The sequence below is a fragment of the Triticum aestivum genome, chromosome 4A (genome assembly GCF_018294505.1).
Source record: "Triticum aestivum cultivar Chinese Spring chromosome 4A, IWGSC CS RefSeq v2.1, whole genome shotgun sequence".
NCBI lineage: Eukaryota > Viridiplantae > Streptophyta > Magnoliopsida > Poales > Poaceae > Triticum > Triticum aestivum.
In genome coordinates, this window is record NC_057803.1 from 404,537,123 (window position 1) to 404,599,971 (window position 62,849).

The 62,849-nt window shown below is 48.0% G+C and overlaps 2 protein-coding genes and 1 long non-coding RNA gene across 9 annotated transcripts; 1 reads left to right on the plus strand and 2 right to left on the minus strand.

Annotated features, from left to right (window-relative positions):
- Positions 1-21,473: 21,473 nt before the first annotated feature.
- LOC123086174 (uncharacterized) lies at positions 21,474-38,106 on the minus strand. 3 transcript variants are annotated; one of them, XM_044507895.1, is made up of 9 exons: positions 37,969-38,106; positions 36,456-36,531; positions 36,272-36,335; positions 35,387-36,179; positions 29,879-29,936; positions 29,688-29,806; positions 28,277-28,367; positions 23,080-23,127; positions 21,474-21,877 (listed from the first exon to the last, which is right to left on the minus strand). In XM_044507895.1, the coding sequence occupies exons 3-9, from the start codon at positions 36,333-36,335 to the stop codon at positions 21,836-21,838; spliced, it is 1,215 nt and encodes a 404-aa protein (XP_044363830.1). In that variant the 5' UTR covers positions 36,456-36,531; positions 37,969-38,106; the 3' UTR covers positions 21,474-21,835. The 3 variants fall into 3 exon arrangements, with proteins under 3 accessions (XP_044363830.1, XP_044363829.1, XP_044363831.1); XM_044507894.1 differs by having other exon boundaries at positions 35,369-36,179; XM_044507896.1 differs by having other exon boundaries at positions 35,369-35,999; positions 37,969-38,091.
- LOC123086175 (uncharacterized) lies at positions 28,632-50,153 on the plus strand. Of its 3 annotated transcripts, XR_006440609.1 has the most exons (7): positions 28,632-28,961; positions 31,029-31,211; positions 35,841-36,073; positions 36,186-36,468; positions 40,087-40,820; positions 47,998-48,100; positions 49,929-50,153. It is a non-coding gene; the product is annotated as an uncharacterized lncRNA (long non-coding RNA). The 3 variants fall into 3 exon arrangements; XR_006440610.1 differs by lacking the exon at positions 36,186-36,468 and having other exon boundaries at positions 28,641-28,961; XR_006440611.1 differs by lacking the exons at positions 35,841-36,073; positions 36,186-36,468 and having other exon boundaries at positions 28,646-28,961.
- On the minus strand, positions 40,402-50,643 carry LOC123086173 (uncharacterized). 3 transcript variants are annotated; one of them, XM_044507893.1, is made up of 12 exons: positions 50,309-50,643; positions 49,907-50,006; positions 49,745-49,831; positions 49,546-49,674; positions 49,364-49,459; positions 49,186-49,263; positions 48,779-49,087; positions 47,674-47,757; positions 47,086-47,571; positions 46,411-47,007; positions 45,412-46,341; positions 40,402-45,325 (listed from the first exon to the last, which is right to left on the minus strand). In XM_044507893.1, the coding sequence occupies exons 2-12, from the start codon at positions 49,998-50,000 to the stop codon at positions 41,976-41,978; spliced, it is 6,240 nt and encodes a 2,079-aa protein (XP_044363828.1). In that variant the 5' UTR covers positions 50,001-50,006; positions 50,309-50,643; the 3' UTR covers positions 40,402-41,975. The 3 variants fall into 3 exon arrangements, with proteins under 3 accessions (XP_044363828.1, XP_044363827.1, XP_044363826.1); XM_044507892.1 differs by having other exon boundaries at positions 46,411-46,503; positions 46,579-47,571; XM_044507891.1 differs by having other exon boundaries at positions 46,411-47,571.
- Positions 50,644-62,849: the final 12,206 nt, after the last annotated feature.

Below are 62,849 nucleotides of genomic sequence, written 5' to 3' on the forward strand. Positions count from 1 at the left end.
GTCCCTCTTTGGGGAGCCCTGCCCCTCCTTATATATGTTAAAGGGGCGGGTTACATGACTAGTCCTAGTAGGATTAGGATTACTCTATTACAAGTGGAGTCCTAGTCTTACTTCCTTTTGTAGGAGAATATTCCTTATGCTTTCCCCTTAAGCCGGCCCACCATAAACGTGAGCCGGCCTTCTGGGCCTTGGGCCTTATCGTCCGTCTGACCTGCCCGCCGGGTTACCAATGAGTCGCCAAGATCGGGCGGGTCACTCTTGAGTCGTCAAGCTCCGGGCGGGTCACAAGTGAATCGCCACACTCTAGCCGGGTCATACATCCGGCGGGTTACACCGCGGGGTATATCCCCGACAAGATACGTGCGACTCCTATCGAGATTTGTCGGCACATCGAGCGGCTTTGCTGGTCTTGTTTTACCATTATCAAAATGTCTTGTAACCAGGATTCCGAGACTGATCGGGTCTTCCCGGGAGAAGGAATATCCTTCGTTGACCATGAGAGCTTGTGATGGGATAAGATGGGACACCCCTGCAGGGTATAAACTTTTGAGAGCCGTGCTCGCGGTTATGCGGCAGATGGGAATTTGTTACTATCCGGTTGTAGAGAACTTGACACTTAACTTAATTAAAATGAATCAACCATGTGTGTAGCCGTGATGGTCTCTTTTCGGCAGAGTCCGGGAAGAGAACACGGTCTCGTGTTATGCTTGAACGTAAGTAGCTTCAGGATCACTTCTTGATCACTTATAGCTTCTCGGCCGTGCGTTGCTTATCTTCTCGCTCTTATTTGCGTATGTTAGCCACCACATATGCTTAGTGCTTGTTGCAGCTCCACCTCACTACCCTTTCCTACCCTTAAGCTTAAATAGTCTTGATCTCGCGGGTGTGAGATTGCTGAGTCCTCGTGACTCACGGATACTTCCAAACAGATACAGGTGCCGATGATGCCAGTGCAGGGGACGCTACCGAACTCAAGTGGGAGTTCGACGAGGATTCAGGCCATTACTATGTTTCTTTTCCGGATGATCAGTGGTGGAGCCCAGTTGGGACGATCGGGGATGTAGCATTTGGGGTTGTCTTCCTTTATTTTGGTTCTGTAGTCGGACCTTTGATTGTACCTTGGATGATGTATGAATTATTTATGTATTGTGTGAAGTGGCGATTGTAAGCCAATTCTTTATCCCTTTCTTATTCAGTACATGGGATGTGTGAAGATTACCCCTCTTGCGACAAGCCTACCATGCGGCTATGCCTCTAAGTCGTGCCCCGACACGTGGGAGATATAACCACATTGTGGGTGTTACATGACGGAGGTGGTGAAACTATTCCGCAAGGGTTTGCCAAGCACAACGGTTTTAGGATGGGAGATGAACTAGAGGGAGAGGGGCGCCGGCACACGGCTTGGTGAATAGTGGTGTCCCCCAAGGGCTAGCCCTACTCCTCTATTTATATGTTGAGCCCTAGGGACATTTCTTGGAGAAAGAGCCTCCTCAAAGTCAGTTTGGAACGCAAGGAAGAGTCCTTCTCGGTTTCCAGTACCAGATGCCACGGTCCTCGGCGTCTGGCACAGGGCCAGGCGCCATGGTCCCTCGCGCCTGGTCCCTGACCTCCGCAAAACTTCCTTTTGCACTAACCTAAAGGACGTGGGCCTTACCCCTTGGCCCAACCATATCGTCCTATATATCAATCTTTACCTCTGGACCATTTCGGAGCTCCTCGTCATGTCCATGATCTCATCCGGGACTCCGAACAACATTCGGCCACCAACATACATAACTCATATAATACTATATCGTCAACGAACCTTAAGTGTGTGGACCCTACGGGTTCGAGAATAATGTACACATGACCGAGACGCCTCTCTGGTTAATAACCAATAGCGGGACCTGGATGCCCATATTGGTTCCTATATATTCTACGAAGATGTTTATCGGTCAAACCTTTATGACAACATACGTAGTTCCCTTTGTCCGTCAGTATGTTACTTGCCCGAGATTCAATCATCGGTATCTCCATACCTAGTTCAATCTTGTTACCGGCAAGTCTCTTTACTCGTTCCATAATACATCATCTCGTAACCAACTGCTTAGTCACTTTGTTTGCAAGCTTCTTGTGATGTTGTATTACCGAGAGGGCCCAGAGATAGCTCTCCATCATACGGAGTGACAAATCCTAATCTCGATTCACGCCAACTCAAAATACACCTTCGGAGATACCTGTAGAGCATCTTTATGATCACCCAGTTATGTTGTGACGTTTGATAGCACACAAGGTATTCCTCCGGTATCCGGGAGTTGCATGATCTCATGGTCGAAAGAATATGTATTTGACATTTAAGAAAGTAGTAGCAATAAACTGAATGATCATATGCTAAGCTAACGGAGTCCATCACATCATTCTCCTAATGACGTGATCTCATTATCAAATGACAACTCATGTCTATGGTTAGGAAACCTTAACCATCTTTGATCAACGAGCTTGTCTAGTAGAGGCTCACTAGGGACACGGTATTTGTCTATGTATCGACACATGTATTTAAGTTTCCGGTTAATACAATTCTAGCATGAATAATAAACCTTTATCATGATTAAGGAACTATAATAATAACCACTTTATTATTGCCTCTAGGGCATATTTCCAACATGTCTATATCAACATTGTCTAATTTTTGCACCGGGGTGCAGTGGATCATTGTATTTCACATGTAGTTCGGCATAGAAGGCTTCTAATAGAGTAATAGTTCAACTACCTTTTTGGTTGCATTTGTTTTTTGCGCCAACGGTCAAACAATTAGATGTTCTTTGTCAAAGTCAAATAATAGTGAAACGATTACCAATGCCTGCCGAATCATTCAACCAGCTCCGCCTTAATTTCTTGGCTTTTGGTTCTTATACTAATGACATGGCGATGAATAGTTATTTCCATATGGTTTGGCTAAAAAGGTTCTAATGTTTTGTAAGTTAAGCGAGTTATATGCCAGATGCAACAGATAAGTTACGCAAGGTATGTGACAAAACTTTTATATGATATCATCTTTTCTCCACCACGCACCACAGGCCCTTTGTGGATCATTCATAAAACGTGTTGTTCATGAGTTGCTTTGCTTCTTGGCTGCGATCGTTCTTTGCGCCAAGGGCACATGTGTCATCTAGTTTCTAGGTGTAAAATGGCATATGTAATCATGTGAAGCATACCAACAGCCTCCACATTATCATAGTTGCGGCTGTTCAGGTTTGTGTATCGCTCTTGATCTCGCATGAACATTGAGACATGTGTTATAGCGCGCGTTGTGTGCAATAGGCCTCCTCAGTAAAGCTACAATAAGGAGCTTGGGAACTGGCGATGGCTGAGGCAACCACACTGAGGCCCTCGGGCGACCGCGGTGGTGACGCCGCTGCCGCTCCCGCCGGCGCCTAACTCCCAACCATCGCCCCCCTCCTCCTCCACAGTCTCCGCCGTCCCCCTCGCTTCTCCTCGGGCTCGCTCGCCCGGGAGGCCCACGGTGGGCAGATGTGGCGGCTAAGGAGGACAGCGCCAATGCGGCAGTAGCTGCTGCTGGGATGTTTCGCTCGGCCCGGTGCTTCGGCGACCACCTCGCAGAGGCCGTCGCCGGCACTCTTCCCGGTGTCCCTAGGTCGTCCTCCCCGTCCCCCTTCCCCTCCCGCTTCCTTTACAGAGAGTGACGCACGCCCCTGCTGCACCACCTTCCCCATCGCGTTATGGCATCAGCCGCGGGGCTGGCCGCCGAGGCCGTGGGGCCCGGGCTTCGTCTTGGGGGTTGGCCGGGAGAGCAGACTTGGGGCTGGCCGCGGTCTCATGACGGCGGGACTCATCGGCGCGGCTGGGTCCGCCATGGGCTTTGCTCCCCTCACTGTCCAATCCGTCCCTTGGCTCCCTAGGGGCACCCAAGTTCTGGGCTTTCCGCCCTTCTTCGGCCTCGCCGGCGGCGGCGGCGGCGCTGCAGTTCCCCGCTCCCGGTGCGGATGGGGAAACCCTTCCCTCCCTCCTCGGACCCCCGAGTGATGGGCTGGGTCGACACAGGCCTTCTGGGCCACATGCGCCAGGGGGTACTTCCTCTCTCCCTCAGGCCCATTCCGTTGGGCCGACCTGCTATGGGCCTTGGGGCCCGCTCCCCTCTTCTGGCCCAGCCGGGACGCCCTCTCTAGGGTTCTCCTAGGCGTGTTCGATCCCCAGTGCCTCATCGTCCTCTGCTCCCCACCCGCCCCACGCGTTGTCTCCTTCCCTCATCCCCCTCCCGCCGTCCTTGCCTCCCTCATCTCCCGGCATGTCCTCTTCGATGACCCGCGATGCCGGAGACGGGGGGTTGCGCCCCAAGCTACGTGCGGTGGGTCGGGAGGCTCCTCCCCTGCAGGAGTCGTGGCGCCCCTCGTCGGACGGCTCGAGGTGGGAGGCGGAGCTCCACGAGACCATGCTCCGTGGCAAGGAACCGGCCGCGGCGGAGGCCTCTGACTGGCGCTCTGTGTGCACCCGTGACCGCTACCCTGAGGCGTGGCATGGTCGCGGCCGGGACCGGGACCTCCTCTCCCCTCCCCGTCGCTCCTCGTCTCCCCCCCCCCCGTTCCGGGTGCTCAGAGGCTTCCCCCCCGGCGCTATGACCCACCATGGCGCCAAGCGCAGTTACCCCCTATCGTACCCAACAACAACAACCGCAATGGCCGGCGGCGCTTTGCCAAGAAGAAGAAGAAGTGGGGTGCTCATCCACAGATGGGTGGCCTAGCTTCCTCGGTCACCAACCCGACAGTTGCTCTGCCACGATGGTGGCCTCCTGCTTCAACTGTGGGTTGGCCGGGCACTGACAGGTGGATTGCACTCAGCCCCAGGCCTTCTTCCTCTACAAGAAGACAGATCAGCCCGCGGCGCTTTGCCCCGACCATCAGCCCGTTGGTGCGCTTGGTCTGTTCGGCTACGCGTTGGATGACCTGGGTTTCTTCCAGATGGACCTCCCCGAGGCTCGGGCCACCTCTCCCATGACCGCTCTCATCTCGGTCTTGGATGGAAAGACGGTGTCCCCTTCCATCATCTCTGAGGAGCTTTGCCACCTATTCAACCCGGACTGGGATTGGGAGGTGGCTCCGATCTCGGACCGGGAGTTTACCGTGGTGTTCCCGACTCGGTCAGTCTCTGCTATGGCACCCACAGCGTCAGGCTGACCCTGGCCCTCAGTCAGCTCTCTGTTCACACCTCGATTCCCTCGGTTGACCCCCTCGCGGTGGCCACCCTCTCCATGGCATGGGTGCAGATTCATAGGCTTCCTCCCAATGCCAAGGATGAGAGCGTCATCCGTGGCAGGCGTCGTCTGCTTGGCAAGTTTGTTGCTCTTGATGGTCCCTTCCTGGTCAAGGGCCCGGCCGTGCGGGTGCAAATCAAGTCTCTAGGCCGCTCCAAGCTCAAGACGACGATTCGTATGTTCTTCAACGATGTCGGCTACAATCTCCGCATCTCGGTTGAGGGTGGGCCTCCCACTGATCCCCTCAGCCCGGAGGATGGGGGTGGTGCCGACCCTAAGCTCCCCCCCCCCCCCGTCAGGGTGGAAGCGCTGCTCCCCATGTCAACCCCAGTCGCTCCCGCAGTTGCTCTCCCTGCTCTAAGGCCTCTGATGACGACTCTACGGACCCTGGTGATGCTCCTCCTCCGGCCGGTTCCTCCCGCCCCTCGTCTGCCCTCCTCTCGGGGCTCGGATCCCATGAGGCCAGCGCCGGGGAGGAGTCTGAGGATGTCTAGGCCATCGCGGACATGCTGGATGAGGTCGCTACCCTCCCTCCCGGCGTTACCCTGCCTCCTTGAAGGAAATATGCCCTAGAGGCAATAATAAAGTTATTATTTATTTCCTTATATCATGATAAATGTTTATTATTCATGCTAGAATTGTATTAACCGGAAACATAATACATGTGTGAATACATAGACAAACAGAGTGTCACTAGTATGCCTCTACTTGACTAGCTCATTGATCAAAGATGGTTATGTTTCCTAACCATAGACATGAGTTGTCATTTGATTAACGGGATCGCATCATTAGGAGAATGATGTGATTGACTTGACCCATTCCGTTAGCATAGCACTTGATCATTAGGAGAATGATGTGATTGATTTGATTTGGGTATTTTTCGGAGTACAGGAGAGTTACGGGAATACGTATTGGGCCTTATTGGGCCATACGAGAAAGAAGGAAAAGGGCCTCAAGGGTGGCCGCACCCCTCCCCTTGGTCTGGTCCGAATTGGACTAGGGAAGGGGGCGCCCCCTTCCTTCCTTCTCCTTTTCCCTTCCTCTTTTCCTATTCCATATGGGAGGTGGAATCCTACTAGGACTAGGGAGTCCTAGTAGGACTCCACACTTGGTGCGCCCCCTCCTAGGGCCGGCCTCCTCCTCCCTTGCTCCTTTATATACGGGTGCAGGGGGCACCCCAAAGACACAACAATTGATCATTGATCTCTTAGCCCTGTGCGGTGCCCCCTTCCACCATAATCCTCGATAATATTGTAGCGGTGCTTAGGCGAAGCTCTCCGATGGTAGAACATCAAGATCGTCACCACGCCGTCGTACTGGTGGAACTCTTCCCCGACATTCTGCTGGATCGGAGGCCGGGGATCGTCATCGAGCTGAACGTGTGCTAGAACTCGGAGGTGCCGTAGTTTCGGTGCTTGATCGGTCGGGCCGTGAAGACGTACGACTACACCAACCGCGTTGTGCTAATGCTTCCGCTTTCGGTCTACGAGGGTATGTAGACAACACTCTCCTCTCTCGTTGCTATGCATCACCATGATCTTGCATGTGCGTAGGAAATTTTTTAATCACTACGTTCCCCAACACTCCTCCCTTCCTTCGTGCTCTGCTGTCGTCTTCTGACAAGGAAGGAAGTTGGGACAGCCAGGTGAGCCTGGACGTGCGCCACCCATCCTCCCCGTGGCTCATGTCTCCAGTGCACGTGCTGGAGGGCTCTTCTGCACCAGCTCCCGCAGATCTCGGGCCTGCGGATGCTTCCTCGCCTGCCTCCTCGCGGCCGCCCAAGTCCAGGAGCCACCCCCGCTCTGCTTCCACGCCGGTCTCGTCAGCCCGGAAGAGTGCTCGGCTTGGGGCGACCCCCGCTGGAGGGGGCCTCGCCGAACACGGTGGAGAAGGCGTCGCGCCGTGCCGCCATCCGTAACCTCGACACAGGTCCGTCCACCACCCAAGCTCCATCTCTTAACTCTGATGACATCTACGATGACTCATTCTCTGCATTAGTTGGTGTTCTGCTTGGCCACCTGGCCAAGGTTGCTTGCAATTTGGCTATAGTTTTCCGTGGCAAGAAGGGTCCAATTTTAGAGCAGCTTGCGTCCCTCCAGGCCAAGGAGGTTATGGAGGGCCACCTCGCGGCCACCCGTGCACACAAGGCGGCAGTAGCCGCAGAGGTCCCACCTCCTACTCCCCGCCCGGTAGGAGGCCGGGGCCTCTTTGAGACCGACCTCGATGAGATCCATGGTCGGACGTGGTCCCACACTGCTCAGTTGCGTCGGGCACTTAGTGCTTCCACTACCATAGGGTCCAGGGAGGACCCGTTGGGCGAATAATCATGCGCGCCTTTTTCTGGAACCTACAGGGCTTTGGCCACGATGGTTGCCGCAGGTAACTCATTGAGTATATGCATGATGAGTATGTAGATGTGGCAGTGATTCAGGAAACGATGTGCACCGAGTTCTCCTTAGTAGAGCTCGAACATCTTAGTAGACACATGTTTGCTTGGCACTGGCTGCCATCTAGTGGAGTGGCGGGTCACTCCGGTGGCATCCTTCTAGGTGTGAAGGACACCACCTTTGAAGTTGGATCCATGGATCGAGGATCTCACTTCATCAGTATGGAAGTCTGGGAGCGCAATATGAACTTCAAATGGAAGGCCATCGTGGTCTACGGTCTGGCTGACCATAGTCGCTTGGCCTCTTTCTTGGCTAAGCTCCACTCCAAGATCGCGTCTGCTACCCTTCCGGTGGTGGTGGGAGGGGACTTCAACCTCCTCCACTCCGCTGCAGAGAAGAGTAACTCTCGGGTTGATCTTGCAGAGATCCAGCGGTTTAACGACTGGGTTGCAGACTTAGGCCTTCGGGAGCTTGATAGGGTCGGGGCTAGATTTACCTGGACTAATAGATAGGTTGCCCTCGACCCTTAGTGTTCTTGACCGGGTATTCATTACTCCTGACTGGGAACTTCGGTTCCCCTAGGCCTCTCTTCAGGCGATTACGCGCATCGGTTCCAACCATGTGCCTCTCCTCTTATCCTCCAGGGATGAGAGACCTCACCCTCCTCCTCGCTTCCGGTTCGAGGCTTTCTGGCTCCGATAGCCAGGCTTCATTGCGGCCGTCCAGGCGCATTGGATCTTGGCACAGAATGAGCCTCATAGGAAGATTTCTATCCTGGATGAGTGGCACCACCTGTCTAAACGCTCCAGGCAATTCATGAAGGGTTGGGGCACCAACGTAGGGAGGGACCTTCGGGTCCAGAAGGCGTCCCTTCTTGCGGAGATTCACCCCCTTGACCTTCGTGTGGACACCTCGGGCATCTCTGCTGAAGAATGGGCTCATAGATACAACCTCAAAGATTCTCTTATGGACATCTACTCTAAAGAAGAGGAGTATTGGCGCCAGCGGGATTCTATGAACTGGGTGTTGTTTGCCGATGCCAACACTACCTACTTCCAGGCCATTGCTAATGGTCGTCATAGACGCTGCTCCATTCCCCTTTTGTGGGAAGGGGGACAGCTATTTCAGGACCCACCAGCAATCCGGTCCCATATTGCTCTACACACCCCATCCCTCGAGCTTGATTCCCTGACCTGGCGCCTTGAGCCCAATGGCAGGTTCTCCACAAGGTCCTTGTACCAAGCTATTGTGCCCACTCCTGGGCCTATTGAGCTTTTGGTGATATGGGAGATCAAGCTCCCCATGAAAATCATTCCTTTGGCAATGGTTTCGCGGGCGTCTACCTTCGGGCACGGACGTGCGTAAGCGTAATGGCCCCAGGGACGGCCTCTGCCCCATTTGCATTGCATTGGAAGACTCCAACCACATTTTCTTTCGATGCCCAGCGGCTCGGTTCCTTTGGAGCTGCTTCTGGGAGGTTGTTGGTGGTGTTTGGTGCCATGACAACCTTCCGAGTATGTTTGGGGAGATCCTTAGGCTCCCCACCCCTAGACGTGCCCCCATTTGGGTGGCTATGGGTACCCTCGCATAGACCCTTTGGTGCATCCGCAATAAATTAGTCATCGAACGCATGACCCTTTGCCGTGTGACCGACGCAATCTACAAAATATGTGGCTTCTTACAGCTATGGAGGCCGCTTAGCAAGTGGCGTGATCGCGACATCATCGACACCATCATCTCGGGTTTTCGCTCTTCTGCTTCGGCGTTAGCACCATCACCACCGTCACCCCCTCCCGAGCCGGATTAGCTCCTGTTTTCTCTTATGTTTGGGGCTTGTTTTGCTTCCCCCAGCGATTATTTGAGACTTACTTGTACTTGAACCTGTCTTGACTTGTTGTTGGATGCTTGGTGGTGTTGATTTATAATATAAAGCAGAGGAAACCCTTTTTCGTAATAGGCCTCCTAATAGACATATAAGCCTCCTAGTAGACATAAGTGCTTGAATGGTGACTCCTACTGTGTTCGCACACGAACACGTCATCGTGTACCCTCAACGCCGGGGGTGATGCACCGCAACTCACGTCGAAGCTGACTCGTCCAAAAGCGCGGTACGCAAGCAATCCGGCGGGCGCTTTTGAGCACCTGAAACCCCACGTGTCCGGGAGGGACCCCGACTGGACGCGCGGCGACTATGGGCTGCCCTAGATTGGTTCACCCGCCCCTAGACCCTCGAGGATCGCTGCCCTTCAACACAAAGAACGAACGAAGAACGAGAGAGAAATAACAAAGGAGGGATGTAAAACTAGGGTAAAAAATAGATGTGTTTTGCGATTGTGTGTTGTTGTTCAATCGGCCGTCACCTCTCATCTATATAAGAGGTGGATGGACTTCCTGTACAAGAAACGGACTTGCCTTGTCGTCCAAATCATCAAAATCTAGCTAAATTCGGACTTTTCATGACTTCCGGCCCGGATGTCCGGCTCTAGGCCCGGATGATCCGGCCTAGCCCAGTTTTTTTACAACAGCTTACTATTTTGGCTCTAAAATCCACATATGACCTCGGATTTGGACGTTTTATATATCAAAATCAACCGTCTAGACGAGACGCACAACTTTCCTGTTAAACACTTTTAGATCTGAGGCCATATTGAGGGTGCTTCGGGCCGTTTTCTAAAGTCTGCAGCAGAAAAACTTTTCCGGACGTCCGGACGATTGCTCGGATTGTCCGGCCTTTACCCGGATCATCCGGGACTTGACTCAGGTCATCCGGCTTCAACTTTTAGCTTCTGTTGTTTTGGTCAATTTTTCGCCCCCCGGCCGGATGATCTGGACCCCGGTCCGGATGATCCGGCCATACAGTGCTGCAGCACACAGTTTTGACTGTAACTTTTGCATACGACCTCGGATTAAGATGATCTTTATATCAAAATCGTTCGTTTCAACGAGACAAAGAACTTTCATGAAGAAATTTTTTCCATCCGAGGCCGTCTTAATAAGGTTCACACCATTTTCTAATCTGATGTCAACACGGGTAACTCCGAAATTGCCATATCTTTTGCACTTGAACTCTGTTTTGGTCCATCTTCCTGATTATTTTGATCATCTTGAAGAGGGCCATCAATTGGTGACATGAACTCATAATTTTAACCTCATCTCATTATAGCCTCAAGTCACTCTTTGTGATCATGCCCTTTTTGAGCGTCAACACATGCCCCCCTATTTTTCGGCAAAGCTAGTGTGCCGAAAAATATCTTGCAACACGTTGGTCTAAGGACGATGTCAATACTCCATCGGTCATTTATATGCGCTTAGGGCGATAATTTCTATATCGGCCATGTTTATGCTTAGGGCGATAGTTCTATATCGGCCATTGATTTTAACTTCTTGTTTACATCATACCTTGTAACCGATTACCACCAATCGTGTTTAAAGAGATGGGAATGAACCCGTTCCTCGTAGCACTAAGGAAATCAAACTCCGAGAGGTCACACCCTGTTAAGTAAGTAACATCGGGATGATTCCAATTCACCGATGCATCGGCCAAAGCAACACAAGCCGAATTATGTGCGTGAATGACTTCTACCTCATCATCGACCCATTTTATAAAAAATTGATGCATGTTAGATGGCACACATTGGTTAGCATGAACCCAATTATGGCCTAATATAACATTACAGTTACCTTGCACCTTGGTGATGAAGAATGTGGTGGCCAAAGTTTTGCTTCCCACTGTGAGTTTCATGCACATCACACCTTTGGCATGTGTCTTTTCTTTACCCTCAAACCCATTAAGTACCATATTGGTCTTCATCAATGCATCATCATCTAACCCCAACTTCTTGAAGACTGAGTAGGGCATAAGATTTACCACATCACCACCATCAACAAGCATCCTAGCAACTGGCGATCCGTTAATATGGCCTTTGAGGTACAATGGCTTCAAGTGTTTCACCGGTTCTTTTGGCTTCTCGAAGATAGCGTTATTAGGACCAAAGTCCAGTTGGGCTACCTCCCCTTCTTCACCTATAGCACGAAAATCGGCAGGTAAGTAATACACCATATTAATATCCATACCTTTCTGAATCGGCGTAGATTCGTAATCCACCATCTCATCTTCATCTCCCAATGTGTATATTGGGCTTAAAATCTCCTCAATTAAAGGGGATGTTTCAGGTGGTGTGGACGATGTAATAGGGGTTGCATCATCCTCTTTTGGTGGTGAATGTGTTATTGTAGCTAATGTAGAAGCATCTATGTTTTTTTGTTTAGGCCTCCACACTTGTTTTGTGAGTGCCATGGGCCGAATTTCACTTAACAATTCGTCCATTTGCCTCTCCTCTTTGTGCTCTACCTTCTCGTGGTTCCTCATGCGTTGTAATCTCCTTTTCATGGTCTTGGTTAAATCGGGAGGACACCACTTAGGTTGAGTATGTTTTGGGATCCCTTGGTTTGGCCTTGCTTGTGCTCGCCTCATGATCACTAACCATGGAACCCTGCTGAACAATAACAATATCACCATTAGAAGTAGTTAGATTACCAACAACCAGCTTTCGATCTCCTTTTGCTTGTCGCATTCTGAAATTTCCGCATTAGATGACTTAACACGCTACACTTTTTTATTGGCCTTACTTGAAGAAATTTTTGTTGGCCGATTAGCACCATAGCTCGAATGGCCTTGTGTGGGATAATAAAGCCTCTCACAAGCAGGCCTTCTAGGTGCTGCCCACCCCATATGGAAAGCATAAGGAGCCATTGGGGGCTGCCCCCATCCTCCACTGAAGCCTCTCATGTAATATGGTGCATAGGAGGGTTGTGACATCCATGGTGTCGGTGCCCATGACCCATATGGCCTTGCATATCGTCAAAACTCTTGCTCCGAAGGCAATCTTGAATGCTTTGAATGTGATGGCTGATTAGATCTAGAACCGGCCGCTTGACTTGCATATTTGGATAGCAACATATCAAAAGTTGGCCTGATTCTCTTGCCCTTAGCTTTGCTCTTTTCCCACTTGCCAACTTCTGAATTCTTGGGCTTGATAAATTTAACATGAGTATCTTCTTGTACTTGTGGTTGCCCCTCGAGTCAAGGATTTTTTATGGTGATCTTCAATACTTCTTTGCCATCGGGTTGCTTATCAAGCACAACCTCTCGTCCCAAGACTTTGTCGCCCTCCTTGCCTTTCCTGGGTTCACCAATAACAACATTATCTTTATTAGCAGATTCAGCTATGCTAGGTCGAATCAACATTTTCTTTCCCTCCAAGTTCATTGTGTTTATCGGGAAGGGCTGTTTATCAACTTGCATCTCAGCAAAATTCAATCGTCTGTCATTAATGGCTGATTGTATCTATCGTCGGAAAACATTGCAATTGTTAGTAGCATGAGAAAATGAATTATGGTACTTGCAATAAGCACGCCATTTCAGCTCCTCAAACGGCGGTATGGTGTGTGATATTCTAATCATCTTATCTTGCAAGAGAGCATCAAATATTTTATCACACTTTGATATATCAAAAGTAAACCTCATCTCCTCATCACGGTTCTTGCGAATCGGCTTAAGAGCATTGCACATATAGGGTTTGGCCTTTGAGGACCAAACAAATTCAGTACTATAGACATCAACCACATCGTCCGAATTATCATCATTGTGTTCAACCATATGCATTCTAAGACAATCGGTTGTAGACCTATGGACCTCTTTACTTCGACTCTCTTGGGCCATAGATTTTTGTAAGACTTGATTAATGCTCAAAAACTCATAACTTTCTAGCCTCTCTTTAATGTGAGTTTTCAAACCATTAAGAACAAGATCTGCCAAGTCTCTCTCGGTTATCACTAAGCTATAACATCGGTTTTTTATATCTCTAAATCTTTTAACATAATCGGTGACCGATTTATCATGTTTTTGCCTAACCGATGTAAGATGTGACAACTTTAGCTCATTATCGCCACTATAAAAGTGATCATGAAACTTTTGCTCTAATTGCGACCATAAGAGAATTGAGCCATGTGGTAAAGTAGCAAACCATGAAAATGCGATACCAGTTAAAGATAATGGAAATAAACGCACTTTCAATTCTTCTATGGAACCTGCTTCACCCAACTGTGCTATGCCCCCAAGTTGTTTTCGTACCCTCTCCACTAAATTTGACAAAATCAAGAACCTTATAACCTTGAGGGTACAAAACTGCATCAAAGTGTTCAGGATAAGGCTTTTGGTACACATGACTCTTTACTTTCGGCTCGTTTCCGAAAGTTTCTAGAAACATCTTATGCAAATCCTCCCTTAATTTAGCTAAAATTGGATCCGGGGTAGATGAAGATGTCTGTGGAAATGACATAGGAGCAACCTGAGTACTAGCTAGGGGTGCAACTTGTGGGATGGGCGCCGAACCATAATTCGGCGGAAGACCAAACATGCTTGCGCCTATGGGTGGTGTGACAAAGTGATTCGGGGTTGACGCCGAATTGGGCACACTCATAATAGGACTAGGATATGCAGGTGCAGCCACAAGCTGGTTGGTTTGACTAGGGTAAAAATTCAATGGCATGCTATATTGTTGTTGTATAGGAGGTGCCGATGAAATAGGTAAAATTGGACTAGGGTTTTCAGATACACCAACAGTACCACTAGATGATGGAGGCATATTTTTCTAAGCATTAGCACTAGCCACAAAAGAATTGCATGCCATCACATTACCCTTACTAACAAGACTTTCAATCACAGCCACTTGCTCTGGAGAAAAAACTTTACTCACAGTGATTACATCTTTTTCGTCGGTGAGGGGAGGAAAATTGGCGTTTCCAACCGAAGTGATGTTGCCTTGACGGTCCTTCTTGAAACTTGAAAGAAACGCTTCCAAATCCTCCTCCTCACGCTTCTTCTTGAGCGCCTCAAAAGCCTCTTCATGCTGCTTCTTGCACGCTTCGTAGGCTTGGCGATGTTCATCCGATAGTTCATCAAGACCGGGTTTAATGATGTTATCGGCATCAACTTCTGAGGGATTGGAGAGATTAGACATGGTTGATAATGATTCTTGATCTTTCGTCCCCAGCGGAGTCGCCAAAAAGTGTGTTCGCACACGAACACGTCACGGTGTACCCTCAACGCCGATGGTGATGCACCATAACTCACATCGAAGGAGACCCGTCCGGAAGCGCGGTACGCAAGCAATCTGGCGGGTGCTTTTGAGCACCCGAAACCCCACGCGCCCGGGAGGGATCCCGTCTGGACGTGCGGCAGCTATGGGCTGCCCTAGGTCGGTTCGCCCGCCCCTAGAGCCTCGAGGATCGCTGCGCTTCAACACGAAGAACGAACGAAGAACGAGAGAGAAATAACAAAGGAGGGATGTAAAACTAGGGTAAAAAGTAGATGTGTTTTGTGATTGTGTGTTGTTGTTCAATCGGCCGTCATCTCTCGTTTATATAAGAGGCGGATGGACTTCTCATACAATAAAAGGACTTGCCTTGTCGTACAAATCATCAAAATCTAGCCAAATTCGGACTTTTCACGACTTCCGGCCCGGATGTCCGGCTCTAGGCCCGGATGATCCGGCCTAGCCCAGTTTTTTGACAGCAGCTTACTGTTTTGGCTCTAGAATCCACATACGACCTCGGATTTGGATGTTTTTATATTAAAATCAACCGTCTCAACGAGACGCGCAATTTTCATGTTGAACACTTTTCGATCTGAGGCCATCTTGAGGGTGTTTTGTGCCGTTTTTTAAAGTCTGCAGCAGAAAAACTTGTTCGGGCGTCCGGACGATTGCCCCGATTGTCCGGCCTTTACCCGGATCATCCGGGACTTGACCCAGATCATCCGGCTTCAATTTTTAGCTTATGTTGTTTGGGTCAATTTTTCGCCCCCCGGACGGATGATCTGGACCCCGGTCCGGATGATCCGGCCATATAGTGCTGCAGCACACAGTTTTGACTGTAACTTTTGCATACGACCTCGGATTAAGACGATCTTTATATCAAAATCGTCCATTTCAATGAGACGAAGAACTTTCATGAAGAAATTTTCTCCATCTAAGGCTGTCTTAAGAAGGTTCCATACCATTTTCTAATCTGATATCAACACGGGTAACTCCGAAATTGTCATATTTTTTGCACTTGAACTCCGTTTTGGTCCATCTTTCTATTTATTTCGATCATTTTGAAGAGGGCCATCAATTGGTGACATGAACTCATAATTTTAACCTCATCTTATAGCCTCAAGTCATTCTTTGCGATCATGCTCTTTTCGAGCGTCAACATAGTGCTACCTCTTGAAAGGTGTGTACCAAAGGGTCAAACAAATCTCATTGTTATATTCACGTGGCAAAGTGGTGGCTCCCAAATACTAGAAGGAAACGACCCAAAGGAGACATCACCATGACGACAACAAGTGGAGACAGCTCGCAGGGGCTTGTAGCTAATTTCGCACGCGGTTATTACAGCAATCAAAATGATACAAGGGTTTTATTAAATCGCCCTATGGCATGGCATGGCCTAGTTCAAGTTTAAATGCAGGCAATCAAACAACCTCTAAAAAATCGAAAGATGTATCTTGCTGGATATGTTCAACCTCGTGAGGAAAACAAAAGATGCATCTTGATGGATTAGTTTAACCTCACGAACCTTATCATGCAAGCAACCTAACACACCACAAGCTTGTGCTGCCGATAGTAATAATCAACAAAATGAAACTTGAAAACGATAATTCTGGAATGTTGAATATATGTGTTGCATGTATATGTGTATATTCTGGCTCACCTATTAATTGTGTATAGTTGAGCTTAAGGTCCACTTGTACTTTTTATATACGCACACATGCACCTGATCAATACATTGAGTATTGCATTGCCAAACCTTCTCCTACATGGTATCATCTCCAAAGGTCCTGACCTAGGGCAAGTCGTCGTCGCCGCCGCGCCCTCTCGCGCGCCGCAGCTGCCGCTCCCCACCGCCGCCGTACCCCGCCGCCGACGTGTCCTCCTCCGACGCCGCCACCGCCCCGTGCCACTGCCGCTTCCGCTCCTCCCCACTGCGTCGACCTACAGTCGTCGTCGCCGCGCGCCTTCCTTGTCGCGCCGCTGCTGCCCCATCGCGCCTCCACCTTTCCCCGCCGCCGCTGCCGCCCTCCCAACCGCAGCCGCCGCGCCCCGCCGCCGCTGCCCACCTTCCTCTCTCTCCCTCCAACCCTATCCCTAGCCGCTCCCCTAACACTAGCCGCGCCATGGACTCACCGGGTTCTTCCACCACCCGTTCGTCGAACCCCTTCGTTAGCCCCGAGCCCTCCGCCACCGCCATCTGCGACCTCAACATCGAGGCCCGGGTCCCCATCCGCCTCGACAGCTCTAGCACCTCGTACTACGCGTAGAAGACCTACTTCAACCTTGTCTTTCGTGAGTACTATCTCACCGAGCACATCGATGGCTCCGTGGACGGCAACTACATGAAGGGCGATCTGGAGTGGTCCGTCATTGAGGCCACACTCATCCGATGGTTTTATCGAACCGTCTTGAATGACATCTTCCACATGGTTTTCGCCGAGGACGACAACGCTTGCGTTGTGTGGACCAAGATCAACGCGCTATTCACCGACAACAAACTTCAGTGCCTTCTTTTCTTGCAGGAGTAGTTCTTCGGCCGTCACCGGGACAACTCCACAATCGATAAGTACTGCATGCGACTCAAGATGCTCGCCGATGAACTTCGCGGCATCAGTGCCAAAGTCTCCGACGACCTCATGCTGAGCACCCTCACCGTCGGCCTCAACGAGGATTTGGACAACGCGGCTTCTAACCTCACTTTGCTGCCGCAACCCACCTTTCAGCATGTTGCTGCATACCTCAAGCTCGAGGAGCGCCGGATGACGAAGATGAAGCAGCGGGTCCAGCACACCACCCTTGCCGTCGGCACCACCCATGGTGGCCCCGCTCCACCGGTTGTGCCGACCCAGCCGCGCCCTCCTGCGCCAGCCGGGTATTACCCGCTGCCACCCGCGCCCCCCGCGCCTCCCAGTAGCCGCAAGGTGGAGGGGGCGGCGCAACCGCCGGGGCAGCGGGGGTCGCCGCCAGTAGCAGCAGCAGCTGGCCCAGGGCGCAGGGGGCGCCCCGCTACTAGCAGCCCCATCCGCCATGGGCAGCCGGGCAGAACCGTGGACGGACGTCGTGCATGCCTATCATATATGCCCCTCCCACGGGCTCCTACGCCAGGTCTTCTCGGTCCTCGCGTCGCTGCCTCTAGGTGGTTCTAGTCCGCCTGCCCTGACGCCGCCCTACGGGGGTCTCCTGCCGCCGTCGGTCCCTGTGCCATGGGATCCCGCCCTGTACTCTACGCCATCACCGAGTAACTATGGCGATGGAGGCGAATGGTACATGGACTCAGGTGCTACTGTGCACATGACAGCTCGTCCCGGTAACCTAACCTCCTCCACTCCCGTTCATACACCCACTCGTCGTTGGCAATGACTCTTCTTTACCTATCACTCATATCGATAGTACTAGTTTTCCCTCCACTTCCACACCCATCACTATGTCTAATGTTCTTGTTTCGCCTGAATTAGTCACAAACTTAATTTCCGTTCGTCGTCTTACTCGTGAGAACCCATTTACTGTTGAATTTGACGGTGTTGGTTTTTCTGTGAAGGACGCCCGTACCCGGATGGTGTTTCACTGATGTGATAGCCCCGAACAGCTCTATCCCATGCATGTCGGCGCCTCCACCTCCACAACTGTCGCCCTCGCCGCCTGCATCGACCTTTGGCATGCTCGCTTGGGCCACCCCAACCCCACTGTTTTGCGTCAAATTCTTAGGAGTTTTTCTTTCTCATGTAATAAGCTCGACGAACATACTTGTGAGGCATGTCGTTTAGGCAAGCACGTTCATCTTCCCTTTAGTGCGTCTACAACTGTTTCCACTTTTCCATTTCAATTACTTCATAGTGATGTTTGGACGTCTCCCGTTGCAAGTAACACGGGCTACCTATACTATTTGGTGATTTTAGATGATTATGCTCATTATGTGTGGACTTTTCCTCTTCGTCGCAAATCAGATGCCTTAGCCACACTCACATCCTTTTATTCTTAATGTCACCACATAGTTCGGCCGCCCCATACTTGCACTCCAAACCGACAACGGAAAAGAGTTTGATAACGTTGCTCTCCGCACCCTTCTCGGCTCTCATGGCACCATCTTTCGTTTAACTTGCCCATACACCTCACAACAGAACGTCCGCGCCGAGCACATTCATCGCACTCTTAATGACTGCGTTCACATGTTACTCTTTCACTCTAACGTGCCTGCCGGATTTTGGCCTGATTCACTTGGCATTGCTACCCTTCTAGTTAACATCCGTCCGTGTCGTCCTCAGTGGAAGTACGCCCCTCACCACCTTCTCTTCGGTGCATCGCATTCATAAGGTCTTTGCATCTTTGAGTGTCTTTGCTATCCTAGCACCGGGTCCACCACTCCAGACAAACTCGCACCACGATCACTCACATGCGTCTTTCATGGCTATCCCTCTAACACCAAAGGTTACCGGTGCTATGATCCTATCACTCACCGCATGTACACCTCAAGGCACGTGTATTTTGTCGAGACGGTGTTCCCTTTTTTTAGGTCTCCCCGGCGTCGGCTCCCTCGGCGTCGACCCCCGCGCCCCTTGCTTGGCATGACACGCGGCCACAACCTCAGGCGGTCCCACCAGCCAGGCACCTTCTGCCGCCGCCTGGGTTCCTGACTCCCTCCCCCGAGGTCGAGTCGAACCGGGCCCTTGGGTCCCCGACTCCCTCCTACGAGGTTGCATCGGCCACCCACCCCGGGGCCGCGGCGGGCACCCCGCCCCCCACCCCGGTCAGCGCCGCCTCTCCAGTGACAGGCTCGATATCCTCCTCGCCCATCGCCCCTCCCGCTGTTGCTGGTCCGGCCGCTGCTGCCAACTCAGCCGCCGCCGCTGGTCCGGCTCTCGGCGTGACAACCGCGCTCGGGTTGGTGTGAATCGACCGAGCACGTGCTACTCTTCCAACAAGTATGTGTGCGCTGCCTTGACATCGACGCCGTCACCCATCCCCCCCCCCCCCTCTTGCGCTGCTCTTCGGGATCCCCACTGGCTCGCGGCGATGCAGGAGGAGTTCGACGCTTTGCAACGCAACCGCACGCGGCATCTTGTTTCGCAACCCCCTCATGCCAATGTCATCACTGCCAAGTAGGTGTTCCGCTACAAGACCCGCCCGGATGGTTCTCTTGAGCGCTATAAGGCTCGGTGGGTGGTGCATGCGTGGCTTTTAGCAATGTGCGGGTGTGGACTTCACCAACACCTTCGCTCCGGTTGTGAAACCGGGCACGATCCACACCGTGCTTCAGTTGGCGGTCTCGCGAGTTGGATGTCTCCAACGCCTTATTACATGGTCATCTTGCCGAGCAGGTGTTCTGTGAGCAGTCCACTGGCTTCGTCGATGCCGAGCATCCGAACTTTGTGTGCTTGCTCTCCCGTTCTCTTTACGGGCTAAAGCAAGCGCCACGGGCTTGGTACCAGTGTATCGCCGCCTTCCTGTAGTCTCTGAGCTTTGGGTCCACTCGCTCTGATGCCTCACTCTTCATGTATCATCAGGACGCTGACACTGCATATCTGCTGCTCTATGTCGACGACATCATCCTCACGACGTCCGCCCCTGAGCTCCTTCAGCGGCTCACGGCTCGTCTTCGTGATGAGTTCACCCTCAAGGACTTGGGGCCTCTGCACTACTTCCTCGGCATCGAGGTGGTCCGTCGGGCTGACGGCTTCTTCCTGCATAAATAGAAGTACGCCCACGAGCTTCTGGAGCGCGCCGGTATGCTTAACTGCAAGCTGACACCTACTCATGTCGACACAAAGGCAAAGGTTTCTGCCCTGGAGGGGTCTCCCGCGTCCGATGCAGCGTTTTATCGCTACATTGTTGGTGCCTTACAATACCTGATGCTGACCCGCCCGGACCTGCAATACGATGTTCAGCAGGTGTGCCTCCACATGCACTCCCCGCGTGACTCCCATTGGACCTTGGTGAAGCATATTCTTTGTTGCATACGTGGCACTGTCCTTGGGTCTCACCCTGACGGCCTCCGCCTCCACCGACCTCATCGTCTACTCGGACGCCGACTGGGCATGCTGCCCCAACACCCGGCGCTCTACGTCCGATTATTGCGTCTACCTTGAGCCCTCATTGATCTCTTGGTCATCGAAGCGACAGCCCACGATCTCCCGCTCCAGCACTGAGGCAAAGTATCAGGCCGTCACTAATGCCGTGGCGGAATGCTCTTGGATTCATCAGTTGCTCCATGAGTTGCTTTGTGATAATCACAAGGCCACACTTGTCTACTGTGACAACATCAGCACGGTCTACCTCTCCGCTAACCAGGTGCACCATCGTCGTATGAAGCATATTGAGCTCGATATTCACTTCATTCATGAGCATGTTGCACTTGGCCGTGTTCGGGTTCTGCACGTTCTAACGATGCAACAGTTTGCTAACGTGATGGCTAAGGGATTGCCTACTCCCGTCTTCAAGGAGTTTTGCTTCAGTCTCTGTGTTTCCGGCGACGCTTCGACCGCACGGGAGGTATATCCTAGCCCACCTCCCTATCACCCGATCAATACATCGAGTATTGCATTGCCAAACCGTTCTCCTACATGGAACACTTCCAGAATATCAGTATATGCATCTAATGCAGAAACAGCTAGAAAATGTCAACTCTGATGTATGATCATTTCATTTGTACAAAATGTTGACTGCCGATGCAGAATGTTAGTTCTTTGGGGCACGGTCGAACTCAATATCTACAGATTCTGCAAACACATACTGACAGGCATTACAAAATGGAATCCAACTTGGTCCCCTCTTAAGATACAAACATCAAATAAATTTGTAGAATGACAATCATAGCTAGCTGATTTGGTTCCCTCGCACCCAAAAGTCAAATCGAACAAAACTGGGTGTAGATTGTTTGGCAGTGACGGCTGAAATCAGTGGCGGTACACTGCTCTGAAAACTGCGTTAACATGTTGTACAATTCTTTTGGATCAAAACCTATGTTCGCAATTGAAAGGGGGGAGGACGACTATGGTCAATTAAATGAAGAGTCGCCAACAGATTGTGTTGACAACAGATGGCTCACTACATGACATCATGCCCAATAACCCTTTGTGAGGTATTTGACGACTGTGCCATCCTTGCATTTAAGCAGGCTTATGCTTACGGTCAGTCAGACGATTCTTCACCTGAATATATTGGTAACAGAGAGAAGGACATGTTAGTTCAAATTCAAACAATGCTCTGGGTAAAAAAACAAATTCAAACAATGGGGTCACCGCATGATTTTAAGTTCAGAGATATATTCATTACACTGTTTGTGTTTAGACCACCACTTTCTTTATTCTTCAGACATTTTAGATTCCACTTTATTTTAGACCAGGAGACGTATTATTTAAAGAAAGTGGAATCTAAACATATTATTTAGATTCCACATGTCTTTGAATACAAATTAATCTCCTGTTCTAAACAGAAAAAATAATCTTAGCTCCCTAAACCAAAGATAACATCTACCTCCTCCGTTCCTCAATATAAGTCTTTCTAGAGATTTCAATATGAACTACGTACGGATGTATATAGACGTAGTTTAGAGTGTAGATTCACTCATTTTGCTCCGTATGTAGTCCATATTGGAATCTCTAGAAAGACTTATATTTAGGAATGGAGGGAGTAAATGACTAGAGGCCAGTAATATACATGACGCAATCTACTTTAGAGCAGAGTACCATGCTCTAAGGATGGTTCATCAAGAGAACCGGTGAGGCACAGATTTATGATGTAAATGAGGGGCGATCATCCGGGTTGACCCCACCAAGTGCAGACCAGTGATGCACATATATACGTCTGGAGTTCACCCATTTAGCACTTATCTGAAACCGTTTTGAATGGTTTCTCTAAACCTTATTTCGAATACCCCTAATGTAGGCTGGTCGGTCCCAACGCTACTCTCAAATGGCAGGATCTGTTGGTTTAAAGGATTTCCATAGGAATTCTGGGGGATTGTAATCCTTATGAACTTTTCCTTTGTGGGTTGTTTGATTTGTAGGATTATAATCCATAGCACTTTTTCCTGTGGGCTCATTTGAATTAATTTTCACAGGAAAACTTTCATTGACTCGTACCTCCTGGAAAAATTCCTATTGTTCTCCTATGATGCAATCAATCTTATAGGATTTAAAGCATACCACTGCAATCCTACATAATTTTTTCCCGATTCCCACATTTTTGGAATCCTACAAAACAAAGAGGCTCACCCCTTTCCTGATTCAAGAAACTTCCTGTCCTCCTTTCTAATGTGCATAGGCTTGTACCCGAAAACCGAAAAGAAACAGTTTTAGAATCCATAATAGAACTAAATAAAATGCACTGGTTTCTAGGGATGAAATTTTACCGCATTTACATATTTTAGCTGCTTTAAGACTTCATCTGTATCCAACTCCTGCAGAAAACGATAATATTTCGAGAGATTAAAAGGCATCACTTTGAAGTAGCATGTGTATCTACTATTCGGGACGTATACTAGGCTAACCAAATTTTGTGTACTAGTAGATGGCCAGATACCAGCAGGATTTCCTGAGATATCGGTTATACATTGTATATTCGAAGCAGAAGCAGTTTCTAACGAGTATTCAAAACCTTACTCAATTTATTACTGAAGTTTGGCGTGTAGAGTACGATGAAATTGACCTTAGTATTGCTATGGGCCAAACAGGCCAGATATAGACAAGGTACATGTGCACATATACCCCCTACAGAAGGGAATAACTACACCACCCTCTACATGGCAGTACTACACTTGACACCCCTCCCCTCTCAAACTCAGGTTGGGTCTACAACACTGAGTTTGGAAAGAAAAAAGCTGTGGTGGGCTCGAGTTCGTTCTTCATGAAGAAATCTGCTAGTTGGAGCTCAGAGGGCACGAACTGGAGAACCACAATCCGGTCTTGCACCTGCGATCGCCTGTAAGAAGCATCCACACCAATGTGCTTGGTGAGCTCATGCTTCACAGGATCACGAGCAATGTTGGTTGCGCCGGTGCTGAAGAGAGAGGAGCCGGTGCAGTAGTAGAAACCCCAAAATCATCAAGAAGCCACCGCAACAAAGTGACCTCAGTTGTCAATGCTGCCATAGCCCTCAACTCACCCTCAGCACTCCAACAGGAAACCGATGTCTGTTTCTTAGTCTTCCGGGCAATCAAAGATGAACCAAGAAAAACACAATAGGCTGAAAGGGATCAACGATCACCATGATCACTAGCCCACGTGGCGTCAGAATACACCTGAAAGCTCCAAGGAACTCGAACAAGGAAAGAAAAGGTGGCGAGAGGAGATGCCATGAAGATATCGTAGAACCCAAAATTGGTGGAAGTACTGAAGCTGAGTAGGAGCCGAAACAGACTGGCTCAAAATGCAGACAACATGAGAGATGTGGACAAAAGAAGGGGGCCTGCTAGGCACCATCCAGCTGTAAAACGCCAGTTAACAGCCGCCTCCCCAGCCATCCGATCTGGACGTCTCGAGCAACCGGATGAAGCGACAACGAGCTTTCTCCTAGTACTCTCTATCACAGTCGCAACACATGATGCACGTAGCAGGGCTGTTAGCTTCTTTCTTCCCTATCGCAAGCCAACATCCGTCATAGAACCAGCGTCACCGCGGCAACGTCGGACACATCGTCCTCGCCGAAAGGGCGACCTCCGGATGCTGCAATACAAACATCGTTGTGGCCGTCGCAGCATTACCTTCACGCTTTGCTGGCCGACCAGCATCGTAGTAGCAGTTCTGCCCACTCCTCAACAGCATCGCCGCTCGGTCGCCATCCATCGTAGCATCGCTCAGCACGCCGCCGACCGCCGTCGCAGTCACCCCGCAGCATCGTCACGCGAACATAAACGCCTTGGCGGTCGACGTCGCAGCATCCTGATGGTCATTGATGCCGTCGCAGCACGCCTCGTCGCTATGGCCGTCAAAGTATCACCGCGGTCGTCAATGCCGTCGCAGCATGCCTCGTCGAAGTGGTCGTTGAAGCATGTCATGCAACATCTGGTAGTCACCTCGCAGCACCGGCGCTTCCTCCAGCAAGCGACCTCGCAACATCCGATGCTTCCAACGAGAGGCCTCGCAGCATACAGTTGTCTCTTCTTAGCACCGGCGCTCCCGCCAGCATGCGTCATTGCAGCATGAGATGCTTCTGGCGAGTGGCCTCGCAGCATCAGATGCTTCCGGCGAGCGGCCTCACAACATCTCAGGGAATCTCCCACCCAGCACGGGCGCTCCCCTCGCCGTACAACGCCGCTGGCCTCACAACATCCTGCCATCATAACTTATTCGTCCTCCGTCACAGCATCACCAGCTTGCAGCATCGACACCAGCCTGCAGTGCTTGCTCGCAGCAGCCGCCCCGCCGTTGCAGCACTGACGACGTAGTTGCTTGCAGCGTTGACGCCGACTTGTAGCACCCGCTCGGGGCAGCCATGGTGGCTCAACACGCTGCACCTACCCCTCACAACAACGCCGCCCGCCTTTGCAGCACCGGCGACGATGGGGATTGCAACACCGGCGCCCGTCTACAGCATCGACATCCATCGGCTGATCGGCATGCCGCATCTCCCCCTCACGACATCGCCGCTCGTTGTCACAACACAGGTGACGATGGCGTATTGCAGCATCGAGGTTGTCTCCGGCGTGAAGCATCATGGCGCCGCCTTGCCGTAGTGGTGGCAGCATCGCCAGGGCGAAAGGGAGAGCAAAGAAATCCAGATCGGAGAGGATGTGCTGGTTGACTCGTGCCAAAGAAAGATATGGCTGAGAGTAGTCGGTGGAAAAGATAATTAGGAAAGAGAACGTGGTGCCCGGGCCCAGGGGACACGTGGGGCACAAAGGAGGCGGCTGATGCGTGATTGATATACGTCCGGCTGAAACAGATCAGTTTCCCAAAAAGAAGTGGTTGAGGCAATGGCTGAAGCAGAGGCGGTGGAGCTGGTCGACTAGTTAGCAAAGGAAGTAGAAGGAAGGTACAACCAATCAAGTTCCCATAGGCCCCGAGAGTCACGTCTCCTAGGACCAGTCCCCACCAGAAGTCCTGTGCATCGATCCTGAGCACACCAGGAGTCAGATTCAGGAATAATACGACAAGCATGATCAACGATTTGACCGGCTGGCATAAGCTGCATAGTCAATTTGGGAATATGAGACATAGTGGGAACATTAAAGACGAAGTAGAAAGAGTGTCGTGTCCAACAACGGGAAGTGAGGTGCCATCGGGCATCGGCTGTGTGAACACGGAGACGTGCATCAGGAGGACTGAGTACAGTGAGACACGAAGAGTCTGGTATCGTGTGAAAGGAAGCACCAGTCAAGAAACCATGGAGATGATATACCAGGAGGAGGTGGTGGTGCGGAACCACAAGCACTAGAAGCAGACCTGTATGGCGAGGACGAGGCAGAGGCAACCAGTCGACGAAACAAAGCAATAATCTCCTGCTCAGTGGGGGGATCTGCTGAGGGCCTGGCTGAGAAGAGTCGATAGGAGGGGTCCTGGATGGAGATCGAGAAAGGGAGGGGTAGGCCACGCCTAGGGCAGCTCGACGCCGGCAGCCATACAACAACCCAGGGGTGGCAGCTGGGAAACCCTATCCTGTCTGATATCATGTTAGAGTGTGATGAAATGGACCTTAGTATTGCTATGGGCCAAACAGGCCAGATATATACAAGGTACATATGTACATATACCCCATAGAAGGAAATAACTACACAGCTACACAGCACTATTACACTTGACATGGAAAACATACTACACCACTCTGCTGGTTCAACCAATATACGCAAAATGCAAACATGTATATTTTTCCAACAGAAATTCAAGCCAAAGTGTTTAGTAATAAGAGATAAATACAGAAAGTATGCAATACATGCATAAATACTTCAATTTGTATAGTAATGAGAAAATGTAATCGCAGCCACGAAAATAGTGGAAGCATGGGGGTATGCTTAAATATTGGCTTCTTTTGCTCTAGAATACCGAGGAAAAGAAGTATTGTACAGCATGTTTAAGAACAAGGCAGCCGCTAGAGCATCCTTGAAAAAGTAGAGTACCTTCTAACAATAAAACCATTACACAAAATACAATGGAACTACAGCCGTATAATTTTCTGTGTAGAAGTAATTTGCACTGAGTTAAATAATAATTTACAATACAACAAACCTAAAAAAATTATAGAGACTAGACTAAGAACTTAAAGTTGTTCTTCTCAAGATATTTTCAACCGTTCAAATATCCAGGGGTGGAGCCAGGATTTAGACATAGGGGGGGTTCTGATAGTTAACACATGGATCCCATTGTTTTCTCAAAGAATCAAATAGACTGTTTTTTCTCATCACGACTACACACACCCATGCACAGTTGATAACAGGTTAAATCTAAATGGTAGAATCATTGCATCATTCTGATTTGCGGTATCAAATTGCGAGGATAAAACAAAAAATTGCTGCACGTGATTAATTTCATCTAAATCATAGAAATTGCAGCAATACTAATCCATCTATATCGATAAATCCTAGCGCCGACGAAGGAGCGACTGACCGTAAATTGTATCGCACAGAACAAATAAACAAATACTGACGACCCAGAACATATGAATGAACCTGAAATTGCAGCAATACTCATCCATCTATATCGATAAATCCTAGCGCTGACGAAGGAGCGACTGACCGCATAGAACAAATAAACAAATACCGACGACCCGGAACATATGAACGAACCTGGAGCGGTTGATGCTTGGCCACTTATCCATCTAAATCTTATCGCACAAAACAAATAAGCAAAGAAGCGATTGACCGCAAATTTTCTAGGATGTCGTCGTGGTTGCCGGATGCGGCCTAACAACTTTGGCCGTCGGTGTTGATCGGCTGCGAGGCGCCGCGCCGCCCCACCATTTTCCAACCGGCGAACTGCCCGCCGCTGCGAGACGTGTGTTGGGATCGAAATAAACGATAATCTGTCATTAGTATCATTGACCAAGCCGCCTGTTTGCCTTCGATAGTGGTGGGTGGACTACTATGGAGTACAAAGGTTCAATACTGGGCTGGCTAGTATATGGGCTGAGTTGTTGAGTTGGGCTACGTTATTGCTTGCCTCGCTATAGCCCTTGAGCGCACATATTGAGGGGGGGGGGGGGGGGGTTATGCCTAAATGGCTAATTCTAATTAACTTAGGACTAAGTGCTCCTGTACGAGGCGAACATTGGGGGGGGGGGAGGGGGGCCTGGTCTCTGCTCGTCCCCCCTTGGCTCCGCCACTGCAAATATCCGTTACATACAACAGGTTGATGATATTTTGGACCTTACATGCAAAATAATTACACCTTGAACTCTCGATAACACTATACAACTTCTAGAATTGATGACGAATGACTTCTTAACTACAGAAATAAAGAATATTCGTTTGTACATATGTTTGTAATTTCTTATATATCCTAGGAACTAAGACAATATTGCACAGTAACACCTTAGAAATTACATTACGGTAGCTGCCACTAAGTATTAAGTTCGCTAAGATGCTATACATTACTTAAAAATCAAGAAATAATTACCTGTGGAACAGCACAATCAGCATGAGCTGGATCCCAGAGAAGACAACAAAAACAATCCCAATCATCTGACTGACTAACATATAGGGGTGCCCTACAGGAGATCCCAATGATAAAATGTAAGAGATATCTACAAAGATATGTAAGATATGAACAAGGGAAAGCGGAACTTGTTAAATTTGTGTCAAATATGTTTATGGGGTATAAGCAAGGAGTTGGGTGTTGTAGTCAAACAATTGTAACCTGGGCCTAATATATAAAGGCACCACAGGATAACCAAAACAGAATAGACAAAATAGGTAGGTTTAAACAGAAGATCGCAAGAGGGACGGACAGGCCACACATGGCAGGGGCAGCTAGACCAGCCGTGGCAGGTGGTCAGAACCTCGGCAAACTTCGTCTTTTCGTGTATCGTGTTTGAGTCTACCGACTGGATTTGAAGGGATAAGTGAGCAGCCCACGGAAGGGAAAAATTGCAACCCTAGCTCTTCAGGCTCCTCCACAACGAGCCGCCTGTGCGCCTCACCTGGGACCAGGCCGCCGCCACCACCCACTGACCCGCCATTGCCGGCGGTGGTGGCCAGGAGCATTCTGCTCCTCTTCCTCTGCTGGATCCGCCCCTCTGCTGCTGTGTTCCTCCTGGATCCGTCAGTGATGGCAAGCAAGCACTCCTCTCATGTTGTAGCAAGTAATTTCTCCCTTCACTCCTTCCCTTCTTGGGTTTGATTTCTCCCCTGCAGCCCTGGCCATTGGATATTACAATTGGCCCAGCTTCGGGTTCTTCATTCACTTCCCATGCATTCAATTTTTATTGTATGCTGTACGGTACTATACAACGTATGCTACATACTATGTATTAGTAGCTGAGTACTGTAAGTTGAGTACTACAGTACCGTGTCGACTAGTCCGGCAGTAGTCTAGAGTAGTCACGATTAGTCTGTGAGTCTCAACCTCGGCTCGACTCGTCAACTCATAATTCTTGTGGAAGACCCAACATCTATTTCTAACAAAACTTATGTGGGGTTCAGATCTTAAGGTCTATTTCTAGCAAAAACGTATGTCGGGTCCAAATCATAAGTTTAAACATGTCACTTTTTGTGCTGTGTGCCTGCTTCAGACCAGAAATCAAGCAAGTGTGGCTAGTTTATAGTTCAGATGAGGTAACAAACAGTTGAACCAATACAAACAACCTTGAGGTACTATGGAAAAGATAGTTCTAGGCTTGTAGCTTCTACACACTAAAGAATGTTTAGGGAATTTGTACAAAAGCGAATCATAAGTAACAAGCATGCAGTAACTCAGATGAGAGAGGCTGACATGGCAATTTAAAATTTGATATTTGCACTAATTGAGCTGTTATAAAATCAAAGTTAATAGAAATATCTATCAAATAAAAAACTGCAAAGTTCTTTACCTTCTCCACTTGCCGCAGATTACTGGCTTGTTAGGATCTCCTGTGCTCAAGACCTCACGGCATTGTACCCAATTACCAGTTGAACTTGAAGATTTGTTCTGATTATTCTTTGAACAGAACTACGCAAGCAAGAAACCAGCTTAAGAAACTGTATGTAGGAAGTACTACTAACTCAAAAATACAAATCTCACATTCAGTTTCATGAGTTCAGCAGGATCAAATTCAGAGGGCGCTGTGAAATAACCATCGCTACGACACAAAACGAAGTAGAATAAATTGTTTAGAAAACGAAGCATAAACATGAAACAAGAGCATTAAGAATGTAAGCAAAACTAAACAGGAACCACTCATACCACAAGATAACACATTATGAGTTCTTAATAAAATTTATTTGTTGGACTACACCAACACTACAGCATTGAATAAATTAGATACTAGTTCGGAACTAGGGTATACGGTACCATAAGTTTGCAACAGAGAAGCCATCTGATTGCACTATATTCCCAACCAACCAGGGGCGGAGCTAGGCTAATGCAAGGGTATGCAATGCATACCCAATGATTTTTGCAAAAGTTTTTCAGTATATAAGCTCCGGTATGATTGTATGTCACGTATGGCAGCCTATTTGTACGTAGAGAACATGGGAAACGAAGAAAATAACGATTCAGCGTTACTTGGGCCTATATTGGGCTGCTACGTTGCTAGCACATTGCTAGCACATTGCTACTGGGCCTTATTTTCAGGCTTATCGCTAGCCAGATTGGTCGAAGTTGACGAGACAACTATTCCAGGAGCCACGAGCCAGCAACTCGAGCCTGTGATTCTGCTGATTCAACACACCGCGGCGCCGCATTCGCTCATCGGCGGCCATCAAGCAACCATTGCATCATCTCATCTCGGCTGTCGCGGATTGCCATCTCTCATTGCTCGGTCTCCTTCGCCTGCCCACATATTTTGCAGTACGTACTCGACAGCGTCATGGCGCGCACCAGCACATGACGCATCTGCCAGCTAGAAGACAGATCGCCAACGACGGCGTGCGCAATTAGCCCATCGTCTGATTGACTGATTGTTCTTTGTGAACATTTAATCTTGATTTCTCGGAATTGTTGGACAAGTATAGAGGATTATGTTGGTTCCCTAACTTTCCATTCATCTATTGCATCATCCAGTCAATTTTGAGGGCGGTTTGCATTGGCTCTTTACTATAAAACTTGTGAAGAACTGCAAGAAAAAGAAGGCGAAGTTTATGCACCTAAATTTCTGAAATATGAACATTCAAATTTTTAAGACTGTCCACCATGCCATCATTACTATCCAACATGTTTTTAATGTGTATAGGTGTGAACAATGAAGAACAAATATGATGATTTGAAACGTTTGTGGGGGAGAGCTTCAAAGGCGCTGAACATAAGTTTGACATCAACACTGACATCGGTATCTATCGACGTTGAAACCCAAGTTCAGGATCAAAATAAGAGCATCCACCTTCCAACGAGCTACAGTTGGCACTTGTATAGCCAGGTAATAATTTATAGTTTCGTTGTTCGTATTATGAACATTTTTATATGTTACATTGTTGTGCAGAAAAAAACTTGTTTTACTCCACATACCCATGTCGCAAATCCTGGCTCCGCCACTGCAACCAACCAGTCATGAGTGCAGGCAACTTTGTTCTCAAACCTTTAGGCTATGTTTGGTAGCGAAGTATTGCAAAAACCGTAGTATTGCAAAACTACAATATTTTAGCATGTAGGCACAAGATACCACAGTTTTGACAGAACAAAGTATTTTGAAGTATTAAGAATACTGTGACATGTTTGGTTAGTGCTTGTATGCATCAACGTAACTTAGCTAGCTATAGTCGTTCGACGACACGTACGCATGGCAACATGGGCTCCAGCGAGCTCGTCAGGGTGGAGCGCATGGGGCACATCGTGGTGCCATTCATGTTTGCGGCAGTCACGAGCAGTGCGTGCTGGATGACCAGCAGCTAGCAAGGTCGCGGCATGGCGGCGGCTGCACGGCCAGTGGCAAAACAGCACGCATACAACACAGCTTTGACCAGCAGTAACACACAACTAGGAGTGCGCAGGGCACATTCGAGCTCGGACAATAGTGCGTTGGGGGTTCGCAGAGCAGCCAGTACCGCGACCATGGCGTGAGTTGGCCAGCGGGGCAACCAGCTGCTTGGGGGCATGGGGCATAGGAGCAGATACGGAGGACCGCAAGCGGCAGTACAATGGACACCGTTTTTTCTCTTCATCGTCGTCTCTCAGTTTATCCATGACTGCCCATGGAGAAGATCTGAACAACAGGCAGGGGCGACACCTAGGGAGCGAGGAAGATACAAACGTCGTTTTTCCGCTCGCTCTGTTAAAAAAAAAGATGTCCAGGGTTCTTTTTTATATGCAGAGGAAATACCACGGTTTCGACAATACTGCAGTATTAAAACTACAGTTTATTGTGACAACCAAACAGCTCATTGCGAATAAAACTATGATAATATAAAAAACTGTAGTATTCTTGGAATTCTTAGAAAATACTTTACTACCAAATGGGGCCTTAGTTTTATTTTGGACTTCCAAAATTTACTATTTTCCTGACATGTATAGGTCTTCCATATCTTCTATCATATTTTAAGTTCCTATTAGTTGACTGATCAATAACAATAAAAACATAAATATTACTGGTAAATATTTTGAAATTATCAGACTTTGCAATGAAAACAGAATCAGCGTTCAAGATTAAAAGCACAAAAGACCTCTTGTCCAGTGGCAAGTAGCAGCCTAGTACCACCACCACCAACAACAACAATAACCACAACAAAGCCTTTCAGTCCCAAACAAGTTGGGGTAGGCTAGAGTTGAAACCCACACGATCTCAAAACCATGTCATGGTTCTGGCACGTGGATAGCTAACATCCACACACCTATGTCCATGGCTAGTTCTTTGGTGATATACAAGTCCTTCAGATCTCTCTTACGGACCCTCCCATGTCAAGTTTGGTCTACCCCGACCTCTCTTGACATTATTAGTGTGCTTTATCTGTTCACTAAGCATTGGCTCTTCTGGATACCTGTGTTGTATATGCCCAAACCATCTCAGACGATATTGAACAAAATTCTCTTCAATCTGTGCTACCCCAACTCTATCACGTATATCATCATTCTGGACCCAATCCTTTCTTGTGTGGCCACATATCCATCTCAGCGTGTGCATCTCTGCTACACCCAACTGTTGGACATGTCGCCATTTTAGTTGGCCAACATTCTGTGCCATGCAACATCATAGGTCGAATCGCCATCCTACCTACCTTTTAGCTTTTGTGGCACTATCTTGTCACAAGAGAACACGAGAAACTTGGCACCACTTCATCGATCCAGCTTTGTTCGATGGCTCACATCTTCAGCGATATCACCATCCTTCTACACCATTGACCCCAAATATCGAAAGGTATCCTTCTGAGGTACCACCTGCCCATCAAGGCTAACCTCCTCCTCTTCGTGCCTAGTAATACAGAAACCGCACCTCGTGTACTCAGTTTTAGTTCTATTAAGCCTAAAACATTTTGATTCCAAAGTTTGTCTCGATGGCTCTAACTTTCTATTAAACCCCGTCTGACTATCATCGACTAGCACCACATCATCCGCAAAGAGCACACGCCATTGGATATCTCCTTGTATATCCCTTGTGACCTCATACATCACCAAAGCAAAAAAGATAAGGGCTCAAAGTTAACCCTTGGTGCGGTTCTATTTTAATTGCAAGTCATTAATGTCGCCATCATTTGTTCGAACACTTGTCACGACATTATCATACATGTCTTCGATGAGGGTAATGCATTTTGTTGGGGACTTTGTGTATCTTCAAGGCCCACCACATGACATTCCGCGGCATCTTATCGTAGGCCTTTTCCAAGTCAATGAACACCATATGCAGGTCCTTCTCATATGCCCAATCCCTAGCTTCACTCACAACTCACTTCGTGGTTTTCTTTGCCACCTTGTACTCTGTGTTGTCTGCACTCATATCCAAGTGTGGGCATTTGAAACAACCTTTCTTTTCCTTAATAGCCTTCTGGACAGCATCGTTCCACCACTAGGTATTTAGCTTTGCTTCTACTTTCCCTGGTCACCTCAAACTCCTCTAAAGCCACCTTCCAAACGCAAGTCGCCACCTTCGTCCACATATTGTTTGCATCACCTCCTTCCTCCCAAGAGCCCTCCTTAATAACCCTCTCCTTGAAAGCCTTGAGCTTCCACCACTTCGTTCTAGCGACTATGCGTGCTTATCCCGGTGGACACGAATCCGAAAGTGGAAGTCAGTCACCACAAGCTTACGTTGAGGGACAACTCCAAGTGTCACCTTACAATCTAGGCAAGCACGCATGTCTTCTCTTCTCAAGAGGATGGAATCAATCTGGCTAGAGCGTTGATCACTACTAGAAGTCACTAGATCAGATTCTCTCTTTCTGAATGTGTTAGCTACGATCGTGTCATAGGCTAAAGCAAAGCTTAAGACATCCTCTCCTTGATTCTTGCTGCCATAACCAAAGCCATCATGCACCCTTCAAAACCTCTGTTAACATACAGATGTGGCCAGTGAGGTCTCCTCTTATGAAGAGTTTGTCGCCAATAGGTACACTCCTAACCAATGTCCTCCAGGCCTTCCTAGAACTCCTTATTGATGCTCTCAATGTGGCCTATTTGTGGGGCATACACGCTGGTAGCACTGAGAACTAAATCCCCAACGACCAGCCTGACTAGGATAGTCCAATCCCCTTGCCTCTTGATCAGTCCCTTGCCTCCTGGCATCTACCACTTCATACTTGAGGCTCTTGTTGATAAAGATGCCTACTCCATTTCTATTTGTAGTTGTTCCCGTGTACCACAGCTTGAAGCCGGTGTCCTCCACCTCCTTCGCCTTATGCCCCTTTCATTTGGTTTCTTGGACACATATGATATCAACACGTCTCCTAACCGATGTATCAACTCCTGTAACTTACCGGACCCTACATTCCAACTACCTAAGCGGATCCTACTTGGCTCGGCTAGTTTCCTTACCCTTCGCACTCATCGAGTCAAATGCGAAGACCCTTGCACATTTTTCACTACACCCGGGGGTCGATATAGCGCCACTAAGGATGCAATGACCTGATCCTTGCTCACTTATCACTGTATCCAGATCAAGATACAGCACGCCACCAGGGGGTGGATGGCCCGACCCTTGCCCATTTAACACCACACCCTGGTCACGATATGGCACGTTCCTAAAAGGGTTACGCCCCAACGATGTTCTTCTGAGTTTAGAATTTAGAATACATGAAATAAAGACTTGGGCACATGCACAATTTAAAAAGTTTGATTAGTATCTAAGATGATTATTTAGCTATGAATTTGATCCAAGGATGAAGAGCATATCTTATAAAGATTATGGTGAATGCAAGAAAAAAAGGATAGTCATTTAATTAGCTATCTTCAGAAATTTATGTTTACTCCACCAAAATTACATGGTACTATTCCTATAACTAATGCAAATGTGTTTTCTCAAAGTTAACCAATGCAAATGTTATTCCTAACTAATGCAAATGTGTTTTCTCAGAGTTAACCAATGCAAATGTGTTTTCTCAGAGTTAACAAATGCAAATGTTAGAACTAAAAGCAATTGTGTCAACACACCTGGAAATGGGACCATACCATTCTGGCACTTCAGCTTGGAAATCTCCACCAAGTCGAACCCCAGTAACGTATGATTCGACATCTTTGAACATGTACTCTATATGACTCATGCCATGAGGCCTTTGGTCCATATTCCCGGAAGACCTGACCTTGCCCTCTAATAGTTGACCATAAAGACTCTTAGGTTTCTTCTTCAAGCATGGCTGACAATACCATTCACCAGCTGGTACCACCTTAATACAAGGGATGCAACAAGGCAAATGGAATGCTGCTTCACAAGAATCACATATAAGCATCTTTAGTGGAACATCCAAGCTTCCACAAGCATTGCATGTCACCAAGTGGTTGGCATTACAATCAGTGGATTCCTCTGAAATGATTTTAGTTTGTGACTCAGTTATGAGTCCATCTTTTCTCAGTATAGCAATGCATAGATCCCTTGCTGATGTGAGCTCTGTTGTCGGTTCTGTAGGGCGTATATTTGATGAGGACCATACAGAAGCATCCTTTTTGTCTAGTATCACGGAAGATGGTGGCATACTTGACACTGAACATCTTTCGTTCACACCAGAATTTGGCTCCAATGGAACTCCAGCAGGCTCTTCAAGCTCTAGGACAGGGTCTATCTTACCTGCCATCAAATTTGAAAATACTGGATATGAGGGATTAATAACAGGGAGCAGTAGTGAAGAGTGATCTTCAGAGGTAGTGCAACTTTGAATTGTCAGTTCTTTAACTTCTTCATTTGCTACAAGTGAATTTGAATCTTTATCCATCTTTCTCCTTTTATAAACATTGCCATTCTTATTTTCTGCAGATATTGAGCACATTCTGTTGATAGCCAGTTAACTAACATAACTTGCGGACAAAAAGGGTGTTCTGTTAAGGATAGACTGCACTCACCATTTTCATGCAAAGATAGTTCTCTGTGACTATTTGAAGGGCACTCACTCCATTTTGGAGTCATCTGTTAACCAAAAAATACAACCATATGCAGCATAAATTTGGATGTCAAATATATCTACACCGGAATTAAGAAGAAAATTCATACTCAAGTAGCCATATATAAGAAGTCATGAGATTATACCGGTCTACTGCAGGTATGCTTAAAAAGCCGACCCTCAAACCTAATGTAGTCCTATCCTCCGATTCCAGTGAATAGCCTGGATCATGAATTAATAAACATCCAAATAACAACTGGTGAGGTCACAACTCTATGTATATGAGGTCCAGAAAGTCAGAACTACATCTAATAAGATCGAACTTAACTAGCAAATCTGTGAGCAAATTGATAATATGACACACTTTTCCTGGGACTTTGATCTGATGACACACCTTTCTTTTAGTTTGATTGGATGACACACCTTTGAGTGATAGCTGGATTAAATGACACAAATTAAGTTTTTCTCTCCCTTTCTAGGTATGGACCCCACGTCTTATTTTATAGGACGATTTTGCCCCCGGTCGTTTCACATCGATCGTTCCTGGAAGATCCAAACACGCCTCGCTCGATCAGTACATGCATGCAGAGGCTCCATGCATCAGGCGTACATATATTAGCTCTACGTATGGAACAAGGTGATCCTGCTGCATGCTTCCCGGCGCCTTATCTTGCCGTGGCTCCTTCCCGGCGCGCCGCCACCTCGCTGTCTCCTTCCCGTCGCCGGCACGGCCACGCCGTTACCGGAGCATACCATCACTGGTAGCTTTGTAGCTATTCGATGTTGTTGTACGAGTCGATGGACGAGGTGTCGACAGGGCGGAACGGTTGGAGCGTTGCCAGATGAGAAGAAACGGACAAGAGGCGGCGGGGAACTGGCAGCACACGGGGAAGAGGCATGGCCGGGCCGTGCTTGGCACTAGCGGCGCGGGTTGGAGGAAGCAGGAGCGGTGGGGCGGTGCTAGGCACCGGAGGCGCGGGTGGGAGGAAGCAGGAGCTGCGGTGCAAGGAAGCAGGAGCAGCGGCGCAGCGGCTTTCGTTCGCTCTTCAAGGAACAATCGATCGGTTCGATCGAGCCAGGCAGGTGAAACGACCAGGGGCAAAATCGTCCTACAAAATGTGACGTGGGGGCCCATACCTAAAAAAGGAGAGAAAAACTTATGTGTCATTTAATCCAGTTATGAATCAAAGATGTGTCATCTAATCAACCAAAAGAAAGATGTGTCATCAGACCAAAGTTCCAGGAAAAGTGTCATATTATCAATTTGCTCCAAATATGTGGGGCATGCAGATAGGTGTTAGGAGAATAGCAACTTAGTACTAGTAGAATGCCCGTGCGTTGCCACGGGCTTCTAAAATAGTTTAATGAAGTTATATAAAATGGTTTGATAAAGTTATATAAAGATAATGCATGCTAAATTTCACAGGTAAAGACAATATAACATGGTCATAGTTGCATAATAATTGAAGTTTAATTTGACATCTTTTTTGTTTTTTATGAGATATCACCGCTTTCATATCATTATATTGTAAAAAAAAACGGTGGTCCCTTTCAGCGACGTCGCTTCAGAACCATTGTCAATAGGTTCTTTTTGTGCATCTCCAAAATCCATATCCTTGTCTCATATATTCTGAAAAACAATAATATAAAATAATGCACCTTTTACGTTAACATGTGTAGCACCTCTTCTCGTGGTGTTTCGGTCCGGGCCGTCATCGTTACATCGGTGCATATGTCAGTTGATATATTTAAAACATCATTCGAGTCCATCCCTGTTTATCTCTGATGGACAAAGGTGAAACATACAAAATATAATGATATTTTATACTGTATTATATAAACATCTATAATATATAATAAAAACAAAAGTGAGACTAACACATATATTTTCAATTGCATTTTTTTCACCCTACAATCTTATACTTATGCGGACCTCCCCTGACTCCTGTCCTCCTCATAGCCAGACCTGGCCAAATGGGCCGGCCCGCAACGGCACGGTCCGGCCTGAGTTAAACGGGCCACCTCTCCCCACCCGATGCTCAGAAAAAAAACCCTCTCCCCACCCACTCTCTCCCCCTCCCAGCCACTCACTCTATCCCCCTCCTCTCCCCCGCGATGGCGTTGGCCGATGTCCCTCTCAGTCTCTCCCCCTCCTCTCCCCACCGCGCCGGCCACCACGTGCGTCTCCCAACTACGCCGCCGCCGCCGCTGCCGCCGCCCTCCTGCGCTGTTGCGAAGGAGGCAACCACCGCCGCCCACCTGCGCAGCTCAACAACCGCCGACCCACCTCGCCCACCGCGGTCCACAGCTGGACCACCTCCTCCCCGAGGAGACCAGGAACTCCGCCTCGCCGAGAGCTACGCCATCCTCGAGCCGTGCTTGCTGGGGAGCCGTGGATCGACGGAATCGCTCCCATCTCCTCCCACTCGCGCCTCCCCTATCTTCCCCGATCCATTCAAAAGAATTAGGGTGCCCCGCCGGTGTAGTGGTCCGCCGCTCGTCGCCGCTGGAGGTCTGCTGCTCGCCACCTCCCCCCCTCTCGATTGCTTGCTATGCAGCCTGGGCGTCGTGGTCCACCGCTCGCCGCAGCTGGATGGCTGGAGGTCGTCGGCACCCAAGTACCGCCCATGCTCTGGCGCTTGCACACCGCCGGCCCTGCCCCATCCCACCCTCCGCCACCACCTTCCCCACCCCGAGCTCGGATTTACGACGCCCACTGCCTTCCAGTTCGAGCTCCGCCTCGACCTCATCCCTGCTGCCGTCGTCTTCCCTGAACCAAGGAAGCCCTCATCTGATACACTCTCGTCCGCGACGTGCTTCTCCAACCATTGGTACGCGACGGTGGTTCGGTCCGGGAGGTGGCTCCTGCAATCCTGGCGTCGCCGCAGCAGTGGTTCCATTCCGGCGGCATCAGGGGAGCACACAACGTCCACGAGCAGCAAGCAGAGCCGGCCAATCGGCCAATGATGCAGCAGCGCTGGCCATGAGGAGACGCCTGCCGTGGCGGACGCGGAGACAACAACCATGGGCGTGGAAGACGGTTTTGGATCCTGTGAGCCGCCGCCGCTGCCTCGTCGTCAAGCAACGTGGGCCTTCTGCTGCTCCATGTCCAACAAGTCGCCCACGAGGCGTCAGTGTGGCATTGCTAGATCCAGCTTCCCCCTGCAATCGTCTCTGCCGCCAGCACTTGCACGAAATCGTGCTGGTGAGGCTCTTCATGTTTACTTTGTTCTGCTTGTAACATGGCCTATACGCACAAATATTTTGCATCATCTGAACAAATGATGGTAAGTTGATTCATATGTAATGTGACATCCTGATTACAAGTTCTGTTAGATTAGTTTTTCTGTTGGAATAATTGTTCTATTGGAATAATTGTTCTGTTGGAGCAGAGCAATGACATCCCTGTGATTCAGTTTTTAGGGGAGGGACAGAATGGGAGTATAAAACATTTGACTACTGTATTTTTTAATACTTATAAACAGGGAGGTAGTACAGGGATATCCAACATAATCAGAGACCTTATGGTCGGATCGATCTTCATATATAGTAGAATGTTTTATTTGTTTGCGAGTTAGGTAATTGTTTTTTTTTTTGAGCCGTGGTGTTTTCCATAGTACTAAATTAGTATTAGTTATTCCTACAAGTGTTAGTTGTTCATAAGCATATAATATAATCTGCTACTGTCAATATTTACCTCTGAAACTCTGGTATTCTACTCCTTTATTTTCCTGATACCTTGTCAGTCAGTATGTACTGAGTATATCCACACTACAGGTTTATGTAGTTCAAGATCAAAGGCAAGAATCAGCCAAATATGATGATGAGAACAAGGCTAATGATGGAGAACTTTCATCTATCGAAGCTGAGCAGTCTATTGGGATACTAAGTTTCAATGCGCATCCTAAGTTTCAGTTACCTGAAATCAAGGCCAGTTTCAGTCGATGCCGAAGTAAACTACCACATGTAAGTTTAGGGACACACATTAGTTTCCTGCTAGGGATTTAATGGTTGCCGAACTTTATGCACATATGGCGTAGTAGAGATGCATGCTTCGTTATCCTGCAGTTATCTGAATTTTTTCTGACCTGCACTCTTCTTGCCTTTAGTTCTGTTCTTAACAGAATTATTACTTACTGACAGACGAATACTTGTTTTCCTTCATCATCTGCATTTCAAATGACTCATTATGCATCAGGCTAGCTAGGCAATATGAAATTTTACTTCTTGGCTATAGTCACCGAGCACTGCAATTTGAAATTACAGCCACGAATTTTGGATTAGTCGAAAGGGCATTCTTAATCTGATACAGTCAAACGAGCACTGCAATTTTCAAAACAAGAAGCGGCTGCTACCATATTATTTATGTTTACAATCAACAAACTACATCCTGACATTCCTTCTTATTTTTGTTTGCATTCAAACGTGATGAACTTGAGAAAATCCATGCACTTCAATTGGACAGGAGTTTTCTGCCACGTAATCGATGATGCACTTCACATGACAGAATTGTAAGATCAATACTTCTATCTACTCTATTCATCACATCTACACTTCTGTTTATTCATTCTATGAGCTCTCTATTTAAGAGAAACAACAGAGACTACTATTTAAGAATAGTAGCCTTTTCAATTAAATGCTGAAGTATGTGTTTTCTGCATGCACCCACAAGTTATTCAAGAAAAACTAATTAATGCCTTAAACTTAAAAAGTATCTCGTGGCCAAAACAAACAGTTCACTCAAAATTAAAACAGGAACTACTTTTACTGGTAAGTGGTAACTGTGCATCACCATATTGTGCTGCAAACAAAAGCATAACAGGGTTTAGGAACCACAGTTTTAATTTTGAAAACCTTTACGAGTTTAGCAACAAACCGGCATGGTAGCAAAGTTTTCAGAAATACAGGGTAATAAAAAATGTAGTACTTCAATGTGTGGGCAAGCAATAGTACGTTTTTTTATAACAACTATTACGATGTGATTCGAGTCTGACATGACATTTTCAATGGTAGTCACATTAGTAACGGCTGAAATGTATGCAACTTCTTTATGGTGTCGTAGTGTCATTTGAAGAGAGAAGTACTGCTGCTTAAGTTAAACAAATATTGACTGAAAAAATGTACCATGTCAAAACTGCCCAACTGAAATATCATGATCTGCACCTAAAGTGTGTTCCGGTGATGAAGACAACTATATGTTGTTTCCTTAAGGAAAACATGCACACACATTATTGATAGACAAAAATGCCACAATAATTAAATCTGTCTAGTGTATACTAACCAAACTGAAACATATAGACTTAAAACAGGGGGCGGTCGTCTCATGTTATTATCTAACAGGTCATATTGGCTATACCTACATCTTGAGGCGTTCAAATCATAGGTGTACTGGATGCCAAAACTGTATAGATGCATACTCTAAATCCTCAGAGTCTGAGCAAAACGTGATAAAATTGAAGATGACGTGCACTGGCCCGTAGCAACGCTACTGAAGCTGGGCATTCTTAATTTGATAGTGGTCGCACACGTTTAAATAAAGATTGCAGTCAAATAAAAAACAAAGATAAACATTTGTACAAAAGCGCTCCAGAGCAACAAATTATCTGTAGAATAAGAGTAAATGCTATTGTCATATTCAAAACCCGCCGGTTTCGTAAGTGCGGACTTCAGCCTGTCAGGACTTCCTTATAGACGATGTTCTTCATCGAGGTTTGTAAGGACAAGGAAGGTCTTTTTCGCTTCTTTGATTTACCACTTTGCTTCTTGCCATTATCCTTCTCCTTCTCCTTCTCAATGAGGATCTTTATGTTTCTCTTCGCGGTGGCTCGAGACAACGCGACGTAGAGTTGACCATGAGAGAACACCGGATTAGGTAGGTACACGCCAACAATCGGAATCGTCTGTCCTTGAGCCTTGTTAATCGTCATAGCAAAGCTAAGCCTTACAGGAAATTGCTTCCTCTTGAACTTGAATGGAAACATGTCATTGTCAGACGGGCATAGGGGTATTCGAGGAAGGAATACCCTCCTACCTGCGTGTTGTCCGATCACGATTTCTGCGTCGATGGCGTTCCTCTCGAAACCTCGGACCACAAGCCTCGTCCCGTTACACAGACCATTAGCCGGATCAATGTTCCTCAGAAGTATGACAGGGCAGTTGAGCTTCAGTTTGAGTGCATGCGGAGGCAGACCGTTGGGAGTCAACCCATTCAGGAACTCGGGAGCGTAGTAGCCATATGGGTCGTCTTCTGCACTGTCAAAGCTATGGTAGATTACTTCTTCTCCCCGAAAACGCTCTACCATGCGTATGTTTATCTTGTCGACGTTGTCGTTTGTGGTGGAGAGGATTGCGCGTGAAGTCATGTAATTCGGATCGGACATGTTGTCATCTAGTCTCGGAAACACATGGTCAATCAGCTTCTCTAGGTCGTCACCCTCGCCTGTAGATGGCACACAAATATCTTCAGGGAGTCGTATGTTTCCTTGATCGTCAACTTCCTCAATGCCATTGCCTACCCTTAGCAAGTAATCCGCAAACCAGGTGTCATTATGAGCCCTCATGTTGGTGACGAGCCTTAGCTGGCGCATACCCTTCCATAGATGTGAACTTCGGACGGTTGCATCGATTATATGACCCCGGGACCCCCTCCTGACGACCGGAAGCACCTGCCTGAAGTCCCCGCCAAACACAACAGTTTTTCCTCCAAAGGGTCGGTCCCGTCTTCCCATGATGTCGCGCATGCTGTTGTCCAGTGCCTCGACCGCCTGTCGCTTAGTCATGGTGGCCTTGTCCCATAGTATCAATGAGGCCATCCTCAGTAGCTTGGCGGTACCACTCTGCTTTGTGAAGGTGCAGGAGGCCCCATCGTCGCAACTCAATGGGATCTTGAACCTCGAGTGGGCAGTCCTGCCTCCAGGCATGATAGAAGCCGCGACGCCTGACGTCGCGGTAGCGATAGCGATGTTTCCCTCGCTTCGAACCTTGGCGAGCAGCGCCCTGTACAGGAAGGTCTTCCCTGTACCTCTCGAGCCATCAACAAAGAACACACCCCCATCACCGCCATCAACAGCAGCTAGTATCTCGTCGTATGCAACCCTCTGCTCGAAGTTTAGCGACGATGCCAATTTAGTGTCATTGATGTCAAAATCGATGTTGGATTCCTCGATCACTTCTCTGGCCTCGCCCTCGGTTGGGTCGAACGCATCGTCAATGCATGGAAGAGCGAAATCAGCTATGTCTTTGCCCATGGACTGCAACATACCCCTAATGTCAAGCAACACCATCTGTTCCACCTCAATCGGGCACGTGTGTGATCGCCGATAGTCATCAGACATAGGCTCGAGGTGCCTATCCCATAAACCACGCACGTCGCCTGGCTCACAGTGCACCAAAATTGTTGCGAAGAGCCTCCTGAGCGAACATGGCATCGCCCATTGCTCTGCCTCGGTAAGACAGTCGTCGAGCGTGTTATCTGCCTCGATGAGTCCCAACCTTTCGGCAGCCTCTCTAAAGCTCCCGCATAGCCTACTGTCCACGGTAAGCAGGTCCTCATAGGATGTCTTGCCAGCAACATGGTTTAGCATCACACGTAGATAGTATCGCTCCCCCTCGGCAGGATTGGCAGACACAATTCGACCTATCTGATAACGCTCCACCCGCTCTTTCCAATACTTCTTACCCTTTTGCCATGTGAACCTTCCAGGAAAATCCTTGTACAATATATTCCTAGCCCATGGGTGGTTTTGGTTAGCTTTGAAATACTCTGTTAACATGGATTTGGAAGCATTCTCAGAGGCGACTACGTCGGTCAAGTGAGCTTGCTCATTGAAGGCCACCCTGTGCATATTCGGGAGATGAAGAGGCAACTGTAGGACAGGCGGGTCATTGGCACACAAGGGGAAGCCAAATATCCTCCACATCGCCTCTGGAGGAGTAACCCACCTTGCGTCTACGTATCTTTTGATCTCATCAATGTTACCATTGGCGTCGGGCTGGTCGATGCTGAAAGAAGCCCTATCATGGCCCTTGTATATGTACTTGTAAAGGTATTTGACGGCCTTTATGCTAGAGCAAACCTCAACGTTGATGTGGCAATTGAACATCCGCAGAAGGTAAGGGTTATACGGCACAACCCATCTGTTGTCCAGCATTTTACCACGGACCTTAGCCTGCCGACCATCATCTCGACGACGATAAACTGGGTATGAGTCCTTGCCTTGTGCCGTGTTTTCATTGAACGGCCGTGGGTATCTGCACTTGCACTCGTTTTGTTGCATGCACACATTTTTGGGGTTGAGAGCACCGCATGGTCCGTGCATCATATGTTTCACCACCAAGGCGTGGAGTTCAGTATACTTCTGCTTGTCTGGGAGCTCGGCAGAAATGAGTCGGTCGTACTGCTCCGGAACGACAAGCTTATATGCAGAATCCATGATCAACAAAAAGTGTGCGTGGGGGAGGCCCCTCTTCTGGAACTCGACTACGTATACATGTGCGACAACAACACCCAGGATATTCTTCTTGAACAAGAGCTCTTTCATAGCCTCTAGCTTTCCATGGAACACACGAGCCACAAGATCAGGTCGATCTTGTGCTGTCTGACCAGGAAACAACTCATTCGTTATCTCTTCCCAGTTAGGGTTGCAGGTCATGGTCAAGAAGATGTCAGGCTTCCCGTACGTATGGACAATTGCCATGGCATCCATATGCCTCCGCTTCATGTCGCGGTCGCCACCTGGGTACGTTCCAGGGAGCACTATCCTTACTCCAACAGCGCTTGCCCGGGTCTCCCCGGATGTAATTGCATCAACAACTCCTTTATACAGGTCGGCACGGATCTTTGTCTGGTTCTTCCTGTACCATTTCAACCTACAACTCTCAATCTTGATGTACATGTCCACCCCCCATTGCTGGAGCAATCGTGCTCCACAGAGTATGGGATTGAATATCCCAGGTCGTGTCTGCAGCATGTAACAGTAGTAGTCTCTCACGGAGACGCATAACCTGCTATTCCCCTCTGCACATGGATGAGTAGCGTGGAAGTTAGAATTCATATGAGAACTACACAATACATCAAAACGACAGAATACGCATAAGGCTTACCTGCATCATCATCATCATCATCATCATCACGTCCACCTCTTGGTTGTTGCACAACCGGCCAAGGGACATTACGTTTAGGTAGTTTCGGGTGCCAACCGAGCTCCCCCCTTGGGTAGAAGAGTGGGTAAGAGAGCGGGTCATACGAGCCAGCCGTCACATGTATACTGTGCCTCTGGTTGTCGTTCCCACAAAGTGTAATCCTACGATCGAACCTCTTCGCTAGGTCAGTGCCCTCAACCCAAATTGCAGCGACCTCAGATGACAGAGGTCTATTATACTTCCGTTGGTCTAGTCTCTGGTCAGTGTTGAGGTCTATCCTGTAATCGTCGAGGTTGTCCCTGTGCGCACCCAAACTCCTAAACTGCTGAGAGTACGGGTTTTCCCTGAGTATGTGCACCAACTTTTTGACGACATCCTGGTCTAATTGCTCGGTGGCAGCCTTGCGATGGGTTAGGCCTGGGTCGTCGTCGTAGAAGTACAACTGTAGATGATCTGGACGGGATGTTGGCCCGAAGGAATGAACATTGTGGTAGATGGTGCCGTGCGCCCGGAACGTGTACACCCCAGACTTCATGTTTGTGTATGTTTCATCGAGGCTGACGCCGAGGGTTGTGAAGGAGAAGTGTCCGTTGAAAAACCGTATGTTCTCCCGAAAATGCCTAGCATCCGCATCAGTGCTAGACCAAAGCCTCATGAGCTCCGGGATGGGCTCCAGTTGCTTCAGCTCGATCTGCCCACTGCGACAGCAGAATCCTGGGGCCTCGCTCACAAACTTCTTGGCCTTGCAGTGGTCGCAGTTCGCGGCGTGCTTCAGGATGTGTGTGTTGGCTGGCAGGTTTGAGTACACATAGTCAAATGGATCATGGTCGACATAGTTTTCGTGACTTGAGTCTTCCAATTCGTCGTGCTCCAAGTCATCAGCATCTGAGCCTGCAAACAATGTTTCCAATTAGTGTGATACCCCCAACATGTGGATCACGCTCAAGCGGTTGTACATACCTTCACCAGCAAACAGGTAATATTCATCGTCAAAGAGGTCGTCAGGATTGACATCATCATTCATGAGACCATTGAGGTAAGCGTCCATGTCGTCTGCCCAGGTGCCAAACAACACAAATGAGGGTTCAGTCTCAAGGGACGCAAGGAGAGTAAGGATGGGCGTGTTACCTTCACTTCTGATCGTGTACTCCGGCGTGCTAGATGATGTTGAGGCACTGTGTGCTTCAACTATGGTAGGTTGTCCCGTTGAGCTCATTTTCGGTATGGAGATGGACCTGACGGTTGGGGTATTCACCCTACCTACAAACCTTTTATTACGACGATCTAGCATAGCATTCCTCTCACCACGTGGCACCTGCGTACATGTTTTTCGCTTGCCAATTTTCTCCTGACGCTTCATCGCCGCCATACTTCCCTTGCAAGCTCGCTCTCTTGTCCTACGCCGAGCTCTGGACTCATGACTCTGCTCGTCAAATCCATTATCCGCAATTGTTACTGGATCACTGGTTTGCAGGTCGGCACTTTGTAGGTGCTCATTGATTTCGATGAGGTCGCCATCTACAGCACCATCACCTAAGGTTCTGCTTAGGTATGCACCTACAACATTATCGAATTTGGTATAATTAACCGATGAATGATTACAAAATGGAAGATGATCGTTGATGGGATAACTACCATCGGTTTCGGTGTTGCGAATGTATGTGGGGGCCGACTTGATAGTTGTATCACGATCTATCTGTTCACTGCCGGATTGTTGCGTGATGGTTCGAAGTGTGAGAGTCGGACAATTGACGTGAGTGTTGAAAGAGGGAGAGTTGGACAATGCGCTAGTTAGATCTGGACGTGGCATTGCGATCGATTCAGCACACGGGGTGTTTTTCCTTCTAGCATAGTCTGCCTTTCTCTTCGCACTTGACTCCCCCTGCTCATCAGGGGTCCTGTTGTTTCGTTGTTCCTTTCGTCGCTCACGCTGCACTTGATTATTGTTTTGGAGGTTGATCGTACCCTCTTCCTTTTTCTTTCGATAAGATGCCCGTCTCTGTGCGTTTCTCCGATCCCTTCGTTCGTTTGCCATATTACTACTGCGGTCTCTTGCATGTTGCCTCCTAGCCAACTCTTTTTCATGATTGAATTCAGCAATGGCTGATGCGGACCCATCTTCTGGAGCATCATCATGTGACAAGGATGTATAGTTCAAGCTCGATGGGTACAATAAATGAATCTATATTATCATTGTTATGTTAAAACTTTGAACACCCGTACCTGGCATCGAACCGGAAGGCTGATCAATATTAGTGATATCACCAAGAGGGGGTCGGGATGTATAGTTCCGATTTGATGGGTTGGCTGGTTCAACAATAAAGTTAAAACATAATCATCTCATCAATGCTCAACAATCATGAAGATCCCGAACCAAGCCAACACGTCTATTGTTTTCTTCAGCCATTTTTTGTTTCATATATTTCGTTTGTAAATGCCCTAATATTTCTTATCTAGCCAGCATGTATTTCGTACTACAGTGAGTTGATGTGAAATCCTGCGGTATTTTGTAATGATCATCTAATTTTGAGTGGCATTTACTTGCAGGTTTGTTAAAGGAACTTTTTGGCAAGAAATACACAACCGTGTCATTCAGTGTTGGACCTATGTTATTGGCAAGAAATACACTAATGTGTAGCTCACTGCTGAGGTAACATCAAATTCGTCTAATACTTGTTCTCGCATGTAGAAGTAAAATGCTCTTTCAGAATTCAGTTATCACTGATCAGTATATTCTTCAGTTTAACAAACTATGATTAATTGCTCTTTATGCTAATCTGAAGAAGTTTAGAACCATATGTATTCTGACATTGGCAAGTCCGCTTACATAAATCCTTCTATTTTGCCATTGCAACGAGAGGAAAAAATATATACATGCAGGGCCAATGGAGAACTTGGCCCAATTGATAATATACCTCTCTTGGGCACTATACATCTATTTCATATCAACGTTTGCTACTGACGTTGTGATAGTTAATGTTTCATACTCCACATTTGTCTCTTTTTCAGACAAACTGAGAACCATCTATCACATTATTCACCTTCTAGCAAATTTCTGTTATTTTTTTTAGAAAAGCTACTTTCTGTCTTTGAGTGCCGGTAAATCTAATTTAATTTTTTAAATCCATTTACGTCTTTCTAACACCGCAGATGTTTTTTTAAGCGTTCCGATATATGACATTTCTTGACCGTTCATATATCAAACTCCAGTTTTTAACTTCATATTGAATCAACTATTGTAAGTCAAAGCTAAAAGTGCGTATTCTAATATTTGATTTCCAAATTTGGTTTGTCACCGCCGTAAGCTCATAACTTTGAACACCCTTACCTGGCATTGAACCGGAAGGCTGATTAATATTAGTGATATCACCAAGAGGGGGTTGGGAAACAGTCTGCTTTTCATTTTGGAGCTTGACCTGATCATCCTTTTTCTTTCGATAAGTTGCTCGCCGTCGTGCGTTTCTCTGCTCCCTTTTGTCGTCTGTTATGCTAGAACTCACTTGGTCATTCACAACAGCACACGTTGTCTGGGAATGAGTTGGGTATACATCACATGTTGGGGTAGACGATGTCACAAGCTCTGAACCACCACAACCAAGGGCATTAAGACACACATCATTGTGGGCAGATTCTCTGGCTGCAGGAACAAAAGAAAATATGTCGGTTAGGCTAATACATGAACATGCATCCCTTTAAGCACAAATCTGGCCATATGAAAGGCATATCGGTTCACACCTCTTGAGCCTTCTGTGTGACCTGTGGCATAAAGTGATGCAAGAGTACTCCTATCCGGGAACGAAGGCACATTATTGTCTGCACGATGTATAAACAACAAATCTAGATGAGAATTAGTGAACATGTGCATTAATAGAGACGTTTGATCACTGTCCATGATGCACGTGTCGGATCATACCAAATGAACTTCCTGCAAGGCCGCAGGCACAAATATCTGTGAGAGTACTCGGACCAGGGAACGAAGCAACATCATGGCTACAGAATGATGGGTTGTCTACATAACAAAACCAGTACAGAATGAGGCAGTTTTCTGCTAACCGAATAGGGTAGATAGTGTTTTTAAATATGGAACCCACGTACGTAAACTCGCATGCCCTGGCTGATGAACAATTGTTATCTCAGAAAGAGGGTGTTTGGTTAGGTTTGTAAGCTCGTCCTGCTCTAACCGTGTCATGCCAGTTCCATCTGTTTCCTTGTGTGCTTCCAAGTCTGTTAGGCACGGTTGATCATGTTAAAACCATATCATACAACAGATAGGGGTATTTACACAGTCCAATACCTGGAGTCATTTGATAATTGTCAACATTGTCAGCTACGGGAATGATTGCTGGGTTGTATTCATCAACATTTCCGTCAACATTATGGCCTGGAACACATTAGCGAGATACAATGATTGTTGGGCACCCTTGACATCTGACTCATTTATGTTACTCTAACGTACCTTGGCTCCCTTGTGAATGTAGGTCAGCAAGAGGGGGTACATGCACATCTGACACCTTTTTCTCTTCCGGCGCCTTGCTATTTGCATTTCCCATTCGTACCTATCATTTTTCAACAGCATTAGTATTGATGTGGTATGTATACTGAACAATTGGCTTGCCATGTATTTTTGGTGTTCCAACTTGGAACATGGGGAAGAAATGACTACATTGTATACATCTGATAAACATTTATTGTCTTGGGATGTATTTTTGGTGTTCGAACTGGGAACATGGGGCACATTTATTCGTATGGATCCATCTGGTGGCTCCATCGTATATGGCTCTGTTGCATATGGCTCCATCTGGTGACAATTGTCTTCTGTACCATCGCGTGATCTTTAAGAGAGCATGAGCGTACATACCTTTAAGAAAGCAAGGTTTATAACTGATCAGTGAAGACGCCCTGCACTGCTTGCCGCTGTAGGCGTCGTCGTCGGAGATTGGCGTGTGGCTGCCCGAGGCGGCGGCGGCGGTGTCTTGCTGATCTGCGACGAGATCGTGGTGTGTGGGTACATGAGGCGCCGGCGGCGGGCTGCTGATCCGCGGCGGTTTTGTTCGTGATCCGTCACGGGCGACGTATGTGAGGCGGCAGCCACGGCGGCGTTCTCCTGATCCAGATCCAGGACGGACGTGGGAAACAAGGAGCGGATCGGGTCCTCGTTCCGTATAGGAGCGTCGATCTGGTTTTTTGTCGATACGTAGATTAAAATCAGTTGTATGGGGTGGTGGGAGGTGGGAGGAGATAAAACCAGACGAAAATAAAAACGGAGTACCAGGCTACCAACTGCTCCATTAGGAGTAGAGATTATTAAGAGGCAAAAGCCATCATATATACATGTACAGGGGAGGCCAAAGGCCAGAATGCAAAAGGCCAACGGCCACTATAAATATAACTCTAACACCCCCCCTCAAACTCATGGTGAATCCACAACACTGAGTTTGAAGAGGTAAAATCCATGTTGCCCTCTAGTCTGGGCCTTCGTGAAGAAGTCCGCCAGCAACAACATAGTCCTGCACAGCAGCTCGCACAAAGAAAGCATCAACACCAATATGCTTGGTAAGCTCATGCTTCACAGGGTCCCGCGCAATACTGATAGCACCTATACTGTCTGACAAGAGTGTAGTAGGTGTAGTAACAGTAACACCAAAATCCTCCAGTAACCAGCGTAACCAAGTCACCTTTGCCGTGAGAAGAGCCATAGCTCGCAACTCAGCATCTGCACTCGAACAGGAAACTGCAGTCTGTTTCTTAGTCTTCCAGGCAATGAGAGAACCACCAAGAAAGACACAGTAAGCAGAAAGTGAACGGCGATCCGAAGGATCACTAGCCCAAGTAGCATCCGAATAGGCCTGGAGCTGTAGCGAGCTGGAGCGAGGAAAGAAGAGACGGTAAGAGATCGTGCCACGAAGATATCGTAGAACACGAAGAAGGTGACTATAGTGAATTGAAGTGGGAGAAGAAACAAACTGACTCAGGATATGGACAGGATAGGAGATATCCGGACGAGTGACAGCGAGATAGACAAGACTTCCAACAAGATGACGATAACGAGTCGGATCAGACAAGGGCTCACCATCAGAAGCACAAAGGTGAAGATTAAGCTCCATAGGAGTCTCAACAGTGCGCTCATCACTAAGAGCTGCACGAGCAAGAAGATCCTGGATATACTTTTCTTGGGAAATAAAAAAGCCATCAGAGTTGGAGGAAATCTCAATCCCAAGAAAGTAACAAAGAGGACCAAGATCAAACATAGAAAACTGCTCACTGAGACGCGCCTTGACAAAGGCAATGTACTCAAGATCATCGCCAGTGATGATCATGTCATCAACATATAAAAGAAGAAGAGTGCGACCACGAGCCGAAAGGTGGACGAACAGCGCTGGATCATGAGCGCTAGGCGAAAAACCAGCTGCAGTGACCACCGAGGCAAAACACTCAAACCAAGCGCGGGGGGCTTGCTTAAGGCCATAGAGAGCGACGAAGACAACAAACCATGCCATCAGGAACTGAATACCCAGATGGTGGCTGCATATAAACTTCCTCACGCAACTCACCATTAAGGAAGGCATTCTTAACATCAAGCTGAGACACAGACCAGTGGCGAACAGAAGCCACGGTGAGAAGTGTGCGAACAATGGCCATATGGGCCACAGGAGCAAAAGTCTCATCGTAATCACGACCATGCTCCCGCTGAAAGCCACGAGCCACAAGACGAGCTTTATATCGCTCAAGAGAACCATCAGTGCGAGTCTTAATCTTATAGACCTACTTACAAGTGATGGGACGGACACGAGGAGGAAGAGAAACCAGATCCCATGTGCCGATGCGCTCAAGGGCAGCAATCTCCTCTGTCATGGCAAACTGCCATTCAGGATGAACAATAGCATCTCGATAAGAAGTCGGCTCAACAACGGTCAAAAGACCATAATGAGAAGGAGAATATCGATCAGGGGGCGGATAAGGCCGAGAACGAAGACCATACATCGACTGAGAGGAGGAAGACGACACGCCGGAAGTAGAGGGCATATCGGTAGACTCATCCACAACACGTCGACAACGAGTATAATGAAAAGGAAAGGAAGGGAGAGGTGGAACCACTGGAGATGGAGATGGGGAATGTACCGGTGAAGGTGGAGAAGAGGGCGATACCGGTGATGAAGGTGGAGAGTCATGCGATGAGGGAGGAGAAGAAACTATAGAAGACGACGGCGTCGGATCTGCAAGAGCAGGGCGAGAAGTAGGAATATTGGGCACAGAGGGAGGTGTATCTGGAAACATAAGAAAAGAGATGTCCTCCATGGAAAAGGCCGAGGAGGATGGACGCGGGTAGAAGGGACAAGACTCATCAAAGGTGACATCCCGGGAAATATGCATCCGACGACCGACAGGATCCCAACACCGATAACCCTTATGCTCATCACTGTATCCGAGAAAGACACTCAACAGATTGAGCAGTCAACTTGGTGCGTTCACGAGGGGCAAGCAAAACATAGCAAACACAACCAAACGAACGAAGCGCCGAATAATCAGGAGAACGACCAGAAAGACGCTCAAGAGGAATACCACCTTGTAGAGCACCAGATGGTTGAATGTTGATGAGATAGGTGGAAGTGGTAACAGCCTCAGCCCAAAAGTGAGGAGGAAGAGAGGCGGCGATCTAGCAACGAGGGAGGAGTGGATCTACATACCCTTGTAGATCGCGCGCGGAAGCATTCAAGAGAACGGGGTTGATGGAGTCGTACTCGTCGTGATCCAAATCACCGATGATCCTAGCGCCGAACGGACGGCACCTTCGCGTTCAACACACGTACGGAGCAGCGACGTCTCCTCCTTCTTGATCCAGCAAGGGGGGAGGAGAGGTTGATGGAGATCCAGCAGCACAACGGCGTGGTGGTGGAAGTAGCGGGATTCCAACAGGGCTTCGCCAAGCGCTGCGGGAGGAGGGAGATGTGTCATGGGAGGGAGAGGGAGGCGCCAGGGCTTAGGTCCGGCTGCCCTCCCTTGCCCCCACTATATATAGGGCCAAGGGAGAGGGGGGGGGGCGCAGCCTTGGCCCTTCCTCCAAGGAAGGGTGCGGCCAGGGAGGAGTCCATCCTCCCCAAGGCACCTAGGAGGTGCCTTCCCCCTTTAGGACTCTTTCTTTCCCTTATCTCTTGGCGCATGGGCCTATTGGGGCTGGTGCCCTTGGCCCATATAGGCCAAGGCGCACACCCCTACAGCCCATGTGGCCCCCCAGGGCAGGTGGACCCCCTTGGTGGACCCCCGGACCCCTTTTGGCACTCCCGGTACAATACCGATAATGCGCGAAACTTTTCCGGCGACCAAAACAAGACTTCCCATATATAAATCTTTACCTCCGGACCATTCCGGAACTCCTCGTGACGTCCAAGATCTCATCCGGGACTCCGAACAACTTTCGGGTTACCGCATACTAATATCTCTATAACCCCAGCGTCACCGAACCTTAAGTGTGTAGACCCTACGGGTTCGGGAGACATGCAGACATGACCGAGATGACTCTCCGGTTAATAACAAACAGCGGGATCTAGATACCCATGTTGGCTCCCACATGTTCCACGATGATCTCATCGGATGAACCACGATGTCAAGGACTTAATCAATCCCGTATACAATTCCCTTTGTCTAGCGGTACGATACTTGCTAGAGATTCGATCGTCGGTATCCCGATACCTTGTTCAATCTCGTTACCGGCAAGTCTCTTTACTCGTTTCGTAACACATCATCCCGTGATCAACTCCTTGATCACATTGTGCACATTATGATGATGTCCTACCGAGTGGGCCCAGAGATACCTCTCCGTTTACACGGAGTGACAAATCCCAGTCTCGATTCGTGCCAACCAAACAGACACTTTTGGAGATACTTGTAGTGTACCTTTATAGCCACCCAGTTACGTTGTGACATTTGGCACACCCAAAGCACTCCTACGGTATCCGGGAGTTGCACAATCTCATGGTCTAAGGAAATGATACTTGACATTAGAAAAGCTTTAGCATACGAACTACATGATCTTGTGCTAGGCTTAGGATTGGGTCTTTGTCCATCACATCATTCTCCTAATGATGTGATCCCGTTATCAATGACATCCAATGTCCATGGTCAGGAAACCGTAACCATCTATTGATCAACGAGCTAGTCAACTAGAGGCTTACTAGGGACATGGTGTTGTCTATGTATCCACACATGTATCTGAGTTTCCTATCAATACAATTCTAGCATGGGTAATAAACGATTATCATGAACAAGGAAATATAATAATAACTAATTTATTATTGCCTCTAGGGCATATTTCCAACACCAGCATCAAATGAGGAAACTGATAAAGATTGTTATTAAAATGGGTCAAAAGATGTCAATCAAACTATTTCTTTACACTTTATGCAAGACAAGAGTGAACTACATGATGGTAAGTAACACTACTGAAGGATGCTGCTAACGTGATACTACGATCAGGGACCCTTCGAGAAACTGTGTGCGATGCAATAATCGCAAACGGTGATGTATGAAAACCGTCAGAAATGTATAAAACGTTTGCGATGACGGATGCATCAAACACGGTTCAGGTTTTAGTTACGGGTGCAATGAAGGGCATATGGTTCAGTTCAATTAACTGTTTGCGATGATGAGGAACAAAAGAAACGAGCATCCAGATGAAGGCGTGTGCGATACACAGCATACGATTCACTCAGATGAACTATTTGTGATTAGGCAACACAAAAGAAACGGTCAGCGAGATCAAGGTGTGTGTGATTGAGGGCATACACTTTAGAAGGATTAACTGTTTGTGATTAGGCAACAAAACAGAAACGGGTCAGCCAGATCAAAGTGTCTGCGATTGATGGCATACACTTCACATGGATGAACTGTTTGCGATTAGCCACAACAAACTGAAACAGTTAGATAGATCAATGTGTGTGCGCTAGACGGGCACACACATCCTAATTAAAAGAACCATGCGTGATGGTGCTGACATTGCCTATTGCGGTGCACCCTATGGTGCAAACGCCACGTACGCGGCCGAGAAGGTGTACGTGCCCACGTTACGCCTTTCGGGAATAGTGCCGCACCTATAATCGTTAGTAAATTTTAAGCATGCGTCCTGTCAAATTCCAAATTGCAAACCTATTCACACCGATCAAAACCTAAACGGTTTCCCACTTAGGAGCGTATTACTACGTGGTTATAAATACTACTACTCCAAGATGACTGCACATTCCTCCTCAACTCCTCATCCACAAAAAGTCAAAAACAAACAAGTCATTCATCATCGTTCCCTTGCATCCGCCATGGCCAGTGTGAGTTCTAGGTCGAGAGATTGCCACTAGGGAGAGGCAAGCCTAGAAGCGGGAGCACGAGAGATGTCCCGCCTCGCCGCGAAAGCAGCCAACATGTCCCGCCGCACGGCCGTAGCAACAGAGAGGTCGCGCCGCGCTGCCGAAGTAGCATGGAGGACCCGCCGCACCGTCGATGCAGCAGACTGGTCTGGCCGCGCCGTGGAAGCAGAAGAGATGTCCCGCCCCGCCGCGAATGCTGCAGAGATGTCCTCCCGCGCCGTGGTGGCCCGGGAAATTGCCTCGCGGGCAGGCGAGGACTCTTACAAGCGCATGCATGCCCTCGTCCTTAGGCAGATGGATCATATCTCTAGGTGGGAGAGGTTGCAGGATGACCTGCAAGCCTCGTTTGAACAGTCTACCGACGTCATCCGGCAACTAAATGAGAGCAATGCGAAGCTCCGGACCGAGCGCGACCTGCTGAGGGCGAAGATTGTCGGGAGTGCGGAGCAGCAGGAGCAGACCACTACCTTGTTGAAGAGGACCGACGTCATCGTAGAGAAACTTATGGACGAGAATGCCATGCTATGCATCGAGCACAGAAGGCCGGTGGAGGAATCCCTGGATGCTCTCAACCAGCATCTTGAGGACAAGAAAGAGCTCATCGCCGCCCGTCGCGGAGACTAGTTCCTGCTGTGGCTTCCTTCTTATTTTCCCTTGTGTATATCGGGCATTACTGCATGTGGCTTTTTTAAATTATGTTTATAAATATGTAAGACAATTATTATCCAATGTCATCGTCCTGATATTCATCATGCTTGCTATAAGTCACAATCGATGCTATATAGGTCCGTCAGATCTTACATCAAGATCCGTGAAAAACTTTCTTTTCAGATTTTCATTTTTATCTCTTAAATCTCAGTCCAGTGAGACATATAGCCACGTCGTAGAACAGGTGCTCAGACACCATTAATGGAGACGTTGGGAGGAAGGTGCGCGGTGGGTAGCGGTCAAAAGGGCTCTCCTTCCGATGAGCACACGCAGGGGTCTGATCGCATGCCTCCCGTACTCAAATAGCTACCCCGCACGGCACCTCGTAGCCAATAAAAAGGGGACGTGTGGCCGCACGTAATTGGTAAGTCGAATGCCCATGGTTTCAATAATACTTGTGTTTCCGATTTGTAACGTGACATCACTTGTTCCAAAATGGCTTTGTTGATTGTTAATGTGTGCGGCTTCACAAATCAGACAGAAAAATTACCACAACATGTTGGTGCCATGTCATGAGACCATGCCAAGTTTCACGATTTTCAGGCATGTTTTGGAATTACAGGAATTAAAAAACCAAGTTTCTCAATCTTTCCGGCCGAGCCATGACGTCCAGATGTTTGAATTTCACTCCCATCTCTTGCATGGGACCTAGAAATTCACCCAAGGACACACATGTGATTTTTCAAACAACTTTGGTGAACTGGAGCATGTGCTTGTAGTTCAAATTTGAATTATGCACATTAAATGCCCAGAAACTCAATTAATGTATAAAAAAGGCCAAACAAACCCGAAATAATTCCAAAATTTAGCACGGTACTTCTATTTAGTCTAATCTAGCTATGTAAAAAATTACAGTGGGAGAAGGCAGTGTACGTATGTAACACCGACAATGCGGTTATATCTCCCACGTGTCGGATCACGACTTAGAGGCATAACCGCATAGTAGGCATGTCGCAAGAGGGGTAATCTTTACACATCCCATGTACTGAAAAAGGAAGGGATAAAGAGTTGGCTTACAATCGCCACTTCACACAATACATATATATATAACATTACATCATCCAGAATACAATCAAGGTCCGACTACGGAACTAAATAAAGAAACACAACCCCTAATGCAACAGATCGCCGATTGCCCCAACTGGGCTTCTCTACTGATCGAAAGGAAATGAAATAAGACAACGATCAAGATCTTCATCGAGCTCCTCTTTGAGCTCAGTTGCGTCATCTGCACGGGCATCATCGGCACCTGCAACTGTTTTGAAAGTATCTGTGAGTCACGGGGACTCAACAATCTCACACCCTCGCGATTAAGACTATTTAAGCTTATGGGTAGGGAAAAGGTAGTGAGGTGGAGCTGCAACAAGCACTAAGCATATATGGTGGCTAACATACGCAAATGAGAGCGAGAAGAGGAAGCAAAACATGGTCGTGAACTAGAAAAGATCAAGAAGTGATCCTGAAACTACTTACGTTCAAGCATAACACAAGAACCGTGTTCACTTCCCGAACTCCGCTGGAAAGAGACCATCACGGCTACACATGCGGTTGATGCATTTTAACTAAGTTAAGTGTCAAGTTCTCTACAACCAGACATTAACAAATTCCCATCTGCCCATAACCGCGGGCACGACTCTCAAAAGTTTATACCCTGCAGGGATGTCCCCACTTAGCCCATCACAAGCTCTCACGGTCAACGAAGGATATTCCTTCTCCCAGGATGACCTGATCAGACTCGGAATCCCGGTTACAAGACATTTCGACAATGGTAAAATAAGACCAGCAAAGCCACCCGATGTGCCGACAAATCCCGATAGGAGTCGCACGTATCTCGTTCTCCGGGCAACACCGGATGAGACTAGCTACGAGTAAAACCAAACCTCAAGTTTCCCCGAGGTGGCCCCGCAGGCAGCTCGGTTCGGACCAACACTCAGAGGAGCACTAGCCCGGGGGGGGGGGTTTAAAATAAGATGACCCTTGAGTCTGCAGAACCCAAGGGAAGGTATATGGTGGTAGGTAGGAAAATGGTAAAACCAAGGTTGGGCCTTGCTAGAGGAGTTTAATTCAAAGCGAATTGTCAAGGGGTTTCCATAACACCCAATCGCGTAAGGAACGCAAAATCAAGGAACATAACACCGGTATGACGGAAACTAGGGCGGCAAGAGTGGAACAAAACACCAGGCATAAGGTCGAGCCTTCCACCCTTTACCAAGTATATAGGTGCGTTAAAGTAAACAAGATATAATAATGATATCCCAACAATAATCATGTTCCAACAAGGAACAAACTCCATCTTCACCTGCAACTAGCAACGCTATAAGAGGGGCTGAGCAAAGCGGTAACATAGCCAAACAACGGTTTGCTAGGAAAGGTGGGTTAGAGGCTTGACATGGCAATATGGGAGGCATGATATAGCAAGTGGTAGGTATTGCAACATAGCAAAAGAGCGAGCAACTAGCAAGCAAAGATAGAAGTGATTTCGATGGTATGGTCATCTTGCCTGCAAAGTTCTCCGAGTTGACGTAAGCTTGATCCTCGTAAGCATACTCAACGGGTTCCTCGATCACGAACTCGTCTCCCGGCTCTACCCAAGGCAGGAATACAAGCAAAGGAAACCACAATCAACCACAGTGTAATGCGCAAGCAACATGATGCAAAACATGGCATGATATGCGTGATGTGATATGCAATGGATATGCGAGCTCCGGAAGGAAAAGATTGAACCAGGTCTCAACTTGGCAAACCAAGAGTGCCGCTAGAAGGATGAGTTGATTTTGGTCGAAATCGATATAAAGATCACAGGAATCGGATGCACGATTTGCAAATGGCAAGCAAAACAATAATGGCACAATTCTGCGATTAACAGCACGATGCCATCTAGAATGCAACAAGAAACTAAGCTACTGCACTCTAACATAGCAACAAAGCACATGGCAGTGATCTACTGAAGATGCTTGACAAAAGATGAACACTGAGCTATGGCTAAATCACACAATAGCAGGTTCAAACAAGCATGGCAAAAGTGCAAAAGATATCAACCTCACAGACTTAGTGAAAATACTAACATGTCAGGAATTAACACCAGGAAGCAATGTTTAGAGCAAGATAACAACATGCTACAGGAATAGGACATAGCAAAGCAAGGCATGGTATGTATCTACTCAAAGCATATAACTAAAGTCCCTTACTAACCATAAGTCAAAAAGGATCAAAAGATATGATGGCACCCATGTAAACATATCAAGTTCCGTTAATAGATTCAGACTTAGCAGAAAACTGGACATGGCAAAAACAGAATTATGAAGGCATGTTTGCAAGCTCGATTCACTCACCACAAGGCATTGCATGGCAAACTAAGCATACTACCAGCAAGAAGACATGATCAAGAAGCCAACCATGGCAAGAACAAGCTCAAAGCATGCATGGATCAACTACAACAACCTTGGCAAAATTGATTAACACGTAAACAATCTGCCAAAAACATTTTATAGCAAAAGTAGAGCAAGATTGAGTCATGCTAGGGCACTCCATAAATGCAAACATGGACATGGATGGATATAGAATAACCATATCTCAAAATCATCCTTACTAAACATACTCAAAAGAAGCATGGATCTCTCTGTAGCAACATGAATACATGGCATAAAAATAACAGCAGGAAAATGACTTAGAAGGATTCTAAGTCCCTGAAAACAACAATATTACGAGAGCTACTTTGCATGCTTGTGCTAGTCACCACATTGATCACAAAAATACATGGCATACACCCCTGTAAAGATGGCATGGCATATAGCAAAACACATGTAGAGCTCATGCCCATATGCAACACACAATAATCATGGCAAAAATGACAAATGCTCATAAACTGATAAGAATCAGGAACTAACATTTTATAGCACTCTTGCAACAGTCATTAGGGCATCAAGATGGACTCAAACAAGCATAGTGCAATGGAACAAAATGAAGAGGACATCCAGATGAACAAATTGATATATCACACGCCTAAAATGGAGCTACAATGACAGAGTTATGATGCAAAGAACATTGCCTGAAAATATCACAGATCCGGGGACTTAGAAGAAAATCACCTCCGCTAAAAGTCAACGCGGGACGGGCTCGACCCGGGACGGAGGGATTCGGGATGCGGGCGTTTGTTTGGTTCACGGACGTGGTGGATCTGATCCATCTTCCATGGATCCGGCCGGCGAGGGTTCCGGCGAGCCTTCGGCGAGGGCGCGGAAGCCGAGGCGAGGCGGGGACGGGCGGAGGTCGACGGGATTCGCGGCGGTTCGCCGGATTCGCGGCCGGATCGGCGGAGGAGCGGGCGAAGCCGGCGGAGCGACGACGAGGTGGCGGTGGTTGCGCGCGGTGGCGCGGTTGCGCGGGCGGCGCTAGTCGGTTCGTCGGCTGGCGTGGGTCAAGGCGAGGTGTGACGGCGGGGCAAGACGGCGGGCGGCGACGCGTGGAACGACGGCGGCACGGGGCATGGGGAGCCGCGGGCTGAGCGGGCTGCACACTCAGGCCCGACGCGGTGGGGAGGAGGCGGAGCGACAGGTGGCGCGCGGCGGTTGGAGGAGAGCGGCGGCGGGGTGACGTGGCGGCTTCTGATTGGATGGAGTGAGGTGGCGGCTAGACATGTCCGGCGCGGAGGAAGAAACGTCCGGCGGCGCGAGGGGAGTGGTGCTAGGGTTTGATCTGTGCGAGAAATTCGGAGGGAGACACATATTTATAGGTAGAGGGAGCTAGGAGAGTCCAAAAGAGGAGCGGTTTTCGGCCACGCGATCGTGATCGAACGACCGAGAGGATGGAGGGGGTTTGGATGTGTTTTGGGCCACTTTGGAGGGGTGTTGGGCTGCAACACACACGCGGCCTTTACGATTCCCCGGTTAACCGTTGGAGTATCAAACGAAGTCCAAATGGCATGAAACTTGACAGGTGATCTACCGGTGGTGTACCAAGGACACTTGGCAAATCTTCGTCCAATCCGAGAACATTCAACACCCGCACACGAAAAGAGGCAAAAGGAGGGCGCCGGAGGACATAGGAGTGTCAGATTGCAAAACGGACAACGGGGAAAATGCTCGGATGCATGAGAAGAACATGTATGCAAATGCGATGCACATGATGACATAATATGAAATGCATGACACACAAACAAAGGACAAGGCAATAACAATGAATAACTGGAAGACACCTGGCGCAACGGTCTCGGGGCGTTACAACGTATGTCATTTCGCACACGGAGGTGACACGTTCCCTCTCGGAACCACGAGCCTTCTTGAGGGAAGCTCTGGTTTGCAAGAAGGTTACACCAAAGCTTGTCCCAACTTGGCTAAATTTTTTACCGCAACATGTTGGTGCCATGTCATGATACCATGCCAAGTTTCATGATTTTCAGGCGTGTTTTGGAATTACAGGAATTAAAAAACCAAGTTTCTCAATCTTTCCGGCCAAGCCACGACGCCCTAATGTTTGAATTTCACTCCCATCTCTTGCATGGGACCTACAAATTCACCCAAGGACACACATGTGATTTTTCAAACAACTTTGGTGCACTGGAGCCTGTGCTTGGAGTTCAAATTTGAATTATGCACATTAAATGCCCAGAAACTCAATTAATGTATAAAAAGGCGAAACGAGCCCGGAATAATTCCAAAATTTAGCACGATACTTCTATTTGGTCTAATCTGGCTATGTAAAAAAATTAAGGCGGGAGAAGGCAGTGTACGTATGTCGTTTCGCACACGGAGGTGACACGTTCCCTCTCGGAACCATGAGCCTTCTTGAGGGAAGCTCCGGTTTGCAAGAAGCTTACACCAAAGCTTGTCCCAATTCGGCCAAGAAAATTACCGCAGCATGTTGGTGCCATGTCATGACACCATGTCAAGTTTCATGATTTTTCAGGCGTGTTTTGGAATTACAAGAATTAAAAAACTAAGTTTCTCAATCTTTCCGGCCGAACCACGACGCCCAGATGTTTGAATTTCACTCCCATCTTGTGCATGGGACCTAGAAATTCACCCAAGGACACACATGTGTTTTTTCACACAACTTTGATGCACTGGAGCTTGTGCTTGTAGTTCAAATTTGAATTATGCACATTAAATGCCGTTTTTGAAGATTAGGCGGCATCAACAAGCAAGGAGCTGGCTTAAAAAGCTCTGGCCTGAGGGCTTTGAGTAAACAGTACATCCCCGACGAGCACGCGGCGAGCGGCATGGTACTAAAATTGTCCACACGTGAAACAATGAGCTTGATTACCTCTGTGGGGAGCGAATTCCAGCCACTCTTTCAGCGGACGCTGCTTGGTTCTGCCATTGTTAGTGCTTGGGTTTCGGA

Coding starts and splice junctions, on each gene's coding strand:
- LOC123086174 (XM_044507894.1), bottom strand. CDS start 36,335: ATGACTCCAAAATGGAGTGAGTGCCCTTCAAATAGTCACAGAGAACTA. Junction 29,937..35,368: donor TGGTATGGTCCCATTTCCAG/GTGTGTTGACAC, acceptor TTTGTGTCGTAG/CGATGGTTATTTCACAGCGC. Junction 29,807..29,878: donor CTGAACTCATGAAACTGAAT/GTGAGATTTGTA, acceptor TTGCTTGCGTAG/TTCTGTTCAAAGAATAATCA.
- LOC123086173 (XM_044507891.1), bottom strand. CDS start 50,000: ATGGGAAATGCAAATAGCAAGGCGCCGGAAGAGAAAAAGGTGTCAGAT. Junction 47,572..47,673: donor GCCTTCCGGTTCGATGCCAG/GTACGGGTGTTC, acceptor ATGATGCTCCAG/AAGATGGGTCCGCATCAGCC. Junction 46,342..46,410: donor TTACCTGTTTGCTGGTGAAG/GTATGTACAACC, acceptor CATTGTTTGCAG/GCTCAGATGCTGATGACTTG.